This window comes from Hippocampus bargibanti, linkage group LG04 (assembly GCF_051943395.1).
Source record: "Hippocampus bargibanti isolate YZ-2025 linkage group LG04, ASM5194339v1, whole genome shotgun sequence".
Lineage (NCBI taxonomy): Eukaryota > Metazoa > Chordata > Actinopteri > Syngnathiformes > Syngnathidae > Hippocampus > Hippocampus bargibanti.
In genome coordinates this window covers 20,693,956-20,754,903 of record NC_142737.1, presented here as the reverse complement: position 1 = coordinate 20,754,903, position 60,948 = coordinate 20,693,956, and the positions used below count along the sequence as shown (strand labels likewise).

The window sequence follows — 60,948 nt, the reverse complement described above, 5'->3', positions numbered from 1 at the left end:
CAATGTCGTCAGGTTTTTGGAAGGTTGTTAGCAAACACAACATGGCTAAAGAAAGTCAAACAAAGAACCTAAAAAACACCCAAGGAAACAAAAACAAAACCAATAGAAACAAAAGTTAAATCATGACAGAATAACCACTATCCCATCATTCGCTTCTGCGTCAACTACACCAACATGAACTAGCCTTTTGAAAATCTGAATGAATAAATCTTAATTTTAGAACTGTAGAGCCACTACAAACAGTGCATGAAGGTAATTTGTTGTACTCAGAGACAAGGATGGGATGCCGTTTTGTGGACCTCAAAAGCATGAGTCTGGAAAAAAAACCCTCCTCAACAAGGAGACGTGTGAATAATCTGAAGCATAATTATTTAGTCGATGAAAAGGTTTCTTCAGCTGTCATCTGTACTTCTTTGAAGGTGTTGGACGTTTCACTCCCCATCCAAAGAGCTTCGTCAGTTTTCTGACTCAGTCCTGTACGACTTAGAGCCTACACAGACATAATTGTTTTGGCTATTCTGATTATAGAGCTTCTGGCTTTGAGCCTCAATTCTAAGAATATGTATTGCGGTTATAGAAAAGACCACTGGATGAAAGCATCAAACATTCAGGTGTTTACGTAAATCCTCAAGTGTGGAGAGAAACTAGTCGGTCCAGCCGGGCGTCGACAGCGGGAGTCATCAAAGGGACTTTGCTGCCAACGTATCTCACAAAAGGCCCAAACAATGGCAGGAAAGGGTTGTAAGTCTTCAGGAGATGAGCTATACACAAACATCTTCAAGCACAATTCATCCGACTGGCGCTGTGCTTGGGGAAAAGTGTGGCGGGTCATTCCATTTCCTGTTTTTACATCTTGGCTAAATGGGGACGAGGTCCTGCGTGTGCCAACCTCGCTAATGACTCAAAATCTGCGAGTCGTCACTCATACAATCCTTCATGACCCATCGTGCCCACAATGGAAGCAGTGGAGACATGTAGACATGCAGTTGTCCGCATGTACATTATCTCATCATTAGTGGCGATGCCAAGTGGATGAACACAATGGTTTGTTAAGAGCCTCCTCACACAGAGGACATCCTCCCCATCTGGTGGGGGGAGTCTGGCTCCACTACTAATCTTCTCCCACTGTTTAGAAAATAAACAGCCCCTGAACACTAACCTATAAGCTGTCCCAACCACCACTGCTGCCTCACGTTGCATCTGGCTGACCTATGGCCTCCACCATTTTGAACGAGGTTTCCTGTCCGTTGCCGCAGCGATATGGTATGGAGGCAAAATCTGCACTGTTGGCATTTTCCATGCATCGGACGAGGAGCTTGCCACGATCCCCGTCGAGGTGGTACACCGATTGAAGTTTAAAGGATAAATGTTGGATTTTGAATCTTGAAGTAAAACTACAAGGTTTAATAGTATACATCCTTCTATAAAAGTACACATAAATCACCATAGATGAGGTTGCGAAATATTTCATTGCAATAACATTCCTTTTGCTAAAGAAGGCCATTTTCACACAGTCAGACGCATGCACATATTGCTCCTGAGTCTACTTGGCCCAGCGGTGGAGGAATGAGACGAGATAAGCCCATGGTTGTCCTCCATCAACACATGAGGCTTGCCAAAGAGAGTAGAGTTACAGACAGCCACTCCTCTGGGGTTCAGTAGTAGCGGGGTTGTGGAAGGGGGCTACGGCAAAGACGCGGGAGGCTGCTATTCTGCCGCCAGTCATCTTGCCTGCTGATGCCCACCATCTGTGTCTGTTACTCATCACCTAGCGGGGCAGCCAGGAGCCTCCGCTACCTCACAAATGAGTAAACAAACACCCGGAGGGAATCATTTATAGGCTAATTTTCTACCTGTCCACGTGCGAATGAGTCCTTGTGAGTGCTATTCAACAAGAGTGGTGATGACAGAAACTAGTGTCTATACAATTACTTGCATATTATCATGGAGACAAATGACAATTAAGTTCTGACAAGGCACTTTGTATATGAAGCAGTTTGAGGACCAGATCTATAGCCGAATGCTTTTCATCCTTCCTTTACCAGGAAGTAGCCGGCAACCTAATAATACCATACATGCACACACATTTCTCCTTCTGTGAATTATTTTCACTTTTACCAAAAGTTCAGCTTTGGTGGATTTCTACTTTGTTGTTGTTATTTTGGCAACAACGGAATGCTTGCCAATACTGTACACTTGCAGTGTTTTGGATGGAAAAGTGGTCTGAGCACCAACAATACAATGGCGCTGTGATTAGTTGTCCCGAAAGCGTAATATACAAGTATAGATCCTTCACTGATACCATTGACTTTTTTTCAGTTTTATTATCAAACTTCTGCCCTGAGACCAGTTTTCAAATGTTTGCATGATCAGTTTCCAAAGGAGTGTTACCATGAAAGTCCAAGATGGTGTCCGAGTAGGCAGAGCATTGCTTTTTTTGTTGCTTTGTGTTGATTTTGTGTTTTCTTTTGTCATTTTGTGTAGTGCGTCATGTGGAACGGATAAGGATTGTTTTTCAGCATTTTTGGCCACAACATTAATCAAGGAGGAGACATTGCTGAGTGGTTGCACCATTTCGGCAGCACTAATATGCCAGCACCGTTTTTGATTATGAGGAATGTTGGTGCCATTTTTGACTGTCATCGCTGGACAGCTCTGGGGCGATTGTGCTTTTTTGTGCCTGTTATAGGCAGCGTTTTCACAGCCCCCCTTTGTTCAGTGGAAAGGTCTGTGCTGTTGGATAGTCTGCGGCTGGATGGATGCAGGGCTTATATTATTATTATTGTAGCAGACATGCACATTCCACCATGATGACCCTCATCCACTGATGAAAAGGATGCTTTGATCCTCTCCTCTTTCATCTAGAAATGCTTCATACAGCCAAGAGGGAGCAGAAAGTGCTAATACATTCCATTTGTAGGCCCCTGACGGCTGGCACATTTTAATTTATCCTGTGACCTTGAATGACTGTCTGTGTCTTTTGTGTTGTGTAACATAATTGTTAATTTTTGGTTGTTGTTTTGACTTCACGATGGCGCCGTGAGAGTGGCTGCCTTTACAGCAGCTCAGTATTTTGTTTTTCTACTTCTTCCTTTCAGAACTTTGCTGCTGTGAAATGTAAATTTCTCCACTGCGAGATTAATAAAGGCTAATCCAATGCAAATCCAAATCTGCACATTATTCACTGACTACTTCAGTAATAATAATAATAATAATAATAATAATAATAATAATAATAATAATAATACATTTCATTTATAAGCTTTTTGTCATGTTCAGATCTCCTAATTATTCATCTCTTTATTCGAGGAGCGTTATCGTGCCATTTATTTGCCGGTGAATTATTCGCCTTGTTACTGCTTGTGCCCCAGGTTTGGCATTTTGCAATTGTGTTCTTGTCATCGTTGTTCTTGTAGCTCTCGGTCTGATGTTGTTTATAATTCCAATTCAGGGTGTTCATCATTCTGTGCATTTGTGAATTGGGTACGTCGAAATAAATTTTGTAGAACCTTGTTTGTTTTTTTCGCCTTGCCGACATAGATGAGGTGCGGTTATTGATACTGCTCACTTGGGGTTACCATCCTGAGTTTCTACACTGCACTATCTATAATGCTGAATGTGTGTGTGCCTGTAAAAGGTGGTGCTGGCCTGTTGAGTGATGCCCAGAAATACAGTGAAGAGTTGGCTGTTGAGAAAAACTTTACTGACACCAGAACTGAACTGTGCATGTCAGTGGAAGCCATTGACAGATCATCATTGAAAGTGTGTTTACTTCAGTTTATTACCATTTGTACAATAAAGCAATTATACTAAGCAGCTGTGTCTAACCACCTTTTACCCCAGGCACTTTTAGATGGATTACTTTTCATGCTATCTAGTAGTCTCAAAGGAAAACGGCGTCTCCGGACAAGTTGTGTCCATAATTTGTAATATGGCTTCAAATAACTTCTACTGAGCGTATTTTACAAAGATTCCACCGCATATAGCTATATTTTACGTTTTAAGATTCGCGCTGAATATTCCGGAAGTCTTGTTTTTGAGTTGGTGACGAGTACGTATGTTACGTCACTGAAGGAACACCCTGACCGAAAAAAGGACACATTGTAGCAGTCCTTGCATCACGTCAATGCATTTGTCTGTACTTGGCTGGTCTGAAAACTTCGTGTAGCACCAAACAAGAGGCAGAAAATGGCGACAAAGGTCCTGTAAAGAATTAATCAGCCCAGGCTGATTAATTCCTTACAGGAGCTTTGTCGCCATTTTCTGCCTCTTTTTGTGCTACATTTCCCAACCCCAGATACCTCTAAAATGGCATAGAATAAATTCTTTAATTGATTGCAAACATGTATGCTTTCCTCTTCAGAACTATTTGAATCATATTCATAATTGGACGAGTAACAAGAAAGCATATCTCCGAATCTGAAGCCATTGTTTTGATTCTCCAGAAATTATTTGTGTTTTGCATTTGACAAAAAATATCATACTGCGTGTTTTGGTTATTTTAGATGCTATAAAAAATTTTTCTGATGTCAGTTAAGAAACAAAAAAGTGACATCGGTTGTCCTTTAAACTACATTAAAGTGTCTCACAGTTTTTTGCATACTTGGGCAGTTATAAATCCTGACTGATTGGCTGGTTGCACTAATCATGCAGGAAATAATACCAAATTTTGGAGATTATCTTCTTTGTCTTCTTTTACACACCGTCTTCTCCTGACTCGGGTTTATTGCTATGTGAGGGCGCAATAACAGCTAGTATGGAAAAATAATCAGCATGATTAAAAACTAAAATTTTTCATGACTGCATCACAAATACTGTAATATTATTTTCTAAAAGGCTGAAAAGGTACAGTGGGAAATAGTCCGTGATGACTGAGTTCAGATTGTGTAGTCATGACTCATTTTGCGACCAGTGAGCGTACATCGTTTGTAAATTTGGCTCCTTCAGATTGCTTCATCTTTTGGGAAAAAACATGTCAGAAAAATCAGCACAAACCTCAATCAGGGGTTGGGAAATAGGTGTCCCTCACACGCTTCGTTTACTGGACGAGACCGGGTTTGTGCATGCCTCTGACACTGTTGAGGCGGCAGGCGGGTAGAGCTGAGAGGTCAGGAGGATGGGAGGAGGAAACATGTTGGGGGAGACGTGCATAATTGAGATTAAATGAATTGCGTGTAAATCCTCAAGGAGCAACGCAGGTGTGGAGTACTTACCCCCGACATAACCCCGACGCGCCCATCCTTGGGGTAAAACAATCCTGTAGGCATTAAGTCAAGCAGGTAATTAGCAGGCAGATTTTCTCCACCTCGTTTAACTTTATACTGTCCACTAACATTCACTCAAATTACTTGATGTCATGTTAGGATGTTTCTTTTCAAAAGTTTCTTTGGCATCTGATTTCAATTTCAATCTCAATTTTTAAAAGGTGTGGCTGGACTGTGTAGAGTGAGCTCAGTTTTACAATCTCCATTTTGTATTGAACTTTCTGAATGGATTTATTTACCCGTTGCAGCAATGGACAAAATGGTTGTGTTGTTGCTTTGTCAGGGTGTTTCAGACATCTTGGCAGATGGAGCGCTCTAGAACATAGATGGAGGTTTCTGGAATATTTCATGTACATGTGTTACTGTATGTGTTATGTTGTGCCTTGCTTCAAATAAAAAGCAACAATAAAAATCAAGCACCCCTTGGCTTCACAACAACATTCAAAAGGTCAGTAATCCACGCAGGCCTGTGGGAATTCGAGGAAAAGAGAGCCATGATGATATTTTAAGTACTTTTCTAAATACGCCCATGAGACTATTGGGTTGTTATCCTATGTTAAATTTACCATCTACCAGCCATATGTGCGGCCATTTGCAGACCATAAATGGAAACGAAGCGACGCAGTGGAAACATCACAGGTGTTCAGACTCCATTTCAAAGATTCTATTTGGAAGCGCTTCTCAAAATGTAAACATTGACAGGCATTGTGAAAAAACAACAAACAAATATGTTTCAATATAGTTACTTTTTAAAATGGCCAGATTTGGCCCTTCAATATTTCTGTAGCCATATGTGTACATGAAAAGAGCTGTCGTATTTGCATACAGGGCGAATACAGCGTTGAGAATAGTTCTCAGGAGAAACGATAATCACAGTGTACAAATACGAAAATGCATTGATACATCTGTAAACACAGTAGCGGTCGACGGGTTCTAAATTCCGTTCGACACTGACACAAGTGTGTGGTTCATTTGCCCACATTGCCTACGCATTTCATCAATACAATCAACAATAATATTCCTGTGTAATAATGTGCATTGTAAAACTGGTCTGTAAAGTACATGAAAATAATGTGACAACATGAAACCGGATGGTCAGAAAAGACTCCATCAAAGGTTTCCGATGATTCAGATAATGGTAGAGTTGAAAATAAGCAGCTTTTCATTTCTTTTCTTCAGCAGAATGGAACAACTTTTATATTTTCAAGGCGGCGCAGGGAATATAACTCAATGTTATACGTTTTGGTTTGGATCCAGAAACTAATTCAGCAGTGACAAATATAAAAACGTTTCCCTCTGTCCTTAATTTATTATTCTCTTCGTCATGTTACTTATGGCTGATTACACATTGACTGATTAAGCAGATATGGGTGGTTTGAGTTTTGTGCTTTTCTGAGGGTTGTTTGATTGAGCGCAATAACGTCATCGCTACGGTCATGAGAATCATAGCAACTCCAAATCCCGGAGGAGGAAAAATAAAAGTAATGTATTTTCCCTTTGTATATAAACACATGAGGTGCACCGTCTGGGATGATTCAATTATCCTCTCGCATTGGGATTCCCTCCTCATGCATCTTTCACAAAGATGAATGATTTCCCTTTCGAGTCATCAATCTTGTTTTATTGCCACTGCTCGCCAAAGCTGACCTGCACCACAATCACCACAATGTCTGCCCTCACAGTTGTTATTTGGGCCCGTTAATTCGACCTGAGCCAACCTGTTATGCTCCATCCAACATGGGAATCGGATACCTGGTGAACGAGGGGGCCTTTTGCTTTGTACCCCCAGCTCATTGCCTGAACTCACTGAGCGGGAAAGTCAGCCGCATCACATGAATCAAGCATTGTGACACGGGGAGTTCGTTGGGTCCGGGATCACACGGAGCATCACAAGCCCATCCTTTAACCGCTCGCTCGAGCCAGGGACGGGAGGCGGGACGGCCCACTCGAAGCGTATATTTCCGTTGATGAAGAGATAAATCAGATCATCTCTGGAGTGAGGAGCGGAGCACAGTGAGGGCCTTCTTCCTCGACCTCCTTTGACATGTAAATGCAACGGTGGCACTGAAAGAGCGCCAGGTGTCCCAAGCAAAGAGGCAAAGCGTGACGGTGCATGCATTCCTCCAGGACCTCCACCGTTAACTGTTGCTGTGCCTCATATGGCTACGCACGATGTGGTTTCTGAAGGTCTAACATTGCCTAGTCGCATTGCATTGGTTGGAAGAAAACAAGTACAATTACTTTGTCGTTGCACGGCGTTAAAGTGTCCTTATTTAATTTCAACTCCCTTTAAAACACCATTTTGTGGAAATAGTCATGTTTCCTTTTTACAAATGATGCGAATGGCCGCACCATTAAAAAAAAAAAAAAGATTTGCACGGAGAAAGGTCAAGTCAATCATGGAGGATCTGATTGATTGAGATCTTAAGGACGTCACATTCTTGTGATGTTTATACCACCCCAGCCCCGAAACAAATAGTTACTTCAATTGACTTTTATTTTTGATCACGTCTCAAACTTTGGTGAAAGTACAGAGTGTGACTACTTCTGCCAGCACTGTAAAATTGCTTTGACGGCAGGTGTTCTGTCGAACGCAACACATATTATGTCTTGCTAAGAAATATAATCGAAACAGAAAGGCCGGAGCCGTGTGAGATACACCACTTCCTTTTGTAATTCGAGCCTCTGAAGACCAGAGGGTCAAAAGTCAACAGCTGCATCTCACGCCTTGCTGGACGATTAGGAATAAGTTAGCCGGCTTACCTACATCATCAAGGTGGCAACTAGCGTGAATTCTTTGTGGTGGCCTGGGGCAAAGGACTAAATGCCCCACACCTCCAAGGGGAGAAAATGGCTTGAACAATTCAGTCAGCAATTAAGGATACAATAAAAGACCGTCATTAGTTTAAAGAAAAGGACTGACACTGGGAGTGACCTCCTGAGTAACGGTGGAGTCCAAAATCTTGATGTCAAAAGGTTAAATACTTGAACAATGAACGAACACACTCCTCACACGCTACTGTCCCAATCTTGCCATCTCATTAACAAGATGAGCAGAACTACATGCCAGACCAGCAACGGGTCAGAGATAAGAGTTTGTACCAGGCAGACCTATCTGAGATAACACATTTGACACTGTCTGGTTCTATGGAGGATTTTTATCACTATTCAAGGTTGTACTGGGCAATCAGTCAGACAAAGACAACAACAAAGTATTGTGAAACTGTTATTATTCCCGCTATGCTTTTTTTCAACCACCAACTCCATTCTAGTTGTAATGTTGAGTAAAATATAAATTACACACACAATACAACTACAATTAAAAATATTTTCCAACCTATGTTCAACTGAATATACTTCAAGACGACGAGCAAAAATGTGTCCATTCCAGTGCCAGGGTTTTTGTCATTGTCACTCGAATTCCAGGACCCACAGAATACTGAGTTTTAGGACAACATAAACATTCAATGCAGCATAAAAAAACTTAGACTCTCTTCTTTCATCAGGAAAAAAATAATTCATGTCTAAGTTATATGGGTCTGGAGCAGTGACGTGCAGTCAGGGGAGGCAGGTGAGGCTGTGCATCATCATGGAAATATCTGTTTTTAACAGCTGAAGCTGTAACAAAGCGCTAGCATGGACAAAAGGCAAATGATGCCCCCTTGTGGAATAGAAAAATAATTGCCAGAGGTTTGACCAGCGCTTTATCAGCACCCCCGCAAGAAAAAAAAAATCAAAATCCGAACAAATTCGTGAACCGCGCTCCACATCATACTTTTCAATTCCGTGAATGGCAGCAAATGAGTTAAATTGATGATTTTTGGCGGGATGGGGTGCAAGTATTTACTCATTTGAATTTGATGCCTTTACGTCATCAAAAAGTTGGGACAGGGGCATGTTTATGACTGTTACAATCCCTTTCTTTTAACCCAAACTCAATACGTATTTGTCAACTAAGTATACTTCCTGTTGAAGCTTCATAGGTGGAATTCTTTCAGGATTCGCCATACAGGTCTGGACTGCTGGCAGGTCACTCAATGGCACTCTTACAACAAAGCCAAGTTATAGTAACATATGCAAAATATTACCTGGCTCCATCTTGCTAAAATATGGAGGGCCATCGCTGGAAAAAAAAACATTGCTTGGATGGTTAGCATATAATATGTTCCAAACTTGTATGTACTTTTCAACATTGACACGTCCAAAGATGTGCTATAGCCATGTCCTGAACACTACCGTCCGTAATTTCTCAAATACATTTGAAATGCATACTCATCAGACAACATCACAATTTTTCACTTTGCATTGGTCCATTTCAGAAAAGCTCCGGCATAGAGAAGCCAGTAGCGTTTCCGGGTGTTATTTGGCTTTTGCTTCACACGTTACGGTTTTAACTTGTATTTGTCGACACAAACGATGATCTGTTGACAATCAAGTGCTCCTGAGCCTATTTAGCAATATCTTTGAGACAGCGATGTCAGAGTTAACGAATCAGTACCGCCTCAGGGATTGAAGGTCACGGGCATTCAATTTTGGTCTTTGCCGCTTGCGTGCATAGATTTCTAAATATTCTTTTTATCTTTTGATGGTATAAAGAACAATGGATGATGAAATCAGTACATTATTTCCAAAAGTATTTTGACAAATGCTCTTCAACTCTTGGGAGGAGTTGCAAAATAAAATGATTACACCCCCCCCCCCTTCAAAACAAAAACAAACAATATAATTCAGGGATTTGAACAAGACATATTTTGCTTTATTATTCATTTGAATTGTTTGCAATTACTGTAATTTGCTAATTATTGGATATTATTTGGAATAAAATGTTGGAATTGGAGAATCCCAACATAATTAGAATTGAAAAAAAGAAGCAGGCTACTCTCATCTAAGTGCTGTACGTACTTACCTGAAAAAAACTCCTCTCGAGAGCTCTCAGAGAAGAAAACGCCTTATTTACTTTTAGAGCCATGCTAATGTATTTAAATTCATTTTTTGCATTCTCATAAATCTTAAACAATGTCCTACAACAGTTGAAAACGTGTAAATCATGTTTTTGTTTCTTTTAGTGCAATATGGCAGTCAAGGTTATTAAATGAATACACATGTCAGGCTGATCCGGGGTAAAAAAAACTGCCCGTAACTAGTTTCGTTTCAGTCACGACTATACTGCGCCATCTACTGGTGGTAGGAAGACATCTGCCACATTGAAAAAGCTATGTATGCCTTCTACTTATTGGTTAAGGGCAGAAATAAGCTCACAGTTTTCAATTGAACTATATTGAAAATGGTTTATTAAAAAAACATGTTGCAAAGTGTTTCTTTCAGAAACCACCCAAGAATGGCATGCGACAATAAAAGTATCCTGAATATTTTCCAGATAAATGTTTATTTATAGCACAAGAGGTTTTTCCCAACTTAATGACAGTCATTATTTTCTCTCGTATTGCAAAGTTGATAGAAGGTTGAAAATACATTGTTTGCAGGTATAGAGAAGAGGTTCCAAAGTAGTTGAACAATGTATCTCATAGAAATGACAACTACCGTGGAAATGTGTAAAGATGTTTGAAAACTCATTGTTTAGTAAAAGTGCCCAATCGAAGAAGCCTCACCAAAAGGCTGGAAATCAAAATAATGGAGTTAATGGATCAAACAAAGAACAGGTGGGGAATAGCCAATCAATTAAAAAAAGAAAGGTCAGCACCATAATGCCATTGGCAAATCTTGAGAGAAAGCACATGTCATTAGTTAGACCGATTAGCAGTTGGCAAACAAGCACGGTCAGGTTAATTAGCTCTTAAGATGACAGGAATGTTGGTAGTGTTCTTGTGGCCACTCACTACCAAAACACGTCTCATTTTCTGTTGCTCCGGAGCCACAGAAAGTGGCACCGTGGTAGTGCGTCTAGTTTGACGTTAAAGAAGAAAAAAAAAGCCAACGAGTTGCGCACCGGCAAGGCTTTTGTGACAGAGTACAAAATAAATAACTGTGATAAAAAGATCCCCAGTACAATATCTGGACATTTTTATGTAAATATAAGACTGTAAAAATGCAATGCTCAAGTGTTCAATGTGCATGTTGAAATCAAAGAGCACTGATTAAAATAAGATTGTCTCCCAACAGACTGCGGTGAGAAGCTTGCCAAACAGGGAATGTGAAACGGAATTGCAGCTGGCAAGGACGCAGACCAAAATATCTGATTGAAATGTTGCCCACTGCAACAGAAAGGGTTGAGATTTAAAAAATAATAAAAAATAAACACCTCCAAGCATCTGCATTGCATCAACTCACTGTACTGTTTTAACTGGGTAGACAACAACAACAAAAAATTATAATAACTTTGGCAATTTGCTTCCACGTGTCAAAAAGACAATATTGTCCCAAGAAGTCAACTGTTGCGATGTAGAGAGCATCAAGGCAGTTTTACGCTCTAGTTGGACATCAGTCTAATGAGAGGCCAAACTTGTATCTGTGGAGGAGTTTACAGTATAGTCCAATAAACTCATCCATGGCTAGTTGTTGGCCAAAGGGTGCTGGTGCTGTTTCCAGGCATAAACTGCGCGCGCCACAATTACAGGTACGTATCCTGGTCTGTGCTGCTGAGGCTGTGTGTGGATTGCTGGAGGGGAGTCTCTTTGGCAGGCAGGAGGTCTGCGGAGGGCGTGCGGCCCTGGAGAATTGGGTCCGCTTGAGTCTGTGGCACAGGCTCCGGGGCCTTATTTTGCAGTGGCGGTGGGGCGGGTGGATAAGACGGTGGGGGTGGCGTGGCGTTGGGAAGAGGGTAAGGGTTTGGAATCACCTCGGGGAACTGCGATTTCTTCAGGGTCTTCTTTCTGCTCTTCTGCTCTTTGCCCTTCTTCAGCAGCGGGCTAAGCTGCGCCTCTTCCAGTAAAATGGTGGGGTGCTGCTGGAGGTCCTGGCGCCTCGGGGGATCGGCCAGCATGATGAGTCGCGCGCCGTGCATCCTCGGAGGAGATTTGAAATTGAGCTCGCCCCGGATCTTCCTCCAGCGCTTTAGCTGGGTGTGATTCTCTCGTTCCACGTCTCGCGCCGTAATTGGCACTTCCAACATCTATGCCAGGAAGAATCGCGTCATTCGGATACAGATGAGTCATTGAGATCATTTTCCAAAGAATCGACCCACCCTTCATGGGAAATACAGTAAGTGCCAGCCATGTCTGCTCTTTGAACTAAATATTGCAACTTAATAAGTGAATGCCAAAGTCCTCTGGCAGGGTCAGCAGTGGTCAACTCCTACAGACAGCTTATTATAAAGGCTAGATGAGCCCTTTTGGATTTGCTGCAGTCCATTAAGTCACTGAGAACCATTCTTCAAGGGCTGTGTCTATTCTGCCCTGTGTGTCATGCAGACAACATATTTCGGTACATTTTCATACTGTGTAAATGTAGAAATACTGAAGTTAATTCAGAAAATATTTATGTTTGTGAGAGTTCATTGTTCTGAAGCGAGGAGGATACTAGCATTAAAGTCATGCGATTCATACAAAAACAAAACAAAACCCTGTCACTGTCATTTCTTTTGGGTTGAAACACGCTGCAATTGAGCTATATTCGAAGTTTAAAGCGTCGTTCGCAAGCTTGTCTGTTGAGACCAGTATACCGTGGGTGAACTTATTTCTTGCTTTTCATGACTTTCTATGCCTTCATTTGGTGATTGCATCATGTGTGGGATTGTGCGCAATAGTAGCGATGATGACTGAGTGAGTTTCCCAGTAGTTATATTGCACAGATAACCCAACATCCACTTTAGTGACTTTCTCCAATGAATAATTTGTCTTCAACCTTGCACAAGCTCGGTAGATGTGAAATAAAAGATCATCGCTTTGTGTTATTATGTTTTGATAGAACCATCCTTCTATTTCTTCTTCTTCCTTTCCTCTTATAACATAACTGCTGTGAATTGTGAGATGAATAAAGGTTATCAAATCTAATCCACTCTGGTGTAGTATTAAAATAACTCAGCACTAATCATATAGACTTAACAATATTGCTGATTTTACCTCTCGGACAAGGAAACCCTCTTGCATGTATCGAGGCTCCACAGCTCGGAGAAGCTCCATGGTTTCATATTGTCCCTGGCAGGCCTTCAGCTTCTCACGACTTCCCAGCATGCACTTTAACAGCACCAAGCCTACTCTGAAGATTATTTTCACACCTGATTTTTAGTAGAAAAAGACAAAGTCAAAGAGCATTATTAATCAGAGTTTATTGTGTAAGATTTTTTTCCACAGTTTTAAAACTTTTTTTGTGGTTAATTTTCTGTGTTTAATAAAAATACATTTAATAATCATGAGATGGGGGATGCTGAACCATCTACTTTTTTTTAGTTTTATGTAGGCCAAGAAAATCCCTGCTGAGGTAAAAGACGATCTTTAAAAACAACGCTAGGTTAATCGGGCTTGTTAGGCTGTGCTATATACGTTCAATAATTTATCCAAAGATTTTAGTCAATTTTGGTGTATGCATTCGGCTCCATAAATATTGTAACACTGACCGGATTTAAACTAAAGTAACATGGGTTTGACTAAAGACTTTCAGTTTTAATTTGATGGTATTTACATTGAAATCAGGTAAACAGGTTAGGAATTATAACAGTTTGTCCCTCTGGCTTTTCAAGCTGTGATGTATGATTCTGTCCCTTGCTATACTGGAAAACTTTCTAAACGGAAATGGTCACTCAATAGGCTGTGCTATCATGGAAATTTGGAAAATGAATCTTTCCAATACAAATACATCAAATGCCTCAAATACAGCATATCAAAGATTCTTGCACATGATAAGTGTATGTACAATATATGGAGAGTTACCGTCACAGAGGAACATATCCCAGACACGCAACACGGAGGCCCATGGCAACGTTCGAGAGAAGGCACACATAAACCATTCAGTCATGTAGAGGATGGGGTCAATCTTGTGTTTCTCCAAATGGCGGAAAGCGAGTGGAGAGATGCGTCGCAGCAAAGCAAAAAGGATCTCTCCATCCAACTGTATAGCTTCCTAAGAGACACAAAGAGGAGATCCATTTATGTGGAATTGGAAACAAAGTGCTCTTCTGCATAAATGTGTGGATGTTCCACAATTAAAAACCAGTCCAGTCACATAAAGTTTCTGCATGTTTTAGAAACAATGGATACTAGATAACATCAACTTAATGAACAATGAATCCTGTTTCCACTTGAGAATACAAATCATCGTTCATATGATATCAAAAGGGAGGATCGGTCATTCCACAAACCACATTTTTGTTACAGAGCTACAGTGTGGCCATGCTTTTTTGTTGTCAGGCTAATTCAAATTAAGTATTGTGTCAGACTACAAGATACAAACTGCATTCTTGTTTCAGTCATGATGACATCTGTTGTGCGGTGTCTTTCTCACCAGGCCGGGGCTGTAGTAGCCGGGAAGGTATTTCTCACATATTTGCACCAGCCCCCAGAAGGCATCCTGTCGGAAATACACAATCATGTCAAAGAAACATTTTTTTACAGTGGTACCACCACTTAAGGAATTCATTGGCACATAGTGTTTTACAAAGTATAAAAATGCATCCAAACACGTAACAAATACATGTTACAGTTAAATGATTGAACAATAAACGAGAGTTGCGCATAATGTAAAAAAAGCGAAGAATAAAGAAGACAAATGATGGTCATTTAACTTGTAACTGCATCCTCATACTTTTTTGTCTAGTCTGTTCCATCAAAAGTGTTTTGCCTGCCATTTTGTAACACACTGAACAGAGGGCATTTGTTTTTGTTGGCTTTTAACAATCCTTTGAAAATGTCCATGGGGAAACATCAACATAGTGACTGGTCGCCCGACCTTGACATAAAACTATCGGAACACCTCATGGCACGCTTCATAAGATGTGAGCTATCATTTTCAATAAAGTCACAGTAGTGACACGTGTCCTCATGTTACTGTATTATATATACACCAGAAGTACCGGCAGTTTGAAAATCACGTCAAGGGTACTAGTTTGTCAAGGATAATACGTCGATTGTTCAGGATTGTTCAAAATCCTGTATTACAAAAAAGGTTAACAAAAATCACTTGCAATATCTCTCTTGTATTGATTGGTTTTACACACAATATTGAGAAATTTTGAATGAAATTTCCGCAAGCATGGAAGTTGATGCACAAGATTTGGTTTCACAGGCCACGAAAGATTAAGTTGCAGCCAAATTTGACCCCCGGGCCGAGAATTTGACGCCTGTGATTTACGGTGACAAAAAGAATCTGATCAGAATCTGCAAATACTTGAGCCTGCATTATTGATATTGGCATCAGATATGAAAGACGTGTTGGAGCCATGTCTACTATAGACCTGCAAAAAAATAGGTCTGCTAAAATTTCAAACACATTTGTCACATTTGTCATTCGACTGCCATCGCTGGACACCAAAGGGGCCATTGTGCTTTTTTGCGCCTGTAATGGGCAGCATCTTCACAGCCCCGCTTTGTTTAGCGGAAAGGTCAGTGCCGTTGGACGGTCTGCGGCTGGATGGATGCATGGCTTGAGGAACCCGCAATAAGAAGAAAGGAGCGTCAGCGCAGAGCGCCGATACGTATGTGGAACTGTTGCGGCTTGGAATTGAAGCAGATTTATGTGGAACAGGAGATGTGAGACAATCTCTTTTCGTCAATGGATGCTACAGCTGCGTGTTTGCTTTCAACATTTAGCTTGTAGTTGACATGCACATTCCACCATGATGTCCCTGATCCACTGGTGGAAAGACGCTTTGATCCTCTCCTCTTTCATCTAGAACTGTTTCATGTCATCACAAAGAGGGTACAGCAAGTCCTGAAGAATGAATGTCTCTCTGTGTCTTTGTTTTGTCATATTGTCTCTATGCTGTCATATTATTTGTTATTTAGTTTTTTTTTTTGTTCTTTTGACTTCAAGACGGCGCCGCGAGAGTGGCTGCCTTTCCAGCAGCTCATGTATTTCGTTTTTCTACTTTCATTCCTTTCATCACTTTGCTGCTGTGAAATGTAAATTTCTCCACTGTGAGACTAATAAAGGCATATCCAATACAATCCAATCCAATCCAAACACACATCGGTGCCTTCATTACTTCACCCGGGCAGCGTATAATGTCCAACATTGAACAATAATTTGGCCGGGCTCTCTGTTTATTGTATGCAGCTGTAATGCCCTGAAAATAAACTGTACAACACAGGTGTCAGTCAAGGCCTGGGGGCCAGATCTGGCCCGCCACATTTTTTTTATCAGCCCATTAAAGTAAATAAAGCATGGCAAGTGCCATTCTGCTTGCGAAAGTCCGAACCAAAATTTCACATTGTCGCATGTAAACCACAATAGTGGTTATTCTTGACTTCGGATTTGAAAATAGACATTCATCAATTTGTTGTGCGCTCTATACGTAATACGTGGAGGGGATGAAACACTCTAATGCACAGGTGTCAAAGTCAAGGCCTGCGGGCCAAATCCGGCCCACCACATCATTCTTTTCGGCCCGCGAAAGCAAATCAAACTTGTTAAATTCCATGATGATTGCTAAAATCTGGGCCAAAATTTCATATTTTTGGATGTCAACCACAATAAAAGTCATTATTCTTGACTTCAGATTTGAAAACGAGTTGTTCATTAATTTGCTGTGTGCTCTATATGTAATATTTGAAGGGATTTAAACATTCTAATGGGTTCCCCAAATTCATAACGGCCCTCGAGAGGAAACCATAACTACAATGTGGCCCGCGGCAAAAAATTACTTTGACACCCCTGCTTTAATGGCTTCCCCACATTTATAACGCCACTTGAGAGGAAACCATAACTACAATGTGGCTCGCGGCAAAAAAAATGACTGACACTCTTGCTGTCCAACATACTTTTTTAAGCTTGGAGGAAGTGGGAGTACTTTGTGAATACAGTGAGAACCAATGGGAACTGTAGATAATGTTGAAATGCAGCTGGGAAATATATTAGATCAGAGATGAGCAGGGGACACAAGATAGCCCTCAATGTGAGTAGCCTGCAGGTCTGATCTATTTCATAATGATTCTGAGAAATCATTATTATGAGTAATGTCTTTGCATGGATCATTACCACCAATGATTAATTACATGTAAAGGTGATTTGAGCAAATATGTGATTTCAACGAAACTACTTGCATTCATATTAGTCAGTGGAAAAAGGGGCACTCAATAGATTGGTGACACTTGCATTGGTTACCAAAATAAAGACACTTTTTTGAAGAAGATATATTGATCAGATGAGCTCCCTAAGCAAACATATCACTGCTTCCACCATTAGCACTGGATGGTTCATGGTTACATTAAAACTGAGCTGGGCAATGAAAAAATAACTTTTGTTTAACAGAAGCTGATGGAGGACAGCACCATCATATGAATAGATGGTGTTTATATGTGTTAGAGGAATTTAAATGTGGGAGTGGTGTACCTCAGCAGGCATGTGCATGAGTAACACAGCAGCAATGGGAGCCTGCGCTTGACAGTATCCCTCCTCTGGTCTGTACAAAGTGTAGGCCTTCAGAACACGGAAAAGATCCTTCTGCCTGTGGACAAATACACAACAGTGGTCACAACCATCCACCAAATTGACATTTTGGTGCATGTCCCTTCTGGTTTGGAGTTATACCCGTGTCCTCCCCGCGACACAAACATCTCGTGGAATGGAAACTGTCGATGGAGATCTTTCTCAATTATGTCGCTCCATTTGGGATCCCCTGGCTGGCTATCCAACTCCTAAAACGAAACACACGACGGAGGCTGCCAACCTGGTTTTGTACAATGCGGCTACCCAAAAAATAAGTCTCTCGACTTAAACATTTTCTTCCATTAAAACACATTAAGCAACAAATTAAACAAAAACATTATTATTTTTTTTTTTTTTTTGGGGGGGGGGGGGACTAATGTTACATTTTTGTCACTATTCATTACATTGAAACAAGGAATGAGACCACGGATAGAGTGTAAGTGAAAGGAGGATGTCCCCGACCTGAAACTTTCCTTGATTTTGCTCTTTCTTGCCCTTTCCTCCTGAAAGGTAGAGCCAAGCACGACCTCTGAGAGAAGGGGGAATTCCTTTCTGGCATCGAAGCCTCACCTGGAGCACAGTGAAATATGGAGTCACAAAACACAACACGACAAAATAAAAAAGTGTAACCAATGGTACAGGTTTGTCACACAAATAACCAATAAACAACATCAAAAGGCAAAAAGAATTTAGCTTGCATGCTACTTGTGCAGCGTGATCACGTCGCCAAGCACAAGTCTATGTTGACAAGTGTCAGAAAACAAAAATTTCCACAATGAGCAAATAGTCATTGTTCTGTGCAATCAAATTTAGTTGCTGTAGTCTGAAAAAACAGCCTATTACACAGAGGTTTGTTTGGACAATGTCTTCTATCAAGTCAGTTGAGCCCCACCCTAAATATGACTCTAAATTGTTTTTGTCACAAGGTGTGTATTGTGTGGAAGGGATGGGTCAGGTTCTTCCCTACCGCTGACTCGGGAAAATCAGGCCAAGTTGCAGCAATGCGTTAGATTGCTTTATGGTCCCTCTCATTCACTCCCAACACACATACACTCACAGTCAATGCTCAGTAAAAGGCGGGAAGTAAAATATTAATTGGATTATAGAATATGCTATTTTCTGCACGTTATAAACATTTTCCATTTATTTTGTCACTGACAATGAAATTGTCAATGTTATTTTATTATTACGAATGTGTGAGATAATGCTGGTTGTGATATTTCCTGCAACATTTGCTGTACCAGTGAAACCTTAAATACAAATTGTTCTGCAATGCAGTTTACTAATATGAAATCGTTGTTAGTGAATTTATTTGATCCAGGGTTTAAGTCTTGAATTGATGAAACTTTCAGATATTTAGCGGGCCAGGCTTTGTCAGTAACAGTAAACGTAAGAAAACCACTGCATTCTAAATAATGCCCTCTTTAAAGACCGCTAACAGACCCATCATGGAGCAGCAAAGGCCCATATATGTCAGAGATGAAGGTTTTAGAGTGTGTGCACCTGTTTATTTATATATTTTTTCTTCAGGGTTTGTTCTAGGTCACAAAAAGTCACAGAAATTCACCAACAATTTTCATGGGCAGTTTTTCTAGTCGCACAGACATTTTGAACATATTTGCAACATGAAACAAATATTGACAAAAAAATAAAGATTCCCGATGCGCACAGACTTGCAAACCCTTGTCACTCAGTGAGATATGCGGCTTCCTGAATTTTTTAATAGCGTTACCTAGCGACATTTTGAAGAATTGTTGTAATCAATAAGGTTATTGTAAAAATGTATGACAGGGTGTCATAAATATGAATGAATGCAGTGATTTTTTAATGTTACTTCGGATATACTGAGCAGTGAGGCTACTTCTTTGACAGTTTTCATTTAACTTGTTACAAAAAAATTTATATGTATATGAAATACATGTATATATAAATAAATAGATAATCTGACGCCCTGCTGAGCTCAATAAACAAAGAAACTTCAGAAAATTAGAAAATGGAGACAGACCACATTTGAAAAGATAGCGGCGGTACAATAACCTTTTAGAAAAGCAGTTTTGATGGCCTGCCTCATGTGAACCAAAGGGTGTTTTATGTTTCGACAGTTTTGACATTTTATTGTCGTACCTTATTGAATCTCTTAATCATCCACTTGTCCCAGTGATTGAGCATATCCAACCACTTGACCTCCCTCTGCCTGAGCACTGCTGTAGGCACATCTTGAGCGCTGTAGACATACAAAAGAGAACATGGATCATTTCACTTCTTACAAACACATGTTCATAGTTTAAACAAATTGAACCATAAAAGGGTTGAAGTAAGCATTAAGTGATCGTCAGTTATACAGAATGAACATTCACAGTCAACTGTGAAAAGCAGAAGATTTCAATGGAAGGGACTTGGGCTTTTGTCACTTCACAGTTCATTTTATGGTCTTGTGAGTGCAGGTTTGTGAATTAGCACAATTTATTTCGTTCTTGGATGTTAACTCGCAAACTGAGAGTGGCAGTATTTGCCTAATTCGCGCATAAGCACGCCATCACTAAAATGGAACCATGTTAAAAGTTACAGTTTAATAAAATATAGGCAGATCAAACATAATGTTGAGGGAGGTCTGATGTTTTTTTTAACTATACAATTACCTCATCGACTAAAGTGTGTAATTGAAGGCTCGCACTGCATCAAAGGAGCTACTTTTAGGGACTCAACGACTAATAGAACATGGAGATTATGTTTTGTAAAAAAAACAACAACATATACTCAAAAAAACGCCGTACACTTGAAACGTATTTATCACCAAAAAAAAAACAATACTTAAAATAATCAACTGATCTTGAGAAATCCATCGTTGGCTCGACAATCTATGCTCAAGAAGAAAAAAACACTGGGTATAATAACCACATTGTGCCACGCAGCTAGTGGGTCGAGGCATCCAGGCTGCACAGGCACAATTCTAGATAGATGACATTTTCTGCATATTTCTCGTGAAATCGCCATTTACACCGTGTTGGTTATTTAAAACTCATGCCGGCGATCAAGTAAAATTAAAATGCCACTTACGACTCCTGCGTGTACTGTTGCGCTCCGCCAATAAATCCATATTTGTCGGTTTGTTTATCGCTGGTGAAACCGTTGATCTCTGAGTCGGAACCCAGTGAACTTTCGTCGTCGATGTGACTGCTGCTGAGCGTCCGGATGCTCCTTGTGTCCACCGACCGACGGCCGTTCTCTGTGTTGGCCATGTTAGCGTCAGCAGCTAGCACGCTAGTGAAGTTGGCCAACGTCAGCGAGGCTATTGACAAGCCCAAATCAGAAATGGCTCCTTAAGCATATACCACGTTCGAGTCAAATATCGCCGACGCCATTTGATCATTAATAGAAATGAAAAAAATCACTTTTACCATTCCTTCGACAATTATAAACACACCACACCACAACAACCCAAGCCAGAAAACAACCGTCATGCCAGAGTTACAGAAAAGCGTGTAAAGGTAAAATCCATTGCAAACCCGACTTTAGCGTTAGCTAACTGGCATGCTAAAGCAAACTTACGTTAAAAGCTCGGGACTCGAACCCTCAGTATTCTAATACGGATCCCACCGTCCGCTGCTGTTACGGTGTACTGCATTGCCGGGGGGGAGGGGGACTAACTAAAGTAGATCATCGAAATGTCAACAGCCAGCAGTGGTGGCTCTGAGATCGACGTCCTGTCAAATTTTGCTTCGACCAGCAAAATGGGATAGCAATGCTAATGTTACTCCTAGTGGCTTCTTGTGTTACTACAATCAGTAAATGGGGGGTGGGGGCTGACACTTTCTGAAGTATTCTTCATGTCATTTTGATCATTAATAGAAATGAAATTAACAATTTAAAGCAAATTAATAATTTATGAATTCATTAATTTTGGCTCCATGACAAAAAAAAAGTACGACAGATGCATGTTTGCTTTAAAAGTATGCTGATAGAGAAGTACAGAGGTCAGAAGGAACTGCAGTGTCTTTGTAGGTCTGGAGAAAGCGTATGACAGGGTGCCCAGAGAAGAGCAGTGGTATTGCATGAGGAAGTCTGCAGTGACAGAAAAGTATGTCAGAGCGGTGCAAGACATGTATCATGACTGTAACACAGTTGTGAGGTGTGCTGTCGGTGGGAGGTGGGACTCCAACAGGAGTGAGCTCTGAGAGCCTTCTTATTCGCTGTCGTGATGGACAGGCTGACAGACGATGCTAGACAATAATCTCCTTGGACAATGATGTTTGCAGATGACATGTGATGTGTAGCGAGAGCAGGGAACAGGTGGGGGAGAAACTCGAGGCGGCGGTATGCCCTGGAAAGCAGAGGAATGAAGATCAGTCGCAGCAAGACGGAATATATGTGTGTGAATGAGAGGGACCCATGTAAGAGTGATGTTACAGGGAGAAGAGATAAAGAAGGTGTAGAATTTTAAGTACTTGGGGTCAACTGTCCATACCAATGGAGAGTGTGAAAAAGAGATGAAGAAGCATGTGCAGGCAGGGGGGAACGGCTGGGGAACATTTCAGGTGTATTGCGTGACAGAAGGGTTTCTGTTCGGATGAAATCAAAGGTGTATAAAACTGTGGAGAGACCGGCCATGATGTTTGGACTGGAGACAGTGCCTTGAAGAAAAGACAGGAAGCAGAGCTAGAGGTAGCAGAGCTGAAGATGTTAAGGTTTTCTTTGGGAGTGACCAGGCTGGATAGGGTCAGGAATGAGTATATTAGAGGGACAACTCATATTAGAGGCTTTGGAGAAAAAGTCAGAGGCCAGACTGAGATGGTTTGGACATGTCCAGAAAGAGACGTCTGTGTAAGCTCTCAGTCGTACAGTAGTGGTCCATCGATGAGAAGGTTTCTTCAGCCGTCTACTACATTTTACTACAGTTTATTCCATACATTGTAAGAATGAAAATTGTAAAGAGCAGTACATTGGGGAGACTCGACAAATTCTCAAAAAAAGACTTTACCAACATCGCAGGGATAATATAAGTGGACCTCAATCGGCAGTACATTTGCACCTAAAAGCTAGCAAACACTCATTTGATGACAATGAGGTTAAAATCTTAGCGAAAGAACATAAATGGTTTGAAAGGGGGGTAAAAGAAGCGATTCTTATAAAACAACAAAATCCTTCATTAAACCGGTCTGGTGGGGTGAGGTTCAATTTGGATCGTTCATACAATAGCCTGCTTAGGCAACTTTCGTAATGCTGATGAGGGTCGTTATGCTGATGAGGTGATACCGGTGGGAGTGGGGGTAATAGGCCAGTCGTTAGTCAGGAATGTAGGAACAATCAGTGGGGCCACAGGGAGGGGTCCTCTGCCCCCCTAACCTGAGAGTAGGGACCTATCATAGCTGTGTCCGGCGCCACCATGTCTGGACATTAGGGATATATAAATGGGGCCGATACGACCAGTCAGACTTTAGTTCGCTGACGAAGCCTCTTGGATAGGAGGCGAAACGTCCGAAACCTTCACTTTTGTACAGATGATGGCTGAAGAAACCTTCTCATCGATGGTCCAGAAAGAGAGTGACTATGTCGGGAGAAGGCTGCTGAGCCTTGAACTGCCAGGCAGGAGACCAAGAGGAAGACCTAAGAGGAGGTTTATGGATGTTGTCAAAGAGGACATGAAGGTAGCTGGTGTGAGAGAAGAGGATGCACAAAACCGGGTTAGATAGAGGACACTGATTCGCTGTGGCGATGAATGAAGGGAAAAGCCGACAGGAAAAGAAGTATTCTGCAGTCAGCGTGTGTTGAAGTTATGTGCATGGTTTTCTTTCGATCGGCATTCACATTAAATGAAACAATTATTCACAGACAGTTGGGGCTATTTCTTTTAATTTTTAATAAACGGAAACGCACCATGGACAAATGAGTTAATGACTTATAAGAGACACTTGGAATTGCCGGTGACTCGAAATAACATTACATTAAGGAAAACAAGATCCAATATGCACAATTCCACATCCAAGAACTATTACACAGAACATTTTGACTAAATTGTGATACAAGGTTAAACATCTTAACTTGAACATGTGGTACACAAATGTTAAACTACTTTGAGCGATTCACTTCTTTCTTCCACCTCTCTCCTTCAATCCTAAATGAATGATTGAACCGGTGCACATGTTGTAATAAGCCATAGAGTTGGAATCTTTGATGAAAATGCCCTAAAAATAGAAACAAACACAAATTAGACCATCGTACATACATATTTGTTTGGAATTTCTGACTCAACTGGTTTTCACCATGGCGAGGAGTAAACTTACATCATATTGTAACTTCTGTTTTCCTGCTGGCATACCTGTGGCTTCATGTATTTTCACTTTGATAACAGAAACCTGAGGAGAAATTATTTGGATTATGAGTGTTAATAAGGCATGTTTTGCACAAAATAAAAACAAGCAAGATCACTACACTTGTTACCTGGTCAGTGAGTGGGACAGTAAAATTGAGCACTTGGCCATTGAGCTTCCATTCTGTCTTGTCCTGCATGTTGGGGACATGCACTTTAACTGCCACAGGACCCTTAAGAGTAAAACAACACATCAGGTAAAAAAGGGAGAAAGGATGAGATAATTTAATTTATTCCAATGTAGCACAAAGGCATCACATTCGCAAGAGTGGCTCACTGATGAAAACTATGCTATTTTATTTCATCATTCTATAAAATACAATTATACCTGTCAATTTCACATGCATATACATTTTGTTTTAATTGAAACCTTTATTTAGATTTCAAATGGTTACTTGCATTTGCACATGCATAACATACATGAGCTACTTTGAAAATTAACTTTTTTATTCCTTTCTGATTCCTACCAAATTTGGTATATTTTTCAACTGTGGTTGTGAATTCCCATTGATTTCAAAGTAGCTTTCCAAGAGGTTCATAGGTGAGTCGTCATTTTTCTATCAATGTCGCTCATTCTCGTGAGTGTTTTGAAGTACAGTACATTATTGGAAATGGTAAATCCTATGAAAAATATAGGTTGTTATGAAATCTGCCAAGGTGTGCAAATTGATATCGAGCAACTCAAGTACCCATCGCTCTTTATACACACATTGATGTGAAAGAAATTCAGGGCAACAACAGGTGCCATACATCTCTTCATGTTAAATGTTGCAAAACAAAATAAATCATACTGACCTTGTTCCTTCGAATAAACTCTAGCTCTGGAATAAGGTTGTCTTCCGTCTTCATCTTCTTGTTCATTGGCTCGTCGTCATGAGGCGGCATCGGATGTGATGGCGGTGCAGGAACAATATTTGGGGGTTGTGGCATGGGAGGAGCAGGAACAAAAGCTAAGTTGTAACAGTGGGGAAATTAGTGTCTAATTTAAAACGGGGTCGGATGACAAAACAACAGAAGTCACTTACTAGCTGGAACAACCATGGGTGGGGGTCTCGGAGCCATCATGTGAGGCGCCGATGGAGGCATGGGAACCACATTGATGCGAGGGCCAGGAATCATAGGAGGCATTGATGTTAACACTTGTCCTGGAGCCAGGCGCACAACGGGAGCCACGGGTGGCCTTGGAATTACTGGCATAGCTGACAGAAGAGTGGTACGCACTGGGGGCCCCACCTAAGGACCAACACATTACACTGTAGGTGAAACAACAACGTGCCATTGATAAACATGCTTTTTGTGTGCACAACTGACAGAGGAGGGCGGGCGAGGAACTGCTGCCATTGGAGGGCTTGGTTTCGGCACAATAGGTACGGGGGATAGCATGGGAGGCATGTGGTGAGTGTCGCTGGGCTTGCTCGGACCAATCTTCTCTTTCGTGTCATCCTCTCCTACCAGCCCTTTAGCTTTGTGAATCGCTTCAATTTGCTCTTGGAGGGTGATGTTAGCTTGAGCTGCTTGCTGTGTTCGAGCCATGCTTCCAGAGTGGCCATCCCAGGTGACCTGACAAGAGAGCACCCAAATTAGTTTTGGTCAATAATAAAAAGATATAAATAAATAGCATGTTTATAAGAGCACAACCGTGCTTACCTTTTCCTCGGGCTTCTGGATTTCTTCTTCTCCGATTTTCTTACCAATGGCTGTCTCCTCCACACCAAAGATATCGGTACGCCTCTCAGCCAATTGCTTCAAGCTGCTATCGATGTCCATGCCAGGCGCATAAACTTCATCTTCCGTCTGCCTGTCTCTGATGCTGCGGTCCCTTTGCTCCAGCCAGCGTGGATCCAGCAGACCAATGCGCATGTGCTCTGGTATTTTACTAGCTGGGATCTTTTCACCAGTAATAGGTGATATGAGATACTCATCTGAAACAGCAGCTGGTGCTGGAGCTTTGGAAGCTGATGAAATAACGGCATCAGATCATCATATAGTGGAAATAGTGACATTTTGATGGCTTGCCAGTGAGATCAACTCAAAATAAAGAGGCAGTCCTCACCTTTGGGATCATAGTCTTTACGTATAATAACTTGGTCTGGAGTTGGGGGGAGTGGAGGTGGCATTGGGTTGCTGGGAGGCGCTTGTATTTTCATGCCTTCATCCTCTTCATCAGATCCCTAAAGACCAATAATGACAAAATATTTTGGTGTTTTTTTATGTGATAGCTTCTTTAACGAATTATGCATTGCAGTGCCTGCAGTGGGGGCAACAAATTATTTCCAAAATCTTACTTCATCCATGTCTTGGACCTGTGTGTCTTGATCAGGTTGCACAGCATGGCTCACATTTCGCACCTCCCTCTCATCATTCTCATCATCGCTTTCGACATCCATTTCTACTTCCTCGCTCTCGCCGTACTTCTCATAACGCTCTTGGATCAAGATGCGGGCACCAAGCTCCTCCGGGGTGGTCGGTGGGGGGAAGTGGCCTGGAAAATCAGAATGTCTCAATAATTTTTAGTTATTTATTTTTTAATCGCCCAAGTCTGAATCTGAGTCGTTGGTTTTATGAATCTGACAATGCTGAGGGCTGAGACGATAATTAGGCAATGTATGGAGAGAAAAAAAGTGTGTATAGAGGGAAAAAAAGAGTATGTATCAGATTTTCTCTTCTTCATCCATGTTATACGTTCCAGCTATCGCCTACCCAAACCGCTTTATCCTCACGAGGATTGGGGGGGCGTGCCAGAGCCTATCCGTGTTGTATTCGGGCAGTAGGCATACACACTTTAAACTGGTTGCCAGCCAATGGCAGGGCACACAAAGACAAACAACCATTGACGCTGGCAATCAAACCTTGGGACAATTCGGGGCGGCGTTCATTCCACCAAGCATGCATGTTTTTGGAATGTGGAAGGAAATGTTACCAGAGTACCCAGAGAAAACCCACATAGGCATGGGGAGAACATGCAAACTCCACACAGGAGGTCCAGAGCCGGAATCCTACCATGAGGGGACGTGCTAAACTGTGGACTATGACGTCACCCATTGAATATGTTGTTTTACATCTTTATGTTATTTGAACCATCCCACCAAATTCGTGCCAATAGATTATGTAAAACAAAATAAATAATTTACGTGACATTAGACATAATTATATGGATTTTATTACCTTGCTCGTTGGGCTGGAAATCCACCGTCTCCACCACAACAAAATCATGCCAGTCGATTTGAGCATATGCGACTCGTTCCTTCTCTCTTTCCTCTTCTTCCTTCTTTCTTTCACGCTCCTGATACTTGGCCCACTCAACACGGTATCTCATCTGAAGGTTTTACCATTGAAAAAGTTGGTTGAAAAGTATGTTAATTACTTTGAGTTCTGGGAAACAAAGCAAAAACGATTGTTTACCTGGTCCATAACCTCTTTCGGATTCTCAGACTCTTTTTTCAGCTTTACCAGAAGGCCTTTAGGAGGAATTAAAATCTACTCGTGAAGAAGACAATGGGAAGTTAAGACAGAAATGTAAGACAATCTAAATACATGTTGGCAGTATTTTTTTTCACCTTGGTGTACTGTTCAACTAATTTTGTGAAGTAGTTGAAAAGACTGTGTTGTGGGCGTAGAAAATCAAATTGATAATTTCTCTGTTCCTTTTGCATGAGCTGAGTGAGGAATTGCCGCCCATTGCGAGCCACAAACTGTGCAGTGAGCTTCACGACATCCAGATCAAATGCAGCAATTGATGGAGGATCAGCAATGAACTCAAACTCAGAAGGTGGCTCTTTCGGAATTATAGCTTCCTGGATCACCTGCACCTTTGGACAACCACAAAAACAATTGAATACATATAACTGAACAACTACATTAAATCTAAGTGAAATATAAAATGGTTGTACTTTCTGAGGAAGCTGCTGGATCTGTTGCATGGTCTGCTGCATAACCTTTGGTACCGCTGCTGATGGTTCCAGGGCTTTACCCTCCTTGAACTCAGTAACCTTATGTCGGTAATAAGCATGGTATGGGTCATTGGGGTTGAGGAAATTGAATTTAGGGTTGTTGATCTCATTCTGACGGATTCTCGCTTCAAATTCAGGCCCATTTCTGAAAACAGACACGGCGCGATAAAGCATGATGAAAGAAAACACAACTATAAAAATCCAGATTTGAACATTTAACTTCAAAACAGAAATTGACCTGGCAACAAAGCTGGCGGTTTTGTCAACAATGTTTCGGACCTCGGGGGGTGGGTATATAATACCAACAATGGGTTTGGTTGCTGGAGTTTCTTCAGCTGCATCAACCTGTATAGCAGATGTATTTAGGTGCAATTAAAATGAATGACAACAAACATTTCGGAAATGGCAGTGTAGTATGTAATGTTAACGCTACGGGTCACTATTATGTAAGCTACAGATAGAAACAGTTAAATACGGTAGATCTAAGGCTAAGCGTATCCAACGTTGCACCGCTGGTCATGTCAAACAGGCGGATGTGTACATTTGTTTACTGCACCTCACAAACAAAACAAATCCAATCGTATTACTTTTACTATAAAACACCCCACCGTAATAGAACAAACAATAACCCGTTCTTCCTTCTACCCGGCAAATGACAAGACATCGGGGGGTACCATAAACGAGATGGTAAATACGGGAATTCAAAACAATTCCATTTTTTTATGTTAATGTAATTCGATTACATTTGGTTTATATACCAACGTATATCTATGTAAATGAGCAAAAATACTTAAACTACACGAAAACAGTACATTCGGTCGCCTGCTAACATCAGCTAACTAGCACAGTGGCGTCGTTACCTTGTTGAGCTCCGGCTGGACAATTTGAACAGGGCCAGGCGGCATGATTGCGACTTTTTAATTGACGCAAAAGTCACCTAAGAAAACATATTCAGATCGGTCAGGATTTTAAGTACACGTGCTACTTTGTCGTGTTGATAAATACGTCACAAATAAATGTTTAAAACAAATTGTGTTTTTGAAACTTACAGCGTGTTCCTCTGACTAGCTGCGCTTCAATGGCGGCGTATTACTTCCGGGCAGATGCCGCAAAGTACATTGGAACTTGGAGTGTCGTGCTGCGGGGTTACCGCGGAGACGAGACGTCAACACGCCGCCCCTTTTGCCACGACCCCAGTAAAAACGGAATTTGTGTTTGTTAAAAAATGTCTCAGTTTCTAGGTCGCCGGGATTGTATAGAGAGTCTTAAAAAAGATATCGCTGATCTGCAATGGGCAATCATGGACGCATTTTCCACAACCGGCCCATTGCATGTTTTCTCGTGGAAATTCCCCGACAAACTCTCTTGTAATCTGGATTTGGATATGGAGCAATACAGTTTTCTGGAGGGCGAGGATGAATTTAACCAGCACGTCCATATTGTTTTACTGGAGTTAGTGATAGACAGGTAAATAAAAGTTTCGTGCACGGAGGGCACTAATTCTATAAATGCAACCTGCAACTGAACACAATTGTCTTTCTCAATCAATCAAGGCTACTACTTCTTGTACAAGCATCAAATGCTCACGTTGAAGAACGGAGCAACAACAACAGGAATCAACAAACCGAACAGAAAAGCTGCAGGTCAATTGGACTTGTTGTTAAAAAATATTGGCGCAATTTACTACAATTTTCCAATATGAAGGTTGATTCACTTCCTCACTGTATCACAATTTATCAACATCTCTGTATGTATTATATTTGCTGTATAACATTCTCTGTTTGCTTCTTCAGAAGGAAAACACTTTGCAAACAGAGATGTCCAATTCTGGTGAATGTGTACCTTCAGTGCGTGCCCATGGCATTTCTGCTTCCACAAATGCCAGCTTTTTACCAGATGAGGATGTGCCTGACCCTAAGTGCCACCCACAGCCACTCAGTGCTACTCACAGCCTCCCATGCAATCCTAAAGTTGACACGCACAATATATACTCTCAAACCGAAGACATACCACCTGCGCCCTGCAGTGTATGTCATCAAGCACAGTCTACTATTAGAAACACAGGCAATGTCCTTGTCGAGCTACTTCAGCATGAGGGATTGCCCTCTTCTTTACACCCACTCTTAAATGCTGTGGAAGAACCCATGATGGGAGAAATGAGAGCCAGTGATGCTGCACACTGGGCCAGTGAGCAACTCAGTGATATGCGTCGACTATCAAAACATGTACAAGATGTGAGGGATACAGTTGAGCCTCTTAAAAAGAAACTAGCAGCAGCAGCAGCAGATCTAGACACATTAAGGGGTGACATGCAACGTGCCCAGGAAGAACTAAAGGAAAAAGTGGAAAAACAGAACTCCATTATTCTTCAGTTGGAGGTAGCGTCACAGAAAGCACAGACAGCACAGACAGCAATGAAAGAAAGAGAACAAAGACTAACAGATGAGTATCAAGAACTCAAGAGAGGTGAGGTGACAACACAAACCATGCACTGTACAAGGGAAGGGAAACCTGATGAGAAGATGTAATTTATTTTCCAACAGAACACAGATCCCTCAAGAAGAGTTATTCTGATCTGACAGAAGAAGTAGCAATAACGCATGATCGACTCCAAGATCTTGGTAAGAACCACATCTGTATGATAATGTACATACGTACTATCAAAATTTGAATCTGGGTCCGTCTGTGACTATGTTGTGTAATCTGCAGGTGCTTGCATATTTTCACTCTGTGTACTCCAGCATTTATTTTAATTGAAGATTTTTAATGGTGCATCTTTTTTGTGTTTATGACTCTTGGCCAAAAGTCACTTGGGGTGGCCTCCTGCTCATCCGTGACCCCAATGAGGGCAATCGGTTAAAAAAAAAGAAGAAAAAAAAGAATGGATCTATTTTTTAAGATATTCACTCCATCCAGTGTATTTGTTTTTCATATTAGGGGATCAAAGGAATGAGCTTCAGGAGAAACTGAAAACCCTGCACATAAAGGAGAAAGCTTGCACAAATCTGCAAGAGAGGATCAAGCAGTTTGAAAGTGAGCTCTGCGAGGCGCATGTACTTCTCGAAAAAGAGAAGGCCAAATATCACAGTGCATGTCATCACCAGGAGGTAAGGTCTCACATGCCTCATTAGTTTGGTCTCCAGTACTACTTATGAATGAAGTTTCAAATCACTTTGTGCTTGCTGCTCCCATGTGAACAGTCAATGGAAACAAAACAAAAGTCTTTGCTCCAGAGAGTAGAGGCTCTCGATGAAGAGTGTGAGGAACTGCAGAAACAGTTGGGCGAGAGGGAGGAAAGAGAGCTGAACCTCCACAATCAACTACAAAAGATGTCAGAAGATAATGAACAACTGCGAATACAGTTCACTTCACAACAGGTATTTTAAGATCACCCTCGACATCGGTGTCACTAAATCATAAAACCAAATTGAACTTGTGCTATTCACATTCCAAATAGGACACTTGTTCACAGCTACAGAGTGAGAGACAGACACTACAAACACAAATAGAACATTTCCAAGGCAGTGTGGCTGAGCTCAAGCAAAATGTGAAATCATTGAAAGAGACGGAAAGGTTGCTAGTGGCTTTTCCAGAACTCAGCCCCCTGGCTCACGCCCAGCCAAAGAGTATGCACCTCATTATTACTTCTGTACATGCGGGGTAATGATTGTTTACATTCGAATAATTCTTTTTGATGTCTTGCTTCTTGGAATCTTTATAAGGTACGGGAAATGTGCTTTTGGATATGGAGCAACAGTTGCAGGCAAACTCCATTCGCATTGGCGTGCTGGAGAAGGAGAATGCTGCCCTTCAGGGCAGTCTTGTAAAGTTGAAGGAGGCAGCCCAGCAAAATGCTGCCAAGGTAGGACTGATAAACTCAAACTGGGTTGGCACTGATGGAACCACGATCTCTGCCGAGGGGGATCGCTAAGTGCATTTGGAAAAAATGGATGGATGGATCAAGTGTTCTCATGCGAGTTTGTTTTCATCAACAGAGCACAACAAATGAACAGGAAAGCTCACCTCTGCAAATATGCAGCTTCTCTCCATCCACCCTACCAGTTGAACAACTCACTGCCCTAACGCAGATGAAAATGAGTGCATTGTAAGTACTTAACTTAATAGCGTAATTTTAGTGATGTTCATCATTGATAAATCGATGAGAAGGTTTCTTCAGCCGTCATCTGTACTTTTTTGAAGGTGTCGGACGTTTCGCCTCCTATCCAAGAGGCTTCGTCAGCGAACTAAAGTCTTACTGGTCGTATCGGCCCTATTTATATATCACTAATGTCCAGACATGGCGGCGCCGGACACAGCTATGATAGGTCCCTACCCTCAGGTTGGGGGGAGCAGAGGACCACTCACTGTGGCCCCACTGATTGTTCCTACATTCCTGACTAACGGCTGGCCTGTTTGCCCCGCTCCCTCCGGTATCACCTCATCAGCATTACGAATGTTGCCTAACCTGTTTTGCCTAAGCAGGCTATTGTATGAACGATCCAAATTGAACCTCACCCCACCAGACCGGTTTAATGAAGGATTTAGTTGTTTTATGAGAATCGCTTCTTTTACTCTCCTTTCAAACCATCTATGTTCTTTCGCTGAGATTTTAAGCTCATTGTCGTCAAATGAGTGGTTGCTAGCTTTTAGGTGCATATGTACTGCCGATTGGGACCCACTAGTATTATCCCTGCGATGTTGATAGTCTTTTTTTGAGAATTTGTTGAGTCTCCCCAATGTACTACCCTTTACAATTTTCATTCCTACAATGTATTGAATAAACTACATTACTTTGTTTTTCATTTGGCAACCTATCTTTTGGATGCACTAATTTTTGCCTTAACGTATTTATCGGTTTGAAATAAGGAGGAATTTTGTGTTGCCAAAGGACTCTGTAATTTTTTAGAAACTCCTGCAATGTAAGGTACTGCTACTCCTCTCCTTTTTGAAGAGGAGTAGCAGGAGGTGGTTTAGCACTACTGAGAAGGGCTGATTGATATTTTAATGCGTAGATCATCTGCCTCTGCATACGAAAGTTTGGTATTTTTAATAGGCGATTCAGTAGCTGTCTGACAGATTTTTGATCCAAAATGAAATGATAGACTGTCTCCAAAAGTTAGGCAACATTAGTAATGCTGATGAGGTGATACCGGAGGGAGTGGGGCAATCAGGCCAGTCGTTAGTCAGGAATGTAGGAAGCCTCTTGGATAGGAGGCGAAACGTCCGACACCTTCAAAAAAGTACAGATGACGGCTGAAGAAACCTTCTCATCGATGGACCACTCCTGTACAACTGAAAGCTTACACAGACGTATCATTGATAAAGCATTGTTTTCTTCCTTTGTTTCCTTGCTCGAGTAGAAGGCAGAACTGCAGGGCACCGTGGTTGGGAAACAGTGACAGAGTAATGCCAGTAGAACACGATTGGGCATCAGCTAGCGCAGCAGATCGCATGCCACCCTCATGTGTGACCCCCTCATCACCCACCAATATTTCTCTTCAAACCTTTCACTTCAACATCAGTTCCACTGCTGCTAAAATTCAGACACGAAACACACACAAAACCCCTTGCTTACATCAAACCAGGAATTTAAAGCAGCGGAAAAAAGGGAATTGTTGATTTTGGTTTGTGTCAGGCTGTCCAGTAACACAGACGCACTCCAATCCAGTGCGTGCCTTGCTTCTCACCCTGTCGGCTTGGGTTGGCTCTGGCAAACCTCTTGACAAGAAGTGGTATGGAAAATTAAATTTTCTTTAAAATGTCAAATGCCCCTACTTAGTGTGTAAATAATTTGACAAATGTTTTAAGAGCTGAATTTATAAATAACAAAACAACACAATAAAATCTACAAAGAATATCCAATAATAACCCCAACAGATTTGAATCGAGTGCCTTGCGTGGCACTGAATTAACAGACCTTGGGCCAGATGTGCTTTGTTGTTTAATTATGGCACCGTATAAAGATGGCGAATGTGTTTCCATGGCAAGACAAGTACTCAGAAGTACTCTGTTGTGCAGAATAACTTGAAATACTCTCCCTTTTAGATGTTGTTAATTTATTTATGTAACCATAGATAAACACGCTGCAATTCATTTCATAGTATTAATTACATCAAATACATTTTCTTTCAATTGGCTCATATTTATAATTTCACACATTTTGAGCTTTGTGGTGCAAGACTAATGCAAAGATCTTGCAATGTTTATGACTATTTTTAACTCCATTTAAATATCAGATGAGCAACTCTTAGTTGTTCCAAAATGAGTGGTTATCTGACGATTCCAAATACTTAAAGGACAGTTCATGACCTTTGAGTTAATTAATCCCTGTCATTGGCACAAGTTATGTAGTTGTGTCGTCACCCGTGTAATTCAAGGTCTGAAGACTTCCACGTGATGACACAAGTCTGTCATTAAATCATAGTAATTAAGTCACTTGTGAACGAAAAGTGAGTCCGGAAATGTCAGCAGGTAGAAATCTGCTGAAAGTATCTGAAAAGTTATCTGAAAGTATTCTACTGCTGCAGTCTGTGTGTGCAGATGTTTGAGAGATCTAAAATATTATTCCATTAAAAAGACTTGTGTAGAGATAAACCATAAAATACGTTTTGTAATAAGACCAAAAGTCAATAGTACATTTGTAATGAAAAGTTAATAACAGTTCAAAATGTTTATTTTTCAAACAGTATATGACCCAGAACTTCCATACAGACAGAAATGAGAAATTGGGGCCGTGGTGTGCGGGAAATTCTTAATTGGTGGTTAGGAAAATAATAGAGTATCGGGGTACCCTGTTAAAAATAAAAGAATAAACAAGCAGAGTATTCAAATCTTTTGGGGCCTCAGACCGTTTTGTAACAATGCTAACATTTACATTCTGTTCCAGGTCTGTACATGCATTTGGTTTTACTATGATAAAAAAAGACAATGTGCAAGTCACCGTATGTAAATTTATTATCGAATAAAGCAACTGTATACATCTTGACCACTTGATTAATCTACCTTCCTTGATACACACATTCAAGGCCATCATCTTAACAAGCAGACATGATTTGGAAAAAAATGAAGCACTGTAAACTAAAATTCGATACTCGTCAGTATGCACAAGGGCAGATCGAAGATATATAGGAGCCTTACTAGCCTACATTTTGTATCTGTTGCAGATTTAACGCTAACCTGTTTCTGGAAAAAATATCCTCAAAAAAGACTTAATTTGTGCTCAAATTTCCTGATTGTAAAAATGTGCTGTGATATCTATAGTTATGATATTGACAAGGGAAAGGACTGCTGCCTAACGGTGCATGAGGAAAAAAAGAAGTGATGTGGCAAGCGATCAGGGTCATGTGATTCAGAAGATTAGGTGAAGCACGAAACTGTTGCACTTTCAATTAAACGCGTGTGTGTGTGTGTGTGTTTGTTTGTGTGTGTGTGTTTACATTTTCCGTACAAAGGCAAAAGAAAAATCACTGTTGAAGGAACACAAAACCTGAAGTAAATAAATACAGTACATTGTAATATCCCATTCCAACAAGAGCAATTGTGGATCTCCATAGGGAGATCCATATTCTCTAAATCTGATAGTCAGCCTTGCAATTAGGCAATGAAAGATGAGAACTGAGCGTACCGGTAGTGTAACTGCTGATAATATTAAAGGTATATAAGAAAATCCCAATAAGAACCCTTCATCTAACAAAATGCTGTCACCGAAAAAGCCCAGCCGCCTCCTATGAATTTTTGTATACTCGATGTGAAGCATTTTACTCAGAAAGCCAAGAAAATTTGCATTTGTGTATGACACGATGATATGGTCACTTATTAATGAAGCAGGAATCAAAAGTAAGAACAAAAAGATTCTTTCATCTTTGGGACAGCACATAATGGAGATGCCCTGCACCCACTTGTGCAGGTGGTATGCCTAGCGGTTTTAGGAGGGCTTTTGTTAAGACCGGTGGGTGTGACGTCATTGACCTGATGTATAATAAAACAGAAATCAGAGAAAATAAAACAATGCTTACAATGTTCGATGAAAAGGTTTCTTCAGCCGTCATCTGTACTTCTTTGAAGGAGTCGGACGTTTCGCTTCTTATCCAAGATGCTTCGTCAGTGAACTAAAGTCTTTTACTGGTAGTTTCGGCCCTATATATATTTCCCTACTGTCCAGACGTGGCGGTGCCGGACTCTCCTATGATTGGTCCCTGCTTTTTAGGTTGGGGGCCGATTGAGGCCCACTAGTATTATCCCTGCGATGTTGATAAAGTATTTTTTGAGAATTTGTTTAGTCTCCCCAATGTATTGCTCTTTACAATTTTCATTTTTACAATGTATTGAAGTGGGCGGCCCGGAAGTTGAGTGGTTAGCACACCGGCGTCACAGTGCAGAGGTCGCCGGTTCGCGTCCCGGTCCGGCCTCCCTGTGTGGAGTTTGCATGTTCTCCTCGGGCCCGCGTGGGTTTTCTCCGGGTCCTCCGGTTTCCTCCCACACTCCAAAAACATGCATGGCAGGCAGATTGACCACTCCAAATTGTCCCGAGGTGTGAGTGTGAGAGCGACTGTTGTATGTCTTTGTGTGCCCTGCGATTGGCTGGCAACCAATTCAGGGTGTCCCCCGCCTAGTGCCCGAAGACAGCTGAGATAGGCTCCAGCAACCCCCGCGACCCTAATGAGGAATAAGTGGTACGGAAAATGAGATGAGACAATGTATTGAATAAACTACATTACTTTGTTTTTCATTTGGCAGCCCATCCTTTGGATTCACTAATTTTGGCCTTAAAGTGTTTATCGGTTTGAAATAAGTAGGAATTTCGTGTTGCCAAAGGACTCTTAGTAGTTTTTCAGAAACTCCTGCGATGTCAGGTACTCCTACTCCTCTCCATTTAGTTTCTTAAGAATTTTTGGTTTCATTACCTATTCTTTCCTTTTGACATTTGTTAAAAGACCACTGAGGGTATCCACAGTTTGTGAGTGCTCTCCTGCTATGTGTTGACTCATTTTCTCTACCTTTGACGCTTGTTGGTATTAGTTTAGCCCTATGCTGGAGGGTTCTGATAACTCCTACTTTTGTAGAGGTTGGTTACATTCGAAAAGTAAGTATTGGTCAGTGTGCGTGGCCTTCCTACAGACTTCTGTTTTTAGCGCTCTGTCCTCTTTTATAATTACTTTACAATCCAAGAAGGCTAGTTGGTTGTCTTTAATGTCCTCACGAGGAAATTTAATGTTCGTGTCTATCGAGTTGAGGTGATCCGTGAAGAATTGAATTTCTTGTTTTTTAATTATGACGAAAGTGTCGTCCACATATCTAAACCACGGTCTAGGTTTTGTCACCGGGAAGGATGTGAGGGCCTGTTTCTCCATCTCTTCCATGTAAAGATTAGCCACTATGGGTGAAACTGGTGAGCCTATAGCACAACCATGAATTTGTTTGTAAAAAAATTCCCTACATTGAAAATACTAGAGTATGAAGGCAATAATTGGCAGATGTGGTCCGTCAACCTGAGAGCGGGGCCCAATCATAGCAGAGTCCGGCACCGCCACGTCTGGACAGTAGGGATATATATATATAGGGCCGAAACTACCAGCAAAATACTTTACTTCGCTTACGAAGCATCTTGGATAAGAAGCGAAACGTCCGACACCTTCAAAGAAGTACAGATGACGGCTGAAGAACCCTTTTCGTCGATGGACCACTCCTGTACGACTGAGAGCTTCCACAGACGAAATGTTTACAATGTGTTCGTACAGCAAATTGCCTTAACACAAGATATACAAATATGCTTCACAACAAAACAAAGGACGTATATAACTATGCTTTGGTGTACTTAGACTTGCAGAGCGATGGTACAGAAAACAACAGGGCAAAAAATAGTGATGAAAGTAGGAAAGATCAGATATCAGGCAGGTGTAATCATTCGATTCAGTCACGTATCATCTTCTTCCAGCAAACTCTTCAGTTGTCATGGCAGGGCTCATGCAGGGGGTTGTGGCATCTGCTTGTTCGGGCTGGACAGACTCCACAGTTTCGACCAGGCTGCCACTGGGGAGCACAACGTACCGGGCAGCCAAGTCTTTGGGATGCAACTCCCTCCTCCCCTCTTTACTGTGCCAAATTCCATAGCCAAAATACACCAACAGACCTACAAAGACACATTGTGAAAATCAGAGGAAGAGGTGAAAAATATAGAAAGTGATGTTTTGTTAGACTAGATTAGAGGAGTGACGAATGTTAGTCATAAGCATTTGTAGTGCAGGCGAAATAAAAACATACGGTATTCATAAAATATGTGTGTGTGTGTGTGTGTGTGTGTGTGTGTGCGTGCGTGCGTGCGTGCGTGCGTGTGTGTGTGTGTGTGTGTGTGTGTGTGTGTGTGTGTGTGTGTGCGTGTGCAAGCACAATGAAATACAGTGTTCGTGAGTGCATGGGCCTCAAAATTCCCTCTTCCGATATTGTTAAAGACTAAATTGGCAATACATATAAATGTCAATCCTTAATCGTGTGTTCAGGGTGGATGTCAGTCCAGGTTCCAGTGTAGTCCTATCCATATTGGGGATTAGTGCAGGATTAGTGCAAATTGTAAAAGAAACTCTATTCTGACTGAGGCAGTTCCTTACTTTTTTCAACACTGAAACAGAGAATTGTGTTTTTCCAGTGCAACGACAAGCTCAGACATTTTGGGTACGAGTATTGTTTAGTTCTTGAAAGCTTGAACATCTGTGAAAAACTATTTGAATGGTAAAGCACTTCTAGTTAATATGGTAGAACCTTTTTTGACACAATCAGAATGTGACATTTACAACATTGAGTTCACTGACTAGACAGCAGATTAGTTTATAACTACAGTACATATTTCTAAACAGTAGTTTGAATATCTGGCATAAAGAGCTGCCGCAAGGACTAATGAGAGAAAATTGAAGAAACACTAACCTGCAGCAATCCAGACAGTGAATCTAAGCCAGGTTAGAGCACTGAGTTTCATCATAAGGAACACATTTACGAGGATACTGACACCTGGAGTAAGTGGTACAAGAGGTACCTAAAAAGAAACAAAACAACAATTTAAAGTCTAAACCAGCCGCACATTTTAAATTGAGTTTGTGACACAAATAGCATTTCGCTTTGACTGTAAACAAACTGAGGCTAAAGATTGTTATTCTAATACCATTATGATATCCACTTGTATTGATACATGAATAAAGATAAGAGAATGTAGGTAAAAAAATGATTGCCTTGTATACTTCAAAGCGCTTACCTGGAATGTTTTGGTGTTAGTCTGTGGCTCATGAACCCATATCAGTGCCATGCAGATAACGTAGGCAAGACTAAAAATCACCAGCAGGGTGATATAGCTCCAGCTTGGGAGCTGCAACTGTCTGACACCAAACACAAGTACGCCAGAAAAGGACACTGAGGTCACTAACAGGCCCAGTACACAGAGGGCCACCACCTCCCCTGCTTCACAGTTCCCCAGGAGCTGGCCCAGGTAGGGTTCCCAACAGGCCTTGAGCTGTCCTACCCCCCTGCGCTCCCTTGTCTTCTGCTTATCTACCAACTGTAGCTTGTCGGAGAAGGACTCATATCGTTTCAGATCCTCACTGTCCTCTGATATGTTCTGGAATTCTGAGGGAGCAGCGGAAGGCTCTGCATTTGGATTGGGAGATGTGGATAAAGTCTCTTTGGAATGTTTTTTCTCTGGCTGGAAGCGAAGGACGACAACACTGGCTGCTACGAAAGTGTAGGCCAGCAAGGTTCCAATAGACAAGAACTGAACCAAGGCCTCGAGGTCAAAGATGAGAGCCATGGTGGCCATGAGGAATCCAAAAACTAGAATAGCATTGACGGGGACTTTGGTGATTGGATTGACACGTGCAAAAAAATTAAAGAACAAGCCATCTTCTGCCATGGCGTACACAATCCGGGGAAGGGAGAAAAGACTGCAGAGAAGCACAGTGTTCATGGCTAGAGGGAGGAAGAGAAAAGTATTAGCCAACCATTACAAATAATACAGTGGTAAGTAATGTTTTTTTTCAATGTTGAAAAACATTTCCTGTATAGTTCAACCTGTTTTTGTTTGCTTGTGATTAACTTTTTTCATGGATTGCTTTAGTAAAAACGGATTTTAAAATCGAACCCTTGACAATTCACCTGTATTGTAATACTGCGACCATCAATATCTTTGTTAACTGCAGCAGAAGTTTTCTACTCACCGCAGATGGAACCCACTGCCACAATAACCCCAGCCCAACTGTAGCCTCGACGGAAAAAAGCATCTGCCAGAGCGGAGTTGGGGTCCAGCGTATGCCAGGGAACCATTAATGTAAGCACCGTGGACACCAGGATGTAGGCTGTGGCTGCCAGTCCGAGGGATATTGCTGTGGCAATGGGAATAGCCTTTTGTGGATTCTTGGCCTCCTCACTCGAGGCGGCAATCACATCAAAACCTACAAATGCGTAGAAGCACGTGGCTGAGCCTGCCAAGATTCCGGACCATCCAAAAGGTGCAAACCCTCCTTCCTTCTGGCTCCAATTAGCCGGTTCCGCCAACATAAATCCAAAGACTAAAATAAAAACTATAACACACATACTGATAGTGGAAAATATATGATTAAGATAAGAGGACACTTGAACTCCAAAGGAAATAAAAAATGAGGCAATGAGTAGAATCCCTGCTGCAAGCATATCGGGGTATTGGGCAAGGAAGGGCACATCCCACCGCATTATGTGTGATTCGGTAAAGTTCTGGATGGCATGGTTAAAAATTGCGTCCAAATAGCCACTCCATGCCCGTGCAACAGCGGCACCCCCAATCATATTCTCTAGAATCACATTCCAACCTATCAGAAAGGCCCAGACCTCTCCCACAGAGACATAAGTAAACATGTACGCTGATCCGGTTTTGGGAATTCGTGCTCCAAACTCTGCATAGCAAAAAGCTGCTAACAAAGAGGCAAAACCTGCAAAAATGAAGGACAGAATGACAGCTGGCCCAACTGTGTCTTTGGCTACTGTGCCGGTCAGGACATACAGGCCAGAGCCCACCATGCCACCCAAACCCAAAAGAGTCAGGTCCAGGGTTGAGAGGCAGCGTTTCAGTGACGTGGTCATCATGTCGTCATCGAGCGTCTTCAGCCGGTTCAGTCTTTGACAAAGGCGCACAGCTGGTGTGCAGCCTCGCTGAGAGGTAGCCATAGTTACCGAGTTAGATGGGCCAACGGGGCAGGAAAATGGAGGAAGGAGTCACACTCAATCCATTACTTTCACAAGAAGCTCACCTGGAAAACATAGCACAAGCACAAAATCGGAAGCATGTTAGCGGCTGCAGTAGTTTGTTAGAGTTTCACTGTACATTGACCCAATTTTCAGTGCTGCTCAAATATGGCTCCACATAACAGGCCTGTTCTGACACAATACAGCTGTTTTGGTCCCGATTTTGCCAGCTCCTGACCGATGATGTCAAAAGTCCGACAATGTCTTATCAGATTGTCCTACTTTGTATAAGTTAAATCAGATTTCTCACTTTGAATCCATTATAGCCTTGTCATCCTTGAAGGTGGATTCACCTTGTTCCTTCTTCAAAGATTCTCAGGTGTTAAGTTTTTGCTTTGTCTGGTTTTGTGGTTTTAGCAGGGGCTGTTGCAAATATTTCTCACATGTGGGCTTTTGAAACCCTTTGAGATACTTAAAAAATAATGGGCGTACAACAAAACTTGACTTATCTATAACAAGTAATAAGAAAACACTTAGATCTAAGATATGTTTAGCGTGGAGTTATCCTAATTGAGTCTAAAACATGTCAAGCCCAGCTATCTGGGCAGCTATAACCATAGAAATAGATAGGTTTAGAAGTGCCCAAAGGAGGCAATAGCATTGCGCCCCGCGGTCACCGGGTCGTGACGTCACTGATGACGTCACGAGTTGTAGCCTCTGACACAGTTCCGTACCATATGAATAATTTTTGCTCGTTTTTCGTCGATTTTCTTCCGCTATTCGACGAAATTCTAATACTTTGTGGCTAAATATGTTTTAGAAGACAACTACTTCACTCTCACGTCGTCTTTCGGCGCGATGTGAAGTCGGACAAGTCCAAAAACCTCAACTTTCAAGATCGGATATGTTTTGGATTATAATTTTTTTATAATCCAAAAAATACAATTGCAATTAAATACACCACTATTGATGTCTATTTATTCAGAGTCTAAAAATGTTATGAATAATAGAAAGGACAACTCTTTAAGATTGAAAATTCAAATACATAGTATAATTACCTTTTGAGTGTGATTGTAACCAATCTTCAAACGTGAAAAAAATAACATTCATAAAGAATGATCATACTTAATTGTTGATCGGAATTGGACTAAATCAGAAATTGTAGAGGATTAGGTAACACTGTGTATAGTGTATATATGTGTGAAATCTACAACGGATCAAAAAGATCAAGAAGTAATTATTAGTATGTTGTATGAGCAGAGTCGGCTAACCTGGGGCGCGTTTCACTAAACTTTGCTATTTAGCAATATTGCTAAGCGTTAACAATATTGCTAAATGATGTTTAGTGAGACACGTTTTTAGCGTTAACAATGAACTTAGAAATATATTAGCAATATTGCTAAGTTAGCAATGTTTAGTGAAACGCACACCCCTGCAGTTCAAATTTAGTGTCGAATTAGTTACATGCTTGAGGAGGCAGAGCCAATTCAATTTCATACTAATGCAGAACAGCTAGAACGTACTTATACACGGTCGAAGATCGAAAACAGGACGAAAATTAGTCACTAAAAAATCGCAAAACGAATTATTTTTTTTTCTTTTTATAGAAATTTCATTTTTCACTCACTTGAAGAACGAAATTCCTTTGTTTTTCAGCTTGTAGTTGAAGCATCCGTAAGCGGAACATTGCGGCCCCCAACTGTTGTTCCTTTTTACAGCATCCATACGTTAAATAGACCTAAATACGCTCAAAACTATCCTATTTCTATGCCAAACCAAGCCACGTTACTATGGACGCTACAACTCGTGCCGTCACTTCCGGGTTTGCAATCAACCTCGTCTCTACGCCACTTCTAAACCTATCTATTTCTATGGCTAAAACTCATTCACTGCGATTCACAAATTTATTCGGGAATTGAAAATATGACGTAGAGTGCTATTCCCGAATTTGTTCTGTTTTTTTTTTTTTCATGCTTGGGTGCAGATAAAGCGCTGGCCATGGCCTCTGGCAATGTTTTTTCTTTTCCACAAGGGTGCAGCATTTCACTTTTTCCATGTTAGTGCTTTGTTCCAGCTTCAGCTGTTGATAAACCAATATGTATGTATTACATTGTATTTAGGACAGCAACCCTCATTTCAAGATCATGTAATTCCAGACTCATATAATTTAGGAATTAACTATCTTTTTCTGATGAAATAAGAGACTCTAAGGTTTCTAACGCTGTATTGAATGTTTATGCAGTCATGTTGGTCCTGGAATTCCAGTGGCAATGACAAAAAGTCTGGCACTGGAGTAGACACATTTTTGCACATATCTGGCACTGAATGAGTTCAGTATTGAACATGTTCAACATATACAATCATAAACATTTGTGTGGGCAAAGCCGATTATTCCAAGTCATTTGATTATGTGGACTGTGTTGTGAACAGAATTTAGTCAATCAAAGAAGTGGTGGTAAATCATTTGACATTATTCCTTGTCATATTATCATACTGTGATAAACGAGATAGCTCTTAAAAAATACAGGAAAACAATATCCTTCCAATTTTTGATCCACTGATCTTCACATCGGTCTATCGAAGCCCTCTTCGGGCAGTAGGTGGGGTACATCCTGAACCGGTTGCAAGCCAATCGCAGTACACACTTAGATGAACAACTACACACGCAACCACACCTAGGGAAAATATTAGGTATCCAGTTAACGTACCCTGCATGGTTTTGGATTTTGGAAGCAGACTGGAGTACCTTGAGAAAACCCACGCAGGTACAGGAAGAACATGCAAACTCCAGAGAGGAAGGCCAGAGCCTTCACACTTTACCTGTGTAATGTGAGGTGCATGTGCTAACTAGTCGTCCACTGTATTTTAGTCCATTTTCCTTTTGTCTGAGCATCAGAGTGAAGGAAGGATGAGTTAAACTACGCTGGAAATAAAAATTAGTATTTGTCATATTTAACCAGCCCTGACTCAACCATAAACATGCAGACATAAATGAGAGCCCAACACATTTTTTATTGCATCATTATACACCCAATAATCTTTCTGCTCAAAACCAAGTGAACAAATATTTGCATCCCCACCCCACCCTACCAACACGCCGCCACTGGGGCGGTTAATGTGTTTGTGTGAGCGACCAGTTGTCACGCCCATATATTGAAAGTTAAATTAGTAAATTATAGGAGGCCTCAACGTTGTGCAAACAATTGCAAAAGCATGTTGATATAAATTTCACATGAGCTAGCACGCGACGTTAAACGACGTCGGCATATTTAAAAACACTAATTAATATAAATGGTTTCAAATTTATTCTGACCACATTTGGCAAATCCAACCACGAAGCCGATTCTGTAAGCACCAGGCTAGTGGGTGGGGGGATGTTCTCTCATGCGCTTCATTATCGGGGGACAACATACAATTACGTAACGTTTCACTTCCCAACGCCAACAAGACAGCTACCATCATAACGAACACCGGTACATCAACGCACATATCCACGATTGGTCGTCTATTACAAAAACGTCGGTTTAATGGAAAATTAATAATTCATAATAAAATGGAGACAAACGCAATGAGGATTGCTTATAGGCTCGGCTGCGTCCGAGATGAAAATAAGCGGTCAAAAATTCGTAAATCCATGAAGGCCAACCTACAATGGAAATTATGATAGATTTACAGTATATACATGTTTTAAGAGGGTACGCATTCGGAAATACGATTATAAAATGCAATTACCGCTTCCAATTTGCCAAAGGAGCTCGCCGGTCTCAGATTCTGTGAGGTTATTGGAGTGAGATGGGGAAGAAGGCGAGCATCCTGAGTGAGGCACGCCTTAAAGAGCCAGCTACCACTCGGTCATAGACACATGACGCCGCCGATTCTTACCGCCCGAGGGAACAAGCATAAAAACACGGCGCAGGCTATTTATGCAGACTAGCGGCGCAAATACAAATGAATTACAGTTTAGAAGCGCCGGAATACAGGCTACAAAACAAACAAACCATGCCACCTCTTCGGGAATTGAAAATATGACGTAGAGTGCTATTCCCGAATTTGTTCTGTTTTTTTTTCATGCTTGGGTGCAGATAAAGCTGGAACAAACCAAACCACCTCTTCCAAATCGACCTTTTTCTTCAAACACATGGAAACTGATATTATTCCCATTCTCCAAGGTCTAAATAAGCTAAATATACCAGTTATTGTGATCTTGGACCTTGGTTATGCCTGCCTCAAGAGCCTTGTAATTTTATTGTTGACGTTTTTCAAAAACACTGCAAAATTTGGGATATTATGTCCTTATTTCATTGTACCTTTCCAGAGGTTGATGCTATAGCATTGAAAGAGGTACCAAATGAAAGCTAATAAAATTGTCTTGCATGTGGTAGTAAACACATTAACACCTGTGTTAATTTTAGTTAATCTTAATGCACAAACACACACACACACACATATATGTGTAACGGGTGTCACAACAGTAACTGATGGCAGAAGGGATGGGTGAAGTCGCATGGGTTTCGTCTTGTGATTAACCTGAATCTCCTCGAGATTGTTCTAGAAACTATGGGCGGGACATAGTGCCACACTGTGCGCCGTTGCGTCACTTCCTTCATAATTTAATAATCTAAGTGCACAACTCCGTTACATATATATATATATATATATATATATATATATATATATATATATATATATATATATACACACAGTAAAGTCTCGTTATATCGATATTCAAGGGAGTCCGAAAAAATATCGATATAACCGGGACTATCGATATATCCGACCCTGTTTGCATGTAATTTTCTCCGTGCGTGCATAGAAATAGTATCGATATAACCGGGACTATCGATATATCCGATATCGATATAACGAGACTTTACTGTGTGTATATATATATATATATATATATATATAAATATAAAACAGTGACAATAGGTCTTTAGCCCATGATACAGTGGATGCCATTTTGCCATTCTGGAATATGGCAAGGATTAAAACACTAACTAGACCAAATGCAGCCAACCGTTTCATGATCCTCCATGAAAAGTACAGGAAAATTGTTAAAAACAAGGGAAGAAATAACAAACCAGAGGAAGAGAAACAAGCTAACTTTCCGAAGGACTTAGACAAGTTATTTGATATTGTAACAAAGGATGTTGTGGAGGAGATAAGCAACAGGCTGCTCACAAAGGAGACCAAGGAAGAGGACGTCAATTTCTACTTGGACCAACGGACCACTCGCCTGGCACACGTCAGGTCATGATAAGGCGTTTGAGAAGAAGTCTAGAGAGAAAAGCTTCCGAGAAGAAAAAGAAGAGAGAATGTTATCATCAGTGACTGCTGCAGCAGCAGAAGTTGGGAAAATTTCAAGTGATGAAGACCCTGAGAGCAGTCAAGGCTCTGGTACTAGTGAGGGTTCAGAATACACTGAGACAACACCAAGCTGTTCATCAAAACCAAGTACGATAACCTTACACTTTCCACACTCAGTTATGACCAATGAAGAGAATTGTAGCACTGCAGATCGGTTGTCACTCTCTGACAACCAGACTACAGCCATGGTGTCTGCAGTGTTGAAGGCAGGAGGCGCAGATCTTGATGACTTTGTTATATCTGCCTCTACTACAAGACGAAATAGGATAAACACTCGTCATAATTTGTGCCAAAGTTACATGAATAACTTCAAGGAAAGTCCGCCAGATTACTGCACACTGCAGTGGGATGGAAAACTTCTACGGGATGTTCTTGGTGAAAGATACCCAGTGGATAGTCTTGCAGTGCTCGTCTCTGGTACTCCACAGTATGAAGAAGGGAACCTGCTTTTTCCACAGGAATCCAACAGTGTAATGCTACATTGGAACTGATAGAAACATGGGGTCTCACAGACAACATTGTAGGCTTGGTATTTGATACCACAGCAAGCAACAGTGGCATCAACAAGGGTGCAGCGAAGCTTATTGAAGAAAGACTAGGCAAAAAGGTATTCTACTTCGCTTGTCGCCATCACATATCAGAGGTAATAATTGGAAGTGTATGGGAGGCTGTGTTTAGCAAGGTCAAGAGTCCTGACAACCAACGTGAAAGAGAAGTGGGACAAGTTGGTTAAGGACTGCCCAAGAGTTCTGGGCCTAGTTGAACAAGACTTGAAACAGAAGAAGACAAGCACAATTGCAGTCATAAGCAATTTCCTTTCGGAAGCAAGTCCGGGGGCAGATTACAGAGAGGTGGCAGAGCTGTGCCTGATCCTGCTTGGTGAGGAACCTCCTCGATGTATTCACTGGGCCAAGCCAGGTGCCATTCAGCAAGTCCGCTGGATGGCCAGGAACATTTACTGTATGAAGATGCTCATGTTTTCCAAGGAACTAAAATACAACACGGACACTATCTTCAAGCTGGAGAGGATGAACAAGTTCCTGGCCTTATTCTACACCAGCCGCTGGGTGACCACATCTGCAGCTGATGCACCTATCCGTGACCTCCAGCTTATGAAGAACATACTGCAATACAGGCAGTATGACTATGAACTGGCAACCTGCTCTCAAGAAAATGAACAACCACCGCTGGTATCTGACTAGTGAGGAACTAGTGCCATTCACCTTGTTCAGTTCACATGCCAGCATGACCAAGTCTGCAAAAGAGAAGCTCGCAGTCAAGCTGTCAGAAACAGAGAAACCTGAGAGTTACAGGAAAGGCAAGCCAGTGTTTCCTGTCATCAAGGCAGCTACAGTTCTCACAGACCTGGTAGGGCCAGAGTCTCACTTTCTGTTTGATGCTCTTCGAGTGAAATGTGACTGGCTCACTACTCCTGCTGACACCTGGGAAGACAATGACAGCTACAGGAATGCACAGAAGTTTGTGAGGTCAGTGAAAGTGACCAATGATGTGGCTGAGAGAGGTGTGAAACTAATGAGTGACTTTGCAACTCAGATCACAACTGACCCAGAGCAAAGAAGCTGCTTACGACAAGTTGTGGAGTACCACAGGAAAAAAATGAGTTTCAAAAAAGCCACATTGAACAAGTGATAATACATGTATTAGTCACATCCTATCTGAGTTTCTTATGCAATATATGTGTCAGTACAGTGCTATGATACTACCAAACTGATTTTTTTGTAGTGTCCCAGCTGTTTCTGCATTAAAATTAGCTAAAATTTACACAGGTCTTCATGTGTGTTATTGTGCTTACCACCATATTCATGAAAATTTTATTAGCCTTCATTTGGTACCACTTTCAATGCTATAGCATCAACCTCTGGAAAGCTACAATGAAAATAAGGACATAATATCCCAAATTTTGCAGCGTTTTTGAAAAACGACAATAATAACATTACATGGCTCTTGAGGCAGGCATAGCCAAGGTCCAAGATCACAATAACTGGTATATTTAGCTAATTTAGACCTTGGCGAATGGGAATAATATCAGTTTCCATATGTTTGAAGAAAAAGGTCAATTTTGAAGAGGTCTAACCCGCCATGCGTGTTTTGGGAATGTGGGAAGAAACCACAGTACCCAGAGAAAACTCCAGAAAGGTCAGAGCCGGAACTGAACCCTGCACCTCTGAACTGTAAGGCCAACGTGCTAAGCAGTCGAACACGCCACCCGAGTGAACAAACCCTTCAAGATCATTTGACTGAAAACAGGATAAACGGCTTTCATTTTAGCCTTCCTTGCTGTCTACCTGTCACATGTTGTCTTGGAGTGGAGGGATTTACATTTCACAGCAGCAAAAGTTGAAAGGAAGAGGAAAGGAAAGAAGTAGAATGAATTGCTTTCAAGTGAGACAGGGGGGGGGACAGGGCTGGTAGGGAGTTGAGTGACTGCCTGGTGGCAGAAACTGTCCTTGAGCCTGCTGGTCTTGGCTCGGAGACTGCGCAGTCTCCTACCCGATGGCAGCAGGCTGAAGAGGCTGTGGGAGGGGTGGGTGGGTGGGATCGCCAGCAATCCTGATGGCTCTGCGGGTGTTGCAAACGTCCTGAAGGGGGGGGGGGGGGGGGGGGGGGGAGACACAGATGATCTTCTCAGCTGTCCTCACGATGTGCTGCAGAGTCTTACGGCAGGACACGGTGCAGGCGCCGTACCACATGGTGATACAGCTTGTCAAGAATATATTCTGAAAAAAATATTTTTATATACATAATGTTGACAAATCTGATGATTGAGGGCCTGGCTAATTATTTTACCTTTCTATTGGTCTGACTAATGACACAAGCATGTGCTTTTGATGGTGAAATAGCGCAATAAATAGTTGATGTTATCTGGGAGACTAGCCATCAAGTTTTGCTAAATTATTACAACAGATTTCAAGGGATTCTACATGGTTTCCTCAACTTGGTTGCATTTATACAAAAACATAAATCAAGAAAAACACACAAGTGCAGTTTATCTCAATTATTATTGATATAGATATGCAATCAAATAGAATCAAACAAAATGAGGCACTGTCGCGCATTCCCATCATAAATTTAAAAACCTCAACGGCGAAAGCAGACAATGAAAGTCTTGATGCGTTAGTTTTGTGTTTGTTAATTAATGGATATTTTTCAAAAGGCACCATAAGTTAATAGAAAAAAGACAACAATGAACTACATCAAGTTCATGTGATCAATTTCAGGAACATCTCCAATTCATTTCTTGATGTAACCTACAACATTAACAAACTTCAGATTCAGTATTTTTAAGGATTTTTTGGGTATTTTGGAGAAGATTAAACCAGGTGACATTGTCATAGAAATCCAGACTGGGACTCCTTCTGTTGAAGCTTCAGTATCAACTCCAGTAAGTTCATCTGCATTGTCAGCTCCTGGGAAACGACAACAAAAACACATCGACACATGCAATTACACGTTTCAGGTTGCATCATAATGTAACACTCATGGATATGATTGTTTATAATGATCAGAACAATGATAAATTGTATCTGAAAACCTGAGGATTGGCGGTGATATAAAACCCCGGAACTCCAGCCTTCTCCAGAGTGTTCTGTTGGTCTTTAACCTTTTGATCAATCTCGGATACAATCTTCTTATCCATCATTCTCTGTTCCTCTCGAACCCGCATTTCCAGAGCCTTAAAAGAAAAACATTCATAGAAAGGAAATAATTCTGACAATATACATGTCATTATTTCACTTCCATAAATGATTATGTATACGTTATCTTCATGCAGTACTGGTAGGAATTTTTGGAAAGTAGACTAAATGAAGTATAGCCATCGTCAGAGAAAAAATAGTGACCATATTCCAAGTACTACTGTACAAAGGTAAGTTACACAATTCAATTGGTATCTCTTTTACCTCTTGTTCATCTTGCTGATTTGATTTGAGGAGTGCCAGGTTGTGAGACTTGCATGACAGCAGGGCGTCTTTGTGCTTCCTTGCTATATCTTGCTTTAGGGCTGCACATTAAAAGAAACAAAATTGGCATTTTGTAAATGTGTGTTCTGAACTTCAACTTGCTTTTTTAGCCAATTATTCAGTAGCAGGTTAGTTTCTATGAAACTGTTCTTGATAGTTTAAAACAAGTATTTATGTAGAATTGTTCGTGGAAATGTTTGTGTATGTGGTAAATGATCACCTGGTGCATGAAATTTCACTCAATTAAAAAAAAAACTAAAACGTATTTAACTTTGCTAAAGCTTAAGGCAAGTTGAAGTCAATATTTTTTTAATTAAATTCTAAATCAATTTGCGGAACAATCTTCCTCATGTCCTACATCACTTAAGCGGTGAATTCTGTGTCACTGAAATTGGCGTGTTTCCCAGTATGAAGGTGGAAAAAGTGGAGCTGCCATAATTTTGTGGACTGCTTTGTGTTACGCGACATGTATCATACACTTTACTACATGAATCCACCCAGTCTGTGTGTAACCACGAAAATAATTGTTTCATAAAATAAAAAATGTGTATATTGTAAATACACAGTATAACAAGCAGTGAATTTTACAGGTACAAAACTCAACATCTTTTTCCTAGAAGTAACAAAGCTTTTTAGAGTCATTACATAAGGTGATTTTATACTGTATATTTTCACTAATTTGGTGGTGTGTCATCAGATATACAAAAATTTGCAATCCCGGGAAGTGTCTTGGCTCAATGAAAGTTGAAACTGGAAAAAAAGGACTAACCTTGGTGTTCACAGTGCAATTTTTGCCTCTGGCTGTAAAGACTTTTCTCTGTCAGGTGCTGAATATCCAAAAGCCCCTGCACAATTTCATAAACTGTTCCATCTATGAGGGCTAGAGCCAGGTCACCAAGTGTATTGTATGACAGCCGTTGCTGGAAGGAGCTGCCCAAAAAGACAATGAGTATTCAGTCCTAGTTCTGATAAAAAGAGAAATACATTTAAGGTGCCAATATAAATTAGGCATGAAGTGAGACCATATTAAAAGCCATGGCACGATACGCAACTGGTTAGCACCTCAGCCTCACAGTGCATAGATGGAGGGATTGATTCCGGCTATGGCCTTTCTGTGTGGAGTGTGCATATTCTCTGCATGTCTGCGTGGGTTTTCTCCAGGTACTCCCAGTTTCCTCCCGGATTACAAAGAACATACAGTAAATAGCAGGTTGATTGGGCACTCCAAATTGTTCCTATGTGTGACTGTGAATGTATGTTTGACTTTGACCCTGCGATTGGCTGGCAACCAGTTCAGGGCATCCCTACTAGCTGATGATGGCTGGGATCTGGTCCAGCACGCCCCTGACCCTTGCAAGGATGAGCGGATTGAAAAATGGATGGATTAAAAGCCACCTGACCGGTTATTTGCAAATCATAAACCAATATATGCATCTTTAGGTGGTGTACTTGCATACCAGTCAACGTTGTGTTCTCACTAATAAGACAAATCAGTATACTCATAAAATGACAAGTACACATTTATATAACTTCTAAGAGCCTCATAGTAATAATTTAACCTTCATCGTAAATTGCTATGCGACACGAGTAAAACGAGTAGACCCAACTAGAAAGAATGTGACAAACTCTGATCTCCTGGACACTACTAATAGCAATAAAATGCCCATTAGAATCTTTGCTATGAAGATACAGTTTTCAACGAGTATGCCAAAGTCACCCTACTGCCGTGTAGAAATATCTTGTTTTGGAAAGGAGTAGTGGAACAACGGTACTAGCCAAGTTTTTATTTCATACAAGCACCTGTCTTTCTACCCGTGCACATCTTTGTGATACCCTGCTGTTACTGTATTTTACTAGTGAAATCAAAAAGTGTAGCATCCAACTAGACTAATTTCAGGTACATGTTCAGATGGCTGTGCATTCCCTCATACAAGTAATGTTTTTGACGTAATGTTACCTCGGTAAATCTTTTGCTAAGGCCTGGAGCTCTGACAACAGGTAGTAATGCCGTTCTTGCTGTTTTGTAGAATCCGCGTCAGTAACTGGAGGATAGGTATCCATGTTCGAATCTGCATCAACACAACAATTGAACTCAATGAAGAGAATATTTAGTTAATTAAGGGAGGGGATTTCATACAGAAAATCGTCCGTGATCACATGTTCGATTTCATAGAAGACAATTACACTAATCCTAGTTTCCGGACTAACTAAAAAGGACCCTATCGGGTGCCCTTTAGATGCCTGCCTGGAAGTCCCAACACCTTATGGTAATGGCCGTGTAAAGTCGCCAGGTGGCACCGTTTTTAAAAGAAGGAATACCCTTACCATACTTGTATATTAATAATCTTTACAAAATAAAAGTATACAAAACAACGTGTGTGTGTGTGTGTGTGTGTGTGTGTGTGTGTGTGTGTGTGTGTGTGTTTTACACACTATTACGTACTTCTTTCTTCTTTTCCTGTCGAATTTTCCCTTCATGGGTCGCCACAGCGAATCAGTGTCCTCCATATAACCCGGGTTTGTACATCATATTCTCTCACACCAGCTACCTTCACCTCTTTGACAACATCCATAAACCTCCTCTTTGGTCTTCTTCTCGCTCTCCTGTCTGGCATTTAAAGGCTCAGCAGCCTTCTTCCGATATAGTCACTCTATCTCCTCTGGACATGTTTGACACACGATTACAATGTACAATAATCATTGTATCTCCAGACTTGTATTTGAACCATTGTCACTGATCTCTAATCTACAGCAACAAATGTATCCTGTGACTCTAAAGTGACCTTGAGAGTGAAATAAAATGGATTATTCTTATTATTACAACAGACACTACAGCGTTCAAGGACATCAGTATAATTGTACCCTTAAACTTGCTATACCCACACTGCTACTGTCCACCTTAAAGGACAACCGACGTCACGTTTTTGTTTCCTAACTGATATCAGAAAAACGTTTTATAGCATCTAAAATACCCAAAACACACTGTATGATATTTTTATTCAAATGCAAAACATCAATAACAATGACTTAAAGTGTCCAAAATCTGCAAAAAAAATGAGCTGCGAATTGGGCATTTTCAGAAAGTCCCGCCCCTGGTTCGTGACATCACGCCAAGACGTCTTGCATTGCTGGAGAATCAAAACAATGGCTTCAGATTCGGTGAATATGCTTTCTTGTTACACATCCAGCTATGAATATGATTCAAATAGTTCTGAAGGGGAAAGCATACCTGTTTGCAATCGATTATAGAATTTATTCCGTGCCATTTTGAGGCAACATTGGGGGGAAATGTCTGACCCAAAAAGAGGCAGAAAGTGGCCACCGACCTCCTGTGAGGAATGAATCAGCCCGTTTCCACAGGCTGATAAATTCCTTATATGGAGCTTGGACGCCCTCTTCTGGCTCTTTCTGGTGCAACACGAGGTTTTCAGACCAAACAAGCATTGACGTGATGGAAGGACTGCTACAATGTGTCCTTTTTTTCGATAAGGGGCGTTTCTTCAGTGACGTCACGTACGGACTCGTCACTGTCATGATCTGGTTGGCGACTAACGGGGGGCGCTGTCGGCCCCGCCTGCACCTCCACAGGTGCTGGTCGTCCCGATCAGATTGGCGACCAGCGGGTAGCGATGTCAGCCCTGCCTGCAGCCTCGCAGGTGTTGGTCGTTTAATCATTGACACTTAAAAGGACACCCGGCGCGACCATCCGGTGCCGGTTCATTGTTTGTTTGCTGCTTGTTTGCGGCATGCATTGTGTATGTGTTTGTTTAACCTTGGCGGACTTTTACTTTTGGTCTTCTTTTGCTACTTTGTATTTTTTCCATTCAGCTGATTTTGATGTTTTACATTTTGTTCCTGCTGACTTTATTGTAATACAATTTGTCAAACAACCTCCTGCTCCCTCCTGCCTGCTTTTTGGGATCCGCACCCGCCATCACCACCTTGCAAACCGTGACAGAATGAACCGGCCAACCATCGGATCCCGCAGGTACATCGGACCCGTCTCATTTCCACCCTGTGCCTGGCAATGCTACGTCCACGTTAGCGCAAGCCTCGTCGAGTTTGAATTGCGTCATTCGACGAGCCGCAACGTCCACGTAAACGTCCGGCCGTGACCTCCTTCCAGGTGGCCTTCCAGGGTGACACTGGGTGACTGGCATTGCACGCCCACGTCCAGCCACGCTGTCGTCGTGCATGACGAATTGAGTCTCATCCACGACAAGCCGTGCAACGTCCGCGTCAACGTCAGTCCGAGACCCCACTCACCGCTGGATCCCGGAGCGGCTCTGGACTGGTCTCGTTTCCCCGGAGCCGGGCAGTTCACGCCCACGTTGGCGTCCGGCCGAGACCTGGTCCCATACGGCCGTACGGGGTGCCATTCTGCGCCTGGCAGTTCGACGTCCACGCAGAGCCATGCGCCGTCGCGTGAACGTGCGAGAGGGATCGCACTCACGCCCACGACGATCCGTGCCGCGTCTTCGTCCACCCCAGGCCGAGTCCCGTTCCCATCAGGCCGCCGCCCGTCGTATGCTGGAGAGGCAGCGGTTGCCCTCTCCACCGACCGTTTCCTGGCGAGTGGACCTTTTGGGAGACTGTTGTGACTTCTGGAAGCAGCCCCTTGAAGGGGGGGTACTGTCATGATCTGGTTGGCGACCAACGGGGGGCGCTGTCGGCCCCGCCTGCACCTCCACAGGTGCTGGTCGTCCCAATCAGATTGGCGACCAGCGGGTAGCGACGTCAGCCCTGCCTGCAGCCTCGCAGGTGTTGGTCGTTTAATCATTGACACTTAAAAGGACACCCGGCGCGACCATCCGGTGCCGGTTCATTGTTTGTTTGCTGCTTGTTTGCGGCATGCATTGTGTATGTGTTTGTTTAACCTTGGCGGACTTTTACTTTTGGTCTTCTTTTGCTACTTTGTATTTTTTCCATTCAGCTGATTTTGACGTTTTACATTTTGTTCCTGCTGACTTTATTGTAATACAATTTGTCAAACAACCTCCTGCTCCTTCCTGCCTGCTTTTTGGGATCCACACCCGCCATCACCACCTTGCAAACCGTGACAGTCACCAACTCAAAAACAAGACTTCCGGAATATTCAGGACGAGTCTTAAAACGTAAAATATACGCTGGAATCTTTGTAAAATACGCTCAGTAGAAGTCACTTGAAGCCATTTTACAAAATATGGAAACAACTTGTCCGGAGACGTCGGTTGTCCTTTAAAGTGGTTCAATGATTGTCTGCACCAATTACACAACTGTTTTAGTGTTATATTCTGCCACTGATCACTTTAGCTGTGCTTTAAACATTGCATATTTTCTCACAGCTGTCATTGGGTGGTGCTAACAATGGCACCCTTACATCACGAATGTCTTTACATACTTGTCATGTCCTTGTTTATCGTAGTTGCTTTTTAATGATTATGTTAGGGTAGTCTGTAATATCGGAGACAAATTCCTTGGCCGTTTTACATGCTTGGCCAAAAAGTTGATTCTGATTCTGATTAATTAATCAGGGCAAAATGTACCGAAATAGCAACTGGAATACGTACTTAAACAATACGTCTGTGTAAGCTCTCAGTCGGACAGGAGTGGTCCATCGATGAGAAGATTTCTTCAGCTGTCATCTGTCACCTTCAAATTTGTACAGATGACGGCTGAAGAAACCTTCTCATCGATGTACTTAAACAATGTAATAAAAAATATTGAAGGGTGGATTTTTCAGAAATGGCCACTGCCCAATCTGAGGATCCAGACATCTATGAACTCAAGGCAGCAGGCACGGCCCTGAAGCTTGAGGAGGTGGCACTGTGTGAAGGGGGTCCCGCTCTCCTCTGCGATGTGTCTACGGGTCGCACTCGTCCCGTGGTTCCGCAGGAGTGGCGTCGGCGAATTTTTGATTCTATTCATTCCGTCTCACACCCTGGCGTCCGGGCTACAGTCAAACTACTTGGGGCCAAGTTTGTCTGGCCTGGGTTACGAAAGGACGTCAGGAAGTGGGCAGCTGCATGCGTGGCATGTCAGCGCGCCAAAGTCCAAAGGAAACTTTTCCGATTCCGGCCAGGAGATTTGACCACGTCCATGTCGATCTGGTTGGGCCCCTCCCTCAATTCGCAGGGTTGCACACATCTCCTCACTATAGTTGATCGTACCACTAGGTGGCCGGAAGCAGTCCCCCTGTCCAACACGACCTCGGCAGATATAGCCCGCACATTTCTGTCGTCCTGGGTCGCACGTTTCGGCACGCCATCCGATATCACTTCGGACAGAGGCCCCCAGTTTGTGTCCGAGCTCTGGTCAGCCATGGCGCAGTCCTTGGGTGTACAGGTACACCGCACGATGGACTACCACCCGCAGGCTAACGGGATGTGTGAACGTTACCACCGGTCACCTAAAGCCGCGCTACGGGCCGCACTATCGGACGGTAACTCTTTAGACCGGCTTCCATGGGTAATGCTCGGGTTAAGTTCGGCCCCAGAAGTAGACCTTAACGCCGCTCCGGCAGAGTTAGTTAGTGTTCGGTCAGAAACTCCGCGTTCCTGGTGAATTTCTGCCTAAAGCTTCGGATACACCTTCTTTCCCCCTTTGGCCAGGAGAGCCCCTGACTCCAGCAGAATTTCACCACTGCGTCCCCAAAATATTCGTTCCCTCTGCTCTTAGGTCAGCCCGGTTTGTCTTTGTGCGTTACAATGCCCACCGCTCTCCCCTCCAGCCTCGCCGCGACATGCCAGGGTTGTGTGTCGTTCCCCCATTCAGGTCTTACCCGGATCACCTTCACCACAGAACGACGGTCAAGCCCCCTGCAAAAATTTCACCTTGACCTTCCTTCTGGGTTTTCTAGGGTGGGGGTGGGGGTGGGGTGATTGGTGGGCACTAGGACCTGGCATCTCACCCAGCAGGTGCACGGGAGGGGGCGGGTTTATGTTACATATACGTATATATTTCACTGCATTTTCTTTTTGAGTTAGATCCACTTCTTAGCCGTTGGAATAAACAAGTCTCCACATTCAGTCGTGTGTGCTCTTTCCTCAACGGCTACAGTGTACTGGTTTAATTAGTCTTTAAAATGGGCAATAAAAGCAAATATAACATCCTTTTGCGCTATCGCCCAAAGACCGTGGTTGCTTGACAAGACAGAGGAAGCACGCGCGCTGCCGGGTGAGCGTGCGTGGACTGTGGCGATGCGCGCCGGTCTCGCGCGTTCAGAGTGTCGTGAGATGAAGAGAAGGGAAGAGAAATACGTTTGGATAACGAACGCTCACATGGAAGCATTGGATGAATAGCGTATCGTCGTCGCCGAAATGGCCAAAAATACATCATTATATTTTCGCATTGTCGAGGGCAGGAACCTCCCAGCCAAAGATGTGTAAGTAAAACCTGTACAGGGCAGGTGTTTGTGTGCTGTGTTCACGAAATTCACTCTCAACGTTATTGTTTAGGGTTATTTTCTTTAGTAAAGCCCTAACTCTCCTGCATTTTGATTGCTTTTGAAATAAATACTGGTGAATAAGAAAGTCGGGACTGTCTTATGTTCAACTCTAATAAATCACTACCATCATACATGATATTTAATCATGTCACATCTTCTTGCCATCTCAAGGTCTGGAACCAGTGATCCATACTGCATAGTAAAAGTTGACAATGAAGTTGTAGCCAGGTGAGTCTCAATCATTTTTTTTCTTTTAATATGCTGTCACTGCGATTTTTTTCATTGTACCAAACGTTCTACTGCAACTGCTATACCACACACTTGAGACACGAGGAGTAGATAGTGTGATCATAGTGGTGGTGCATGGGTAGACTGCAGCTCCCTCCATTGCAAATAACCTGATACTGCTCTATATCCTTTAAAAGACCCACATGTAACCATGGAGAAAATGCATCAGTTGTTTCATGCAGTTAGTAGTTGATGGAAGCTTTTAGACGTTACAGCTGAAAGAAGTTCCTGTGTTGAACCACTGGTGAGAACATTCACGAGGAACCTGCACCTTTAAACGGGAAGTCAAGTCAAAAATATGGATTGGGTTGGATTGGATTTGCCTTTATTAGTCTCACAGTGGAGAAATTTACATTTCACAGCAGCAAAGTCATGAAAGGAATGAAAGTAGAAAAACAAAATACATGAGCTGCTGGAAAGGCAGCCAATCTCGCGGCGCCGTCTTGAAGTCAAAAGAACAAAAAAAAAACTAAATAACAAATAATATGACAGCATAGAGACAATATGACAAAACAAAGACACAGAGAGACATTCATTCTTCAGGACTTGCTGTACCCTCTTTGTGATGACATGAAGCAGTTCTAGATGAAAGAGGAGAGGATCAAAGCGTCTTTCCACCAGTGGATCAGGAACATCATGGTGGAATGTGCACCTATGTACAAAAATATGGTCTATGCTTCCTTACTTGTCAAATCACCACATTCTGAGCAACACGAGGTTTACGGAATATAAATCAAGCCGCTAAATCCAACGTTTTATCCATCTCACCGAGCTGCCATTTTGCCTTGGACAGGCACTTGCTGTTGACTAAAAACACATTTGGTGTGGGTTCCAGTAATGACTAATCACAGCTCCCGTTTTTTTTCCGAGTTTGTCCATGTGACATTTGCAAGCGGAGCCGTGTTTGGTTGCAATGTCATTATCTGTTAACAGCAAGTTGTGAAATGGCCACCCCAGGAATTGGATGAAAATGGGTAGATGTTACTGCCTCATTCATATTCCACAAACACAATATTAATCAGAAATTTGACGCATGGTACGGCATATAACATTTTATTGTAAAGAGCATTTTTGATATGACACCCCCTCACAGGAGGTGCGGGAGACAAACACATTTATGAGTTCGAAATGATTGTAAACATTAAAGTGTTAGAAACCAGTAGCTTGCCACCTACTGTCTCTAGAGTAACGTTTTGTTGTGGAGAGTACAGAGATATGACTCTGCTTTCTCTCCTTGTATCATGATTTACTGCATGTCCATGATTGGTGAAACCTATACGAACATCATGCCGGGGCTTACGCCGTAATCGTCAAGTTTCTCATATTTTGGCAACACAGCCTATAGCCAAGTTTTCAACATATTGACGACCAGTTCAATGCCGGTTTTCAGCATTTTGAGGCCCAGTTCCAGCTCAGAGGAATACTGTAATGTAGGATGTTACTAAATATGTTCAAATAGTGGCAGCATTGAACACCTCAACAGCCAGGGTGAGGTGACTCCTGGAGCAATCGGCAAGGATAACACTCAGGACAATTTCCTTTTTTTTCCTTTTTCTTATGATCAACTTCATGTTCAGCCGAAATCTGTGGGCAGACCCCAGCAATCAGTGCAGCTTACCGCCAGCACAGCCGATAGACACCATGGCAGGTATACAGCTCTGGCCTACTTCACACCTATGTGCCTTAACTAGACTTACCGTGAGCCCAGTGAACCTTTGCGTTACGCTGCCCCCCCTGCTTCAACTTCAGTTCTGTGACGAGCCACCTTTCCATGTGGTGAGGCTTGTTCTTCTTCTTCTTTTCCTTTCGGCTTTTCCCCTCAGGGGTCGCCACAGTGAATCAATGTCCTCCATCTATCCCGGTTCTGTGCATCCTCTTCTCTCACAGAGGCAATGGTCAAAAATCTTTGTAACCCAGACCAGGGTAAACCAGACCAGATCATGACGGACCACCACAAGTCTGTGGTCAATGACACCACCACACTTATCCTTGCCACCATGGTGGGGTTCCCACCATTTCTGGTATCCCACCTGGCTTCCGGACCCACCCTTGTCCCTAACTTACCCCCTTTTGCAAAGCGCAGCCATTTCGTCCGCTTATGCCACCGTCCACCTATTTGAGTGTTTTTCTTGACACTGTTCCTGATTTCCTGTTTGGTTCTAGTCGATTTTGGGAGTGCATGGGCTCTGGAAGAGAAACCATTCACAATGGGTCTGTACTTTTAAGGGCATAAGAGGGAGTTTCACATATTTCTGGGTTTGAAGGGATTAGAGAAAGCTTGTCGCTTGCTGTATTAACAGTTAGTTTTGTTAGGAGAGTAAATAGTATATTTGCAGTATTATGTGTTATGTTTTCTGACACTTTCTGATCATGATCTTCACCATCATGCAGTGAAACTCAACAAGAACAAGAGCTGACCTCAGTGGTAATTTTTCTATGTGGTCGAATTTGAGAAAGCGGCATAATGTTTCTCTGTGAAGACCGACAACTCATCACAATGTTCCTTGTTTTGTATCATTTGGTGGCAAGCTTGTCTTTCCTTCTTAAAAGTATTTTTTTTTTCCATGTTAAG

General features: G+C 42.0%; 6 protein-coding genes across 7 annotated transcripts in view; 2 read left to right on the top strand and 4 right to left on the bottom strand.

Moving 5' to 3' along the window:
- Positions 1-10,538: 10,538 nt before the first annotated feature.
- On the bottom strand, positions 10,539-21,527 carry LOC148899414 (TBC1 domain family member 10A-like). The gene is made up of 10 exons (XM_088994645.1): positions 21,351-21,527; positions 20,859-21,090; positions 19,926-20,025; positions 18,264-18,371; positions 17,904-18,010; positions 17,706-17,820; positions 14,661-14,726; positions 14,090-14,279; positions 13,283-13,437; positions 10,539-12,333 (listed from the first exon to the last, which is right to left on the bottom strand). The coding sequence occupies exons 2-10, from the start codon at positions 21,038-21,040 to the stop codon at positions 11,833-11,835; spliced, it is 1,524 nt and encodes a 507-aa protein (XP_088850771.1). The 5' UTR covers positions 21,041-21,090; positions 21,351-21,527; the 3' UTR covers positions 10,539-11,832.
- Positions 21,528-23,634: 2,107 nt separating this feature from the next.
- Positions 23,635-29,232, bottom strand: sf3a1 (splicing factor 3a, subunit 1). Its single transcript, XM_088994640.1, has 16 exons — positions 29,168-29,232; positions 28,979-29,055; positions 28,357-28,463; positions 28,059-28,263; positions 27,726-27,977; positions 27,571-27,645; positions 27,334-27,484; positions 26,454-26,650; positions 26,222-26,339; positions 25,816-26,123; positions 25,480-25,728; positions 25,194-25,401; positions 24,964-25,118; positions 24,240-24,341; positions 24,083-24,154; positions 23,635-23,983 (listed from the first exon to the last, which is right to left on the bottom strand). The coding sequence occupies exons 2-16, from the start codon at positions 29,021-29,023 to the stop codon at positions 23,882-23,884; spliced, it is 2,346 nt and encodes a 781-aa protein (XP_088850766.1). The 5' UTR covers positions 29,024-29,055; positions 29,168-29,232; the 3' UTR covers positions 23,635-23,881.
- An 88-nt stretch (positions 29,233-29,320) lies between these two features.
- Positions 29,321-36,226, top strand: ccdc157 (coiled-coil domain containing 157). The gene is made up of 10 exons (XM_088994641.1): positions 29,321-29,585; positions 29,672-29,822; positions 29,912-30,584; positions 30,662-30,739; positions 31,056-31,225; positions 31,319-31,495; positions 31,576-31,744; positions 31,841-31,980; positions 32,114-32,223; positions 33,479-36,226. Exons 1-10 carry the CDS (start codon positions 29,344-29,346, stop codon positions 33,735-33,737), a joined length of 2,169 nt encoding a protein of 722 aa, XP_088850767.1. The 5' UTR covers positions 29,321-29,343; the 3' UTR covers positions 33,738-36,226.
- Positions 36,227-36,253: 27 nt separating this feature from the next.
- On the bottom strand, positions 36,254-45,204 carry slc7a4 (solute carrier family 7 member 4). 2 transcript variants are annotated; one of them, XM_088994643.1, is made up of 5 exons: positions 45,048-45,204; positions 40,316-41,380; positions 39,361-40,067; positions 39,036-39,144; positions 36,254-38,247 (listed from the first exon to the last, which is right to left on the bottom strand). In XM_088994643.1, exons 2-5 carry the CDS (start codon positions 41,295-41,297, stop codon positions 38,039-38,041), a joined length of 2,007 nt encoding a protein of 668 aa, XP_088850769.1. In that variant the 5' UTR covers positions 41,298-41,380; positions 45,048-45,204; the 3' UTR covers positions 36,254-38,038. The 2 variants fall into 2 exon arrangements, with proteins under 2 accessions (XP_088850769.1, XP_088850770.1); XM_088994644.1 differs by lacking the exon at positions 45,048-45,204 and having other exon boundaries at positions 40,316-40,480; positions 40,554-40,694.
- A 4,479-nt stretch (positions 45,205-49,683) lies between these two features.
- On the bottom strand, positions 49,684-52,873 carry dgcr6 (DiGeorge syndrome critical region gene 6). Its single transcript, XM_088995534.1, has 5 exons — positions 52,620-52,873; positions 51,432-51,592; positions 50,603-50,703; positions 50,236-50,376; positions 49,684-50,110 (listed from the first exon to the last, which is right to left on the bottom strand). Exons 1-5 carry the CDS (start codon positions 52,721-52,723, stop codon positions 50,033-50,035), a joined length of 585 nt encoding a protein of 194 aa, XP_088851660.1. The 5' UTR covers positions 52,724-52,873; the 3' UTR covers positions 49,684-50,032.
- Positions 52,874-57,654: 4,781 nt separating this feature from the next.
- rasal1a (RAS protein activator like 1a (GAP1 like)) overlaps positions 57,655-60,948 on the top strand; it is a 21,014-nt gene continuing 17,720 nt past the window's right edge. Inside the window, exons 1-2 of the mRNA XM_088994639.1 lie at positions 57,655-58,025; positions 58,260-58,316. Of these exons, the coding sequence (XP_088850765.1) occupies positions 57,961-58,025; positions 58,260-58,316 (122 nt within the window). The 5' untranslated portion in view covers positions 57,655-57,960. The remainder of the gene's footprint in view (positions 58,026-58,259; positions 58,317-60,948) is intronic.

Excerpts from the sequence above, each read along its gene's own strand:
- LOC148899414 (XM_088994645.1), bottom strand. The coding sequence starts at position 21,040 with ATGGCCAACACAGAGAACGGCCGTCGGTCGGTGGACACAAGGAGCATC. Across the intron at positions 20,026-20,858 it reads CAACAGTACACGCAGGAGTC|CGCTCAAGATGTGCCTACAG; the intron begins GTAAGTGGCATT and ends GTATGTCTACAG. Across the intron at positions 12,334-13,282 it reads AGGGTTTCCTTGTCCGAGAG|ATGTTGGAAGTGCCAATTAC; the intron begins GTAAAATCAGCA and ends TTCCTGGCATAG.
- sf3a1 (XM_088994640.1), bottom strand. The coding sequence starts at position 29,023 with ATGCCGCCTGGCCCTGTTCAAATTGTCCAGCCGGAGCTCAACAAG. Across the intron at positions 28,464-28,978 it reads TCCAGCCGGAGCTCAACAAG|GTTGATGCAGCTGAAGAAAC; the intron begins GTAACGACGCCA and ends TCTGCTATACAG. Across the intron at positions 24,155-24,239 it reads CTGTCCCACTCACTGACCAG|GTTTCTGTTATCAAAGTGAA; the intron begins GTAACAAGTGTA and ends ATTTCTCCTCAG.
- ccdc157 (XM_088994641.1), top strand. The coding sequence starts at position 29,344 with ATGTCTCAGTTTCTAGGTCGCCGGGATTGTATAGAGAGTCTTAAAAAA. Across the intron at positions 31,745-31,840 it reads GGCTCACGCCCAGCCAAAGA|GTACGGGAAATGTGCTTTTG; the intron begins GTATGCACCTCA and ends AATCTTTATAAG. Across the intron at positions 32,224-33,478 it reads CAGATGAAAATGAGTGCATT|AAGGCAGAACTGCAGGGCAC; the intron begins GTAAGTACTTAA and ends TTGCTCGAGTAG.
- slc7a4 (XM_088994643.1), bottom strand. The coding sequence starts at position 41,297 with ATGGCTACCTCTCAGCGAGGCTGCACACCAGCTGTGCGCCTTTGTCAA. Across the intron at positions 40,068-40,315 it reads GGCAGTGGGTTCCATCTGCG|CCATGAACACTGTGCTTCTC; the intron begins GTGAGTAGAAAA and ends TCCTCCCTCTAG. Across the intron at positions 39,145-39,360 it reads CTAACACCAAAACATTCCAG|GTACCTCTTGTACCACTTAC; the intron begins GTAAGCGCTTTG and ends GTTTCTTTTTAG.
- dgcr6 (XM_088995534.1), bottom strand. The coding sequence starts at position 52,723 with ATGGATACCTATCCTCCAGTTACTGACGCGGATTCTACAAAACAGCAA. Across the intron at positions 51,593-52,619 it reads TTAGCAAAAGATTTACCGAG|CTCCTTCCAGCAACGGCTGT; the intron begins GTAACATTACGT and ends CTTTTTGGGCAG. Across the intron at positions 50,704-51,431 it reads ATTGCACTGTGAACACCAAG|CCCTAAAGCAAGATATAGCA; the intron begins GTTAGTCCTTTT and ends TTTAATGTGCAG.